This window comes from Zingiber officinale, chromosome 5A (assembly GCF_018446385.1).
Source record: "Zingiber officinale cultivar Zhangliang chromosome 5A, Zo_v1.1, whole genome shotgun sequence".
Lineage (NCBI taxonomy): Eukaryota > Viridiplantae > Streptophyta > Magnoliopsida > Zingiberales > Zingiberaceae > Zingiber > Zingiber officinale.
In genome coordinates this window covers 84,920,107-84,992,195 of record NC_055994.1, presented here as the reverse complement: position 1 = coordinate 84,992,195, position 72,089 = coordinate 84,920,107, and the positions used below count along the sequence as shown (strand labels likewise).

Genomic DNA, 72,089 nt, shown 5'->3' with positions numbered 1-72,089 from the left:
CATACTCTTGCTCAAAATAGTACCTTTCACAATAGGTGTATATTTTATGTTGCAATTTGACATGCTGAAATGATATAACATCTTATTTATATAAGACTCTTACGAAAGACCCAAAAGTCTTTTAGGACGATCTCTTATCATCTTCACTCCTAAGATGTATTCAGCTTCTCCCATATCCGTTGTATTAAATTGTGATGACAGCCACTTCTTGACTTCATTCACATATCCTATGTCATTTCCAGCTATTAGTATATCATCAACATATAATGATAAAATAACATACTTTCATTTTTCCCTTTTCAGGAAGACACAATGATCCTCATTGATCATCTCGAAACCATAAGATAGAACAACTTTGTTAAATCTTATGTTCCATTATCTTGACGCTTGCTTTAGCCCATATATAGACTTTCTAAGTCTACATACTTTCTGCTCTTGGCCTTCAGCAATGAAACCTTCTGGCTGAACCATATAAATTTCTTCGTCATGATCACCGTTTAGGAAAGTGATTTTTACATCCATTTGATGTAATTTCAAGTCATAATGTACCACAAAGGACAAAATAACTCGTATTGACACAAATTTTACTACGGGAGAAAATATCTCTTTAAAGTCAATACCCTCCATTTGGGTATATCCTTTTGCAACTAAACGAGTTTTGTATCTGTTAATCGATCCATCAGCTTTCCTCTTTATTTTAAGAATCCACTTATTCCCGTTAGTCATTTGGCCCGGAGGAAAATCAGCTAAGTCTCAAACATGATTATAAATCATGGACTTCATCTCTTCAACCATTGCAGCTTTCTATTTTTCTCTAACTCTACATCCCAATGTTTCCTCAATGGATTGAGATTCGTCGTCGTCAATTAGAAGTGTAATCAATGCCTCATTCTCAATATCAAACCTTTTTTTATGTTTGATCTTACGAACACTTCTCCGTAAGTTGGGCTGTTGAAAAGTCAACTCATGACTCGACATATCACTTCCACTCGGTTGACTAGACTCAAGTATCCCTTTTGATACCTCTCTTGTTGATAATATCTCATCCTCCTCAAATAGAGGAACATTTTTATCAACATCACCTTTGATTGGGAACTCTGTTTCGAGAAAAGTTACATCTCTCGAATTTATTTCGGAGATGGTTTCATCTAGTTGCTCACCTATGAAAACATAACCTTTGGAGGTCTCATGATATCTTATAAAGATACATTTATTATCCCTAAGTCCCAGTTTTCCATACTTGTGAGAACTATCATGAACATAAGCAGCTGACCCCTAGAGTCTCAGATTACTTAAATCTGGTTTTCTGTCTGTCCAACATTCATATGGAGTAGATGAAACTAACTTTGAAGGCACTTTGTTTAGTATATAGGTTGCAGTTAATAATGCATCTCCCCAATAGGAGATTGGCAAATTAGCCTGTGCTATCATAGACCTAATCATTTCAAGAAAAGTCCTATTTCTTCTTTCAGCTACCCAATTTTGCTGTGGAGTTCCAGAGATTGTTAGTTGTCTTATAATCCCTCTATCATTACATATTGTCTTGAACATATCAGACAAATATTCTCCTCCATGATTAGTGCGTAAAGTCTTAACTTTACGTTCCGTTTGATTCTTAATTTCGTTCATATAACGAATGAGGCAATCCAATGCTTTAGATTCGTGAGAAATCAAATACACATGACCGAACCGAGAGAAATCATCAATAAATGTAATGAAATAAGAAGCTCCATGTCTAGCCTTCACATTCATTGGACCAAATATCCGAATGAATTAACTGCAATGTTGATTCAGATCTAATAGTCTTACCAAATGATTTCCTAATTGCTTTTCCAGCAAGATAATGCTCACATATAGATAATTGAATCTTAGCCTGCGTGCCCAATACACCCTCTCTAGCCAACCGATTCATACGTTCTTGTCCTATATGTCCTAATCTAGGATGTCAAACCTCATCAGTTATATCTGCATCATTAGTTAGAATAATGTTTGAAAAACAACCATCAATAGCATAATTGACATATGGTTCTACATCAAGAACCATAAAACCATTTGTTAAAAAATCATGTCTGATTGACACTGAGTCAATCTTAAGTTTAACACACCGACTGTAAAAAGTAATATAATACCCTAAATCAAGAAGACACGTAACGGAAACAAGATTCTGTTGAATTTCAGGAGCATATAAGACATCATGTAGAAACAAAACTCTACCACCACGGGGGTTGAGTTTGCAAGTGCCGACTCCTTTGACTTCAACTCTTGCATTGTTTCCCATATAGATCCACTTGTTGCCGGCTGGTACCTAACGGTACTCTACAAATGTAACCCGCTCTCGAGCTACATGGTTGGCTGTGTTGAGACCGAACAAGTAGCTAGAGGGGGGGGGGAGGGGGGGGGGGTGAATAGCTCGTCGTTGGCTCGTTGCTCGGCGTTGCTTGTTTCTTCAAAGATGCGCAGCGGAAAATACAGAAACAAACCACACAATGCTAACAAGATTGGTTTACTTGGTATCCACCTCACAAGAGGTGACTAGTCCAAGGATCCACACCTACACACACCCTCCACTAATAAAACTCTCCTTTATGGTAACTACCAAGGGAGGAGAAGCCCTACAAGACTCAATACAAGAAGAAAGGGAAAGGTAATGAAATACAAGCTTACAATGAGAGCACAAACCCTAACCCTAGTTTCTTCTTCTTGCTTTGATCCGCCTCTTGACTTGGAAGAACCTCCAAGAGCCTTCAAGAACTGGCGATCTCGAGCTTGAGAAGAGCTGTGGAGAAGCTGGTGAAGATCTGAAATGAATCGGTGAAGAGATGCCGAAGGAAATGAACGCCTGCGGCTTAAATCGACGCTAACGGTCGAATCCTGATCGATTAGAATGCTCCCAATCGATCGGGGAGACTTTGGATTGATCCACGGATCGATCCAGAGCGCCTCTGTGCTCTGGAAAAATGCCTGGATCGATCCAGCGCTTATCACGCGAAGCAGCAGCGTCCCAATCGATCCACTGATCGATTGGGACCTCTGGATCGATCCACGGATCGATCCAGAGGGGTTCTGTTCGCGGGGACTCACCGGATCGATCGGCCGATCGATCCAGATCTTCTGGATCGATCCACTGATCGATCCACGGATCAATCCAAACCTGCTGGATCAATCGGCTGATCAATCCAGATCTTGGTTTTTGCCCAAAACCAAGTACAAAGCCCCCTAAACCAACATCTAGTCAACCATGACTTGTTGGTACATAAGACCTAGCATCCGGTCACCCTTGACCAGCTAGGACTCTCTCACCAAGTGTCTGGTCAATCCCTTTGACCCACTTGGACTTTTCTCTTCTTGCCAAGTATCCGGTCACTCCCTAAGACCTACTTGGACTTTTCTTCCTCGTGCCAAGTATCCGGTCAATTCCTTTGACCTACTTGGACTCTCACCAGATGTCTGGTCAACCTTGACCCATCTGGATTTCTCTTGCCTAGCTTCACTCACCAGGACTTTCCCAATTGCCTAGCTTCACTCACTAGGTCTTTCATCTGGCTTCACTCACCAGGATTTTCCTCCTGGCTAGCTTCACTCACTAGGACTTCCTAATTGCCTAGCTTCACTCACTAGGCCTTTTACCTGGCTTCACTCACCAGGATTTTCCTCCTGCCTAACTTCACTCACTAGGACTTCCCAATTGCCTAGCTTCACTTACTAGGCCTTTCACCTGGCTTCACTCACCAGGATTTTCCTCCTGCCTAGCTTCACTCACTAGGTCTTTCCTTCTGCCTAACATCCCAGTTAGGACTTCCCAGTCAAGTATCCGGTCATCCTTGACCTACTTGACTCTTCTTAAATCAACCTTGCATTGTCAAACATCGAAACTCAAACCAAGACTCAAGCTTGGTCAACCAGGTCAACCTTGACCTGAGGGATGTTGCACCAACAATCTCCCCCTTTTTGATGTTTGACAATACCAACACTATCACTTACAATACCACATGTAAGTTAGGCTAATCCCATAACCTAAACCTTCTTCATGCCACTAGGTAATGAATACATAAGTTAAGCCCTTCATTCTCCCCCTAAGAGGGCAAACTCCCTCTAGGTGATAAAAGCCTAACTTACTCCCTTTCATTCTCCCCCTATTGGCACACATCAAACCATGCCCCATTTTTGGGCACACATCAACAAATTCACTTGTTGAAAACTCTCCCCCTGAAGAGTTGCTCATCGTTGTTCACAACTTCACTCGTTGTGATCAACACGATAATGAAGGTCTCATACCCTTCATTATCCTTAACCCTACATTCTCCCCCAATGTAGGCAAATGCCCATCCTTGAGCATTATCCACTTGAAACCACTTGAACAATGAGAATATCCACTCCCCATTAAAGTTCAAACGCTCAACCTTGAGCATGTTCTTAACGGAAGGTTAACCACCTTCCAAGGTTCATGAAAAATAATTTTTATGTCTTTAAAGAGTCCCTCTCCCTAAAGACATGGTGGTAACTTCTGTTATTGCACCAACAATGACTTGGAATCCCTAAAACTTTAGGAAACCCAATTTAAGAAGTTTTCAGGTTCAAATATTCAAAATTTGAAACAAACCTCAACCTAAACTTCAACTTAGCCTTCCTTAACCAATCTATCCTTGTTTTGCACACGAAAACACCCTTTTTATGTATACAAATGTATTTTCAAGGGTTTGGAATGGTTACCTAGACTAAAATAGATTCAAAATGCTGAAAATAAGCTTTCCCAGCCAAAATCAGCATCTTCAATCGATTGGAGTTGGGTTCCAATCGATTGAACCCTTCTGAATCGATCCACTGATCGATTCAGTCTTCTTGGATCGATCGGCTGATCGATCCAGCGAGCTTCTGCTCGCGAGAAATGCCTTCTCAATCGATCAGCTGATCGATTGAGACACTCCAATCGATCCACTGGTCGATTGGAGGCCTGAAATTGCTGAAATTCAATTTCAGCCAATTTCAAAAACCCCTAGAAAATTCTATAAAATTCCAAAAATCGTAAAAATTTGTGTAGACATTATTTAGGGTATAATTTATCATGGAAAAATAGTTTTCTATGAAAATACATCATATTTTCAAAGATTGACACAAACTTGAGAACTTGCAAAAACTTTAGTATTTTCTTCAAGTTTGTGTCTAACTATTCAATGGTGATTACTATCAAAAGATAGCCTTCACCAAGGTTTTCCAAAATTATTTTAAAAACCTTTTTAAAACCAATATCCCACCATGTTCCTTGGGCTTAATACACATGACTTGTACATTAGCTTTCCCAATGATGGGAAAACATATAACTATGTGTTTTGATGAACTTAAAACTCAAAGAAATGCACTAAATCAACATGTTGAGTTTTGTTCATCATCCTAACATCTCACTTGTATCTATTGTGGACAAAACACATACAAGTCGTCTTATAGGTCTTTGTGAGATGTAAAATTTGGTTTTGCCCTATTCTAGGGATCATGCATATCTATCTAGGTATTTTAGAGATATTAGGCATCCACCTAGGCTGTCACTTGTTAATAAGTGTTGTTAAATGCCATTTGTCCTTAATTACAAGGAATTAAACTTAATGCATGATTATGTTATGGCATACATCAAAAGGAAATAATTTTCAAAAGAAAATATCCTATAACTACATGATGTATGAATGTCATGACATGGTATTTTTGGATTTTTCATAATAAAACATGAATGCAAAAATAGACATGATGTCATGGCATATGATGGGCAAACAATCATGGCAAGGTTTAGCATAAATAAAATATACCTAGATTTCCTTTTTAAGTATCCTTAACCACTTAGTTAACTCAAAATATACCACTTATTTTAACTTAAAACGTTAAACCTAGATTGCCCTAAATGCTTCAAAGAAATGCCAAAACCTAAATTGACATTTCTATTTCTCTTGATTTGTTTATGCCACTTAAAAATTAAGCATATCCTCAAATGTTTGCATATTCCATTTTTCCTCAAGAGTAATCACATAAATCAAGGTCTGGATTGCCTTAAATTTCTAAGAGAATACCAAAATCCCAACTTGGTATTTCTCTAGGTTTTCCTAATTTATGTCATTTTAAGATAAAATCAATTTTTCCACCATTAGACACATTTTACTCTTTCAAGGAGTAAATAATAATTCCATTTCATTTTCAAAGGTTAACAAAAACCTTGAAAATGCTCCTTGAGTGTCAATTTCCTCAAAGTTGGGTTAACTACCCTTCTAATCGGAGTTGACACTCTCTAACCCATCTATGGGGTAGAGAAAATGCTCCTAGGAACCCAACACCTATTGGTGCTCCTTGGATGCTCTAGATACTCACTAGGGATAACTTCCCTAGATACCTTCCTAGTGACCTTGTTGGGCTTCTTAGAAGCCTTGGTCACATTTTCTAGGTCAACTCTAAGAATAGCCTCCCTTGTGGCCTTGTTAGTGACTTTCTTAGACTTCTTAGAAGTCTTAGTCACTTTGGTTGCAAAGATACTTCTAGGGATATCTTCCCTTGTATCCTTGACTTGACCTCTAGACTTAGGGTTTGTTCCATAACTATATGGAACCCTATGATAACTAGGCACATCCTTTTTTGCTTTGGGTTTGTATCCCAAACCTCTATGGCCATTTGATGGCTTTTGTACCCCTAAACCTAGGTTATGCTCATTTTGCCCTAATAGAATATTTTCCAATCTTTTTAGGGTCTTTTCTAATTTATCAAGTCTTGACCTCAAGACTTGATTTTCCCTCACTAAGTCCTTAGTATTTGATTTTTCATTTGATCCATGAGCATTTTTATTCTTGGGCTTGTATCTATTATCCTTAGTGTTCTTGCCCAAATGTCTATCTACCCTCCTAACCTTAGGTTGGGTAGTCTTGGCATGTAGGGCCACATGCTTTTCCTTAATGCCCTCATGCTTTCTATTCTTATGGTAAATTGCATTAAAATGATAAAAATTAGAACTATCATGCTTTTTACCATAATGTAAAGGGGTAGGCTCAATAAATGTTACCTTCTTCTTTACCTTGGAGTCTCCCCCTTGACTAGTGCCTCCTTGAGTCTTGACCATCTTCTTCCCCTTGGGGCATTGACTTCGGTAATGCCCTTTTTGTTGACACAAGAAGCACACAATGTGCTCCTTGCTCTTCTTTGTCCCGGGGGTGGTCTCCTTGGGCTTCTCCTTGCCCTTTTGTGTCACTTGACCCTTCTTCTTGGCCAAGTTGGGACACTTGCTCTTGTAGTGCCCACTTTCCCTACACTCAAAACATATTATATGATTTTTATTTTTAATTGAAACATTTGTACCTTCTTGTGTAGGGATGGCACTTGCTCCTCCATTTGATATTTCTTGAATTTTGGAGGTGGCACCATCTTCTTCTTCTTCACTTGACCCGGATGTGGAGGCCTCTTCTTGCTCCGGGTTCATTGATCTACACTCCCCCTCAATCCTAGAGGTGGAGGCTTCATCATCTTGTACATTGAACAAGGAGTATGCTCCCTCCTTGTTCTCTTCATTGCACTCCCTTGAAAATGAAGCTTCTTCTTGGACTTCTTCTTCGGAGGTTGAGCATCTCTCAACCTCGGAGTCCTCCTCTTGGTCTTGCTCCAAAGAGTCACCCTCTCTGGATTCTTCTTGCTCTTGTACAGTGGAGGGGATCTCTTCATGAAGTTTGGACAATTTACTCCATAATTCCTTTGCATCTTCAAATTCTCCAATTTTGCAAAGGATGGTGCTTGGCAATAAATTGACCAAAAGCTTGGTCACTTTGTCATTGGCCTCGCACCTTTGGACTTGCTCTTGGCTCCACTTGCTGCTCTTGAGAACTTTGCCCTTTGAGTTTGTTGGAGTCTTGAAGCCTTCCATAAGAGCAAACCATTGCTCTATCTCCATCATAAGAAAATTTTCGATTCTTGATTTCCAAGAATCGAAGCTCGTGGAAGTGTATGGTGGAGCCACCCTCGTGTCGAATCTGAGCCCATCTCGGAATTCCATTGTAGAAGTTGAGCTTTTGAATTTCTTTGACTTTGACAATTTTGCTTCAACTTCTTCACCCTCTAGCTCTTCTTGTTATGCTTGACCCTTCCGGCGATGATTCTGATGAAGAGCGGCCTCACTCTGATACCACTTGTTGGGACCGAACAAGTAGCTAGAGGGGGGGTGAATAGCTCGTCGTTGGCTCATTGCTCGGCGTTGCTTGTTTCTTCAAAGATGCGCAGCGGAAAATACAGAAACAAACCACACAATGCTAACAAGGTTGGTTTACTTGGTATCCACCTCACAAGAGGTGACTAATCCAAGGATCCACACCTACACATACACCCTCCACTAATAAAACTCTCCTTTATGGTAACTATCAAGGGCGGAGAAGCCCTACAAGACTCAATACAAGAAGAAAGGGAAAGGTAATGAAATACAAGCTTACAATGAGAGCACAAACTCTAACCCTAGTTTCTTCTTCTTGCTTTGATCCACTTCTTGACTTGGAAGAACCTCCAAGAGCCTTCAAGAACTGGCGATCTCGAGCTTGAGAAGAGCTGTGGAGAAGCTGGTGAAGATCTGAAATGAATCGGTGAAGAGATGTCGAAGGAAATGAACGCCTGCGGCTTAAATCGACGCTAACGGTCGAATCCCGATCGATTGGAATGCTCTCAATCGATCGGGGAGGCTTTGGATTGATCCACGGATCGATCCAGAGTGCCTCTGTGCTCTGAAAAAATGCCTGGATCGATCCACGGATCGATCCAGCGCTTATCGCGTGAAGTAGCAGCGTCCCAATCGATCCACTGATCGATTGGGACCTCTGGATCGATCCACGGATCGATCCAGAGGGGTTCTGTTCGCGGGGACTCACCGGATCGATCGGCCGATCGATCCAGATCTTCTGGATCAATCCACTGATCGATCCAGATCTGCTGGATCGATCCACGGATCAATCCAGATCTGCTGGATCGATCCACGGATCAATCCAAACCTGCTGGATCAATCGGCTGATCAATCCAGATCTTGGTTTTTGCCCAAAACCAAGTACAAAGCCCCCTAAACCAACATCTAGTCAACCATGACTTGTTGGTACATAAGACCTAGCATCCGGTCACCCTTGACCAGCTAGGACTCTCTCACCAAGTGTCTGGTCAATCCCTTTGACCCACTTGGACTTTTCTCTTCTTGCCAAGTATCCGGTCACTCCCTAAGACCTACTTGGACTTTTCTTCCTCGTGCCAAGTATCCGGTCAATCCCTTTGACCTACTTGGACTCTCACCAGATGTCTGGTCAACCTTGACCCATCTGGATTTCTCTTGCCTGGCTTCACTCACCAGGACTTTCCCAATTGTCTAGCTTCACTCACTAGGTCTTTCACCTGGCTTCACTCACCAGGATTTTCCTCCTGCCTAGCTTCACTCACTAGGACTTCCCAATTGCCTAACTTCACTCACTAGGCCTTTCACCTGGCTTCACTCACCAGGATTTTCCTCCTGCCTAGCTTCACTCACTAGGTCTTTCACCTGGCTTCACTCACCAGGATTTTCCTCCTGCCTAGCTTCACTCACTAGGACTTCCCAATTGCCTAGCTTCACTCACTAGGCCTTTCACCTGGCTTCACTCACCAGGATTTTCCTCCTGCCTAGCTTCACTCACTAGGTCTTTCCTTCTGCCTAACATCCCAGTTAGGACTTCCCAGTCAAGTATCCGGTCATCCTTGACCTACTTGACTCTTCTTCAATCAACCTTGCATTGTCAAACATCGAAACCCAAACCAAGACTCAAGCTTGGTTAACCAGGTCAACCTTGACCTGAGGGATGTTGCACCAACAGGCTGCTCTTGAATCTATAATCCACAAAGGATAAAAATCAGCTAACAACACTGAGCTAGCAACAAAATGCTCAGAAAAAGAAGACATACTTGGATTTACCTTTTTCAGCTCAGTGCACTCCCGAGTGAAGAGACCCTTCTTGCCGCAGTTAAAACAGGTCAACTTATTTTTAGGTTTCTTTCCAATCTTCTTTACTATCTTCTTGATTGGACTCTGTCCCACAGTAGCAACTTCCCTCTTCTTTCCCTTCCCTTTCTTGAATCATTTCTTTTTCATGGATCCAGATGATCCAGCAGAACCTACAACCACATAGGCTTGTAAAGAAATCCTTGCAGATTCAACTCTCTCTGCCTCCAATTCTACATGAGGTGAGACGTCAGTGAAAGTCTTGATACTCTCACTATGAGTTAGGGTCTGCTTCATGGTCTCCCAAGAATCTGGAAGTGAACGAATAACTGCTTGAACCTGTTGTTCATCGGTCAACTCATGACCAGCAGTTTTAAGCTCCCAAATCATGTTCGACATCTCCTTAAGATGTTGAACCATTGATATATTCGGACGCTTCTTGTAGCTGTCAAACTTGATTGTCAGCTGTCGAAGCTTGCTCATGTTGGTTAGTCCTAGGAAAATCGTACCGGTTTCACTGTACAAAAATTTTGTACAAGTGTCGAACCTTTCCTAAATAACCTGTTGTGTTCTTTAAAAGTTAAATTAGGAATCGCAAACAGAACTTAACATTATTGATTCCAAATTTAACTTATCTGTTCTTAATGGTTTAGACTTGGATCGCAAACGGAACTTAACACTATTGATCTAAATCCACCTACGTTATAAATTCAATTAAATATTAATTTCCAAAATTGACTTCCAGGTTAAACATGGCGAGACACAAGGCCTTCTTGGATATGGGAGCAACCACCATTTCCTAGACAAGGCCTTTTAAGGAAAGCTAGTATTTAATTTCCTTATATAACTCTAGGTTTAACCAAAAAGAATAATCGAATCACAAATTCGAAAAAAAAAACAAAAACACAAACTCGAATAACAAATCCAAAAAACTAGAATCTATTGTCTCTTGTGTTTGGAATTCTAATAAAGAAAAATAACTAGCATGATGCGAAAGAAAATTACTAGTTATACCTTTTCTTTGCAAGCTAATGACCTCAAGATCTTCTGCCGTATTCCTCGCCTCGGCATGGATGTCGTGTGGGCAACAATCCTCCAAGATGAACACCACCCAAAAGAGCTTCTCCTCATTGTTGTATTCGGCCACCACCACCAAAGAGAAAAAGAGAGCAAAGGGAGAAGAGAGGGAGAGAGGGTCGGCCACTTGAGGATCACCAAGCAAGAGAATAAGAGTTGTGTTCTCATGAGGCCTGCTCACCCCTTTTTTCATATTACTTGCCCAAGACAAATATGGGAAGAATTTTTACAAAAATTAAAATCTTTCTCTTGTTTTTCCTTTTCCCCTTTTCCCTTTTTATTTTTCCTTTTCTTTCCTCTTGATTGAATCAATCACCAAATCATTGATTGATTTTATTTTATTTGGTCGGCCCCTTGCTTGGGCACCAAGCAAGGGTGGTCGGCCACTATAAGGAAAGAAAAAATAATTTTTGTAAAAATTTTACAAGCCTTTATAAAATTTTACAAGCTCTCATTTAATTTCTTAAAGTTTATGTTAAAAAAGGAAAGTTTAAAAATTAAAATCATGTTTTAAAATTTAAAACTTTTCTTCAACAAATTTCCTTTTTTAACCATGGTTTCAAAATTAAAAGATTTAAAATTTAAAACTTCTCTTCCTTTTTTCTAAAACCATGAGAATGGTTAAAAAAGAAAAGTTTTAAAACTTTTAAACTTTCTATTAAACCATGAGGAATAATTCAAATAAGGAAAGTTTTATATTTTAAAAACTCTCTTTTAAAACTTGTAGTTTTCTACAAAGAGAAGATTTTAAAAATTCAAAACACCCCTCCTATTTGAATTAATCATGGCCGACCCCTACTTGCTTGGTCACCAAGCAATAGGGCCGGCCCCCATAGAGGAGGATGTGGTCGGCCCTTGCTTGGTCACCAAGCATTGGACCGGGCCCCTTCTTGAACACTAAGATGTGCTTATTTTTGGATGGACTTGAGGCTTTAATGAGGCTACAATAGGGACATAGAGGAGACATTGGTTTTGGCCTTCCGATGAGCTTGAATATCCCGTGTTCGCTCCGAACACACAACTCAAGTTCATAAACAATAACTCATTCCACTAGAGAGTTATTGTTGCACTACCGCACCAATCCCAAATTACATTTATGGGCTCCTTCTTATCATGAGTGTGTTAGTCTCCATGTGTTTAAGATAACGAATGTCCACTAATTAAGTAAGTTACTGACAACTCACTTAATTAATATCTAAGTCCAAGAGTAGTACTACTCAATCTCATTGTCATGTCGGACTAAGTCCACCAGCAGGGTTTAACATGACAATCCTTATGAGCTCCTCTTGGGGACATTCTCAACCTAGATTATTAGGACACAGTTTCCTTTTATAATCAACAACACACACTATAAGTAATATCATTTCTCAACTTATCAGGTCTATTGATTTATCAAGCTAAATCTCACCCTTTGATAAGTTAAATAAATAGATACTAAATATATATGTTTGTTATTATATTAGGATTAAGAGTACACACTTCCATAATAACTAAGTTTTAGTTCTTTTATTAAGTTAGTATAAAAAGAACTTACCCAAAATGGTCCTACTCAATACACTTAGAGTGTACTAGTGTAATTTATTAGTCAAGATAAACTAATATTTAATTACAATATGACTTTACTAATGGTTTGTTCCTTTCCATCTTTAGTCGTGAGCAACTGTTTATAATTTATAAAGAGTTGATAACATGATCTTCTGTGTGTGACACCACACACCATGTTATCTACTTTATAAATTAATTGAATAACTATATTTAACAAATAAATATAGACATTTGACCAATGTGATTCTTTTTATTTCAAAAATAAATATTTACAAAAGCTAGGCTTTTAGTATACACTCTAACAATCTCCCACTTATACTAAAAGACTAAGCTGTCATATCTGCTGCCATACATCTGATTCTCATCCCCTCCACATGCCGATCAAAAGCTTTCACCGGAAGGGCCTTAGTAAAAGGATCTGCCAGGTTATCTGCTGATGCAATCTTGGCGACGAGAACTTCTCCTCGCTTCACGATGTCTCGTATCAAGTGGTACTTGCGCTCTATATGTTTACTCGCCTTATGGGCTCGTGGTTCCTTCGAGTTTGCAACTACACCACTATTATCACAATAAATTGTGATGATTTTGGGCAAACCAGGAATCACATCTAAGCCCGTTATGAAGTTCCTGAGCCATACAGCTTCTTTGGCTGCCTCAGAGGCTGCCACATACTCAGCTTCCATGGTTGAGTCTGAAACGCATTTCTGCTTAACACTCTTCCATGCAATGACTCCACCTCCTAAAGTAAACATATAACCTGATGTAGACTTACTGTTGTCCCTATCTGATTGGAAATCTAAATCTGTGTAACCCACAGGGAGCAAATCGTCTGCTTGGTAAACTAGCATATAATCTCTAGTCCTTCTCAGGTAATTCAATATATACTTTACAACAGTCCAATGTCCTTGTCCAGGGTTAGTCTGATATCTGCTAACCATGCCCACGGTAAAACAGATATCAGGTCTCGTACACAGCATTGCATACATTAGGCTTCCCACAGCCGAAGCATAAGGAACTGCCTTCATGTCCTCTATCTCCTTTGATGTCTTCGGAGACATCTCTTTAGATAAGGCTACTCCATGCCTAAAAGGTAAGAAACATTTCTTGGAGTTCTGCATGCTAAAACGAGCAAGGATTGTATCTATATATGAAGCTTGAGATAGGCACAACATTCTTTTCTTGCGATCCCTAATAACTTTGATCCCAAGAATGTGTGCACATTCTCCTAGGTGCACAATAACAAAATATCAAATTGTTGCCAACCATAACTTTGAAACCTTCATATCAAATTATTTGGACAACCATACCCTTACATCCGATAATACCTTGACATTGTTGCCAATTAACAAAATATCATCTACGTATAGTACAAAAAATACCACCACGTTTTCGTTACACTTCTTGTATACACAAGACTCATCCGGACACTGAATAAATCCATATGACTGGATTACTTCATTAAACTAGATGTTCCAAGATCTTGAAGCTTGCTTCAGTCCATAAGTTTTAAAATTAAAATTTTCTATTATCGTGTTAAAAAAGAAAATTTTGTTAGAGAAGTTTTAAATTTTAAAACGTGGTTTTAATTTTTAAAACTTTCCATTTTTAACTCTAGGAAAGAGAACATGTAAAATCTTATAAGAGTTTTTTCTTCTTGTAAAATTTTATAAAAAATTATTTTTCTTTCCTAAATATGGTGGTCGACCACCTTGCTTGGTGCCCAAGCAAGGGGTCGGCCAAAACACAATCTTAAACCAAATAGGATTGATCACAACCATTGATTGATGATTGATTCAATCAAGAGGAAGAAAAGTAAAAATAAAAAGAAAAAAAGGAAAAACTCTTGGATGATTTTATTTTTTGTAAAAGATTTTTCCTTATTTGCCTTAGGCAAGTAATATAAAAGAAGGGGTGAGGGGGCTTTATGAGATACAACTCTTATTCTCTTGCTTGGAGATCTCTTGGTGGTCGGCCCTCTCCCTTCTCCCTTTCCCTTTGCTCTCTTCTCCTTGGTGGTGGTGGTGGCCGAATTTTAGAGGAAGAGGAAGGAAGCTTTTGGGTGGTGTTCATCTTGGAGGATCATCGCCCACACGACGTCCAAAGAGAAGCGAGGAATACGGCAGAAGATCTCGAGGTTATTAGCTTACAAAGAGAAGGTATAACTAGTAATTTTCTTCCGCATCATACTAGTTATTTTCTTTATAAGAATTCTAAATACAAGAGGCAATTAAATCTAGTTTTTCGAATAAGTTTTTTCGAGTTTGTGTTTCTTCTTTTTCGAATTTGTGATTCGATTATTCTTTTTGGTTAACCTATAGTTATTTAAGAAAATTAAATATTAGCTTTCCTTACAAGGCGTTGACTAGACGGTGGTGGTTGCTCTCATATCCAAGAAGGCCATGTGCCTCGCCATGCAGTCTTGGAAGCCAATTTTGGAAATTAATATTTAATAGAATTAATAACATAGGTGGATTTGAATCAATAGTGTTAAGTTCCGCTTGCGATTCAAATCTAAACCATCAAGAACAGATAAGTTAAATTTGGAATCAATGATGTTAAGTTCCGTCTGTGATTCCTAATTTAACTTCTAAAGAACACAATATGTTATTTAAGGAAAGGTTTGACACTTGTACAAAAAATTTTGTACAGTGGAACCGGTACGTTTTCCTATAATTAACCAACAATTGGAGTCTGCAACCATAAAGTTAGCACATCCTACTATTATCCTGCCTAAATTATGTATGACATGTGCATAATTAATTTGAAAACCAAAACACACAGAGGCAAACCCTAGCGCTGATACCAATTGTTGGTTAGTCCTAGGAAGATCGTATCGGTTCCACTGTACAAAAATTTTGTACAAGTGTTGAACCTTTCCTAAATAACATATTGTGTTCTTTAGAAGTTAAATTAGGATCGCAAACGGAACTTAACATTATTGATTCCAAATTTAACTTATTTGTTCTTAATGGTTTAGACTTGAATCGTAAACGGAACTTAACACTATTGATCCAAATCCACCTACGTTATAAATTCAATTAAATATTAATTTCCAAAATTGGCTTCCAGGTTAAACATGACGAGACACAAGGCCTTCTTGGATATGGGAGCAACCACCACTTCTTATACAAAGTCTTTTAAGGAAAGCTAATACTTAATTTCCTTATATAACTCTAGGTTTAACCAAAAAGAACAATCGAATCACAAATTTGAAAAAAAAAACAAAAACATAAACTCGAATAACAAATCCGAAAAACTAGAATCTATTGCCTCTTGTGTTTGGAATTCTAACAAAGAAAAATAACTAGCATGATGCGGAAGAAAATTACTAGTTATACCTTTTCTTTGCAAGCTAATGACCTCAAGATCTTCTGTCGTATTCCTCGCCTCACCTTGGACGTCGTGTGGGCGACGATCCTCCAAGATGAACACCACCCAAAAAAGCTTCTCCTCCTTGTTGTATTCGGCCACCACCACCAAAGAGAAAAAGAGAGCAAAGGGAGAAGAGAGGGAGAGAGGGTCGGCCACTTGAGGATCACCAAGCAAGAGAATAAGAGTTGTGTTCTCATGAGGCCTCCTCACTCCTTCTTTTATATTACTTGCCCAAGGCAAATATGGGAAGAATTTTTACAAAAATTAAAATCTTCCTCTTGTTTTTCCTTTTCCCTTTTTATTTTTCCTTTTCTTTCCTCTTGATTGAATCAATCACTAAATCATTGATTGATTTTATTTTATTTGGTCGGCCCCTTGCTTGGGCACCAAGCAAGGGTGGTCGGCCACTGTAAGGAAAGAAAAAAATAATTTTTGTAAAAATTTTACAAGCCTTTATAAAATTTTACAAGCTATCTTTTAATTTCTTAAAGTGGATGTTAAAAAAGGAAAGTTTAAAAATTAAACCATGTTTTAAAATTTGAAACTTCTCTTCAACAAATTTCCTTTTTTAACCATGGTTTCAAAATTAAAAGATTTAAAATTTAAAACTTCTCTTCCTTTTTTCCAAAACCATGAGGATGGTTAAAAAATGAAAGTTTTAAAACTTTTAAACTTTCCATTAAACCATGAGGCATAATTCAAATAAGGAAAGTTTTATATTTTAAAAACTATCTTTTAAAACTTATAGTTTTCTACAAAGAGAATATTTTAAAAATTCAAAACACCCCTCCTATTTGAATTAATCATGGCCGGCCCCTACTTGCTTGGTCACCAAGCAATAGGGTCGTCCCCCATTGAGGAGGATGTGGCCGGCCCTTGCTTGGTCACCAAGCATTGGACCGGCCCCCTTCTTGGACACCAAGACGGGCCTTTCTTTGGATTGACTTGAGGCTTTAATGAGGCTACGACAGGGACCTAGAGGAGAAATTAGCTTTGGCCGTCCGATGAGCTTGAGTATCCCATGTTCGCCCCCAACACACAACTCAAGTTCATCAACAATAAGTCATTCCACTAGAGAGTTATTGTTGCACTACCGCACCAATCCCAAATTACATTTATAGGCTCCTTCTTATCATGAGTGTGTTAGTCTCCTTGTGTTTAAGATAACGAATGTCCACTAATTAAGTAAGTTACTGACAACTCACTTAATTAATATCTAACTCCAAAAGTAGTACAACTCAACTTCATTGTCATGTCGGATTAAGTCCACCTGCAGGGTTTAACATGACAATCCTTATGAGCTCCTCTTGGGGACATTCTCAACCTAGATTACTAGGACACAGTTTCCTTCTATAATCAACAATACACACTATAAGTAATATCATTTCCCAACTTATCGGGCCTATTGATTTATCAAGCTAAATCTCACCCTTTGATAAGTTAAAGAAATAGATACTAAATATATATGTTTGTTATTATATTAGGATTAAGAGTACACACTTCCATAATAACTAAGGTCTAGTTCTTTTATTAAGTCAGTATAAAAAGAACTTACCTAAAATGGTCTTACTCAATACACTTAAAGTGTACTAGTGTAATTTATTATTCAAGATAAACTAATACTTAATTACACTATGACTTTACCAATGGTTTGTTCCTTTCCATCTTTAGTCGTGAGCAACTGTTTATAATTTATAAAGAGTTGATAACATGATCTTCTGTGTGTGACATCACATACCATGTTATCTACTTTATAAATTAATTGAACAACTATATTTAACAAATAAATATAGACATTTGACCAATATAATTCTTTTTATTTAAAAAATAAATGTTTACAAAAGTTAGGATTTTAGTATACACTCTAACAGCTCAGACTTACTCCACTGTATTTTTCTTTAAGGGCTACCCAGACTGCATGAGCCGAAAGATACGACTCATACTCAAAACATAGGTCGTCTACCATTGAACTAATCAATATGCCCTTCGCAGTGGAGTTATTTTTCTTCCATGCCTTATAGGCATCAAAATCTCGTCCGTGTTGTACAGTGGGACCATCTACAGGTTCTATCATAATTAGGGGTGAGTATTCTGTTAAAATCGAACTGAACCGAATTGTACCGATTCTTTTTCAAACAAACCAAATCGAACCGATTTTTGATAAAAAATCGAACTGAACCGAACCAAATTTTCAATAAAACCAAACAAACCGAATCGAACAAACTGAATAAACTGATTTTTTCTAAAAATTAGGTTTGGCTTAATAAAAATTTGGTCCGGTCTAAAATTTATGCCATAAAAAACTAATTTGGTTCAAAAATTCGATCTATTAGGTCAATTCGGTTTAACTGAATAAAAAAAATCAAAATCGAACCCGAACCGAATTAACCGATTTTTTGGAGAAAAAAATTGAATTCCCGAATAAACCGAACCGAATTTTTAAATTTGATCGGTTTATTCGGTTTAACCGAACTTTTACTCACCCCTAATCATAACCTGATTTACAGCCTCTAGAACTTCTTGTTCCTCAAGTACATATTGTATCCTGAGGTGTCAGATCTTATAGTTATCCCCATTAAGTTTTTCACCCTTGTTGAGTTCAGCTATAATATTTTTTGTTGTCATAATCTATCATAAATAAACACATTATTTAGTATTCAGTGTAATTTATATACATGTAAATTATGATTGACTCAATATTAATTTGAGTTGATTTACAAAATCAAGTGACAACAATGTTTTCACTCATCATTCGTATGACCAATCAAATCAATATTGATCAGTTCTATTACATACATCCCAACCAATGAACTAATCATTTATAAAATCATAATTTCTTTAATTAAATGAACTAATCATTTAATAAGTCATGATTACTTTAATTAAATTAACTGATCATTTAATAAAAATGAATTAACCATGCATCATGTCAAGTAAACAACATAAATAAATAAACATATCATTAATATAAAATTATGTTGCATATTATTAACATATAACCGACTGACATGAACGAAATGGACTAAAATTGTTCACACATAATGAAAATAACATAACTCTAGTAAATTAGATAGGCTACCACCACTCCCACTAGGATAGACACTAGTGTAGTGGCCAACATTATCCCTTTCAGCTTGGACTCATTTGGGGTAATCTCAGGCAGGATATCTTCAGGATTCTCTCTATAGGATCCTCAATTGGATCCTCTTCTGGATTCTCCACACGTTCTCCAGATCCTCTTTTGATTCTTCAGAATCTTCTGAATCCTCCTCAGATTCATCTGGATCCTCCTCTAGATCTTCAGAATCTTCTGAATCCTCCTTAGATTCATCTAGATCCTCCTCTGGATCTTCAGGACCCCAATAGAAATGAAGTAATTGTGTGCACATCTCTGAATATGAGATGTGCCGATCATAATCATCCCAAAGTTGGAATGCTATCTGCCTAAGATTTTCTGGTAGTGAATAGACCAGAGTCCATCTTCTGTGAGTGTCTTGAACTGGAAACTCTTCTCGCTCGAGTTTCCAGAACAATCGATCGAGCCGACCAATAAGCCATCCGACTCCTTGAATCGGGTCGAAATTAAGCTCCTTAATCTCCTCCCAAAGTTCATGTTGTCGTAAATTGCAACTAGTCATCTGAAAAATTGAAATTAAATAAGTCGGTACAAAATCGACTAACTAGTACAAAACCGGGTTAATTCAATTTATACAGGCATAATACCAATATAATTAATCAAGAAAAGTAAATCTTCTCGATTTTCAGGAGTCTAAATCGACTGAGCCATTGGATCGGTTGATTAGGAATCCAGATCCTAAGCTTGATCCATTATCCACAATTAGAACTGATCTAATTGGATAAAGATTTTCTATACCTATGTTCTATTATTTTACAATCTAAGTCAATTTCGATTAATTTCAGACTTATTGATCAAACTCAGGTCCATTTGATCAAACCAATGTCCATTAGTTTAAGTCTGACTTATTAGAACAAATCTAATCAATTGATCAAATCTAATCTAATAGAATAAATCTGATCATTTGATCATATTTGATTTATGCCTAATTAATCAATCCAAATTAATTCAGGTTTGAATCAAATTAATTCGATTAAATTAACTAATGATTTAATTTAAACGGGTCAAATTAGACTAAAATTGATTTAGTCCATTAACTGAACTCATTTGATCAACGTAACAGTGATCGGTTCATATTAGTCAACCGTATGCATTGTTATATATGCACGTATAAAAACAATATGCATTCGAAACATATGGCATGAAAGAAAAAAATGCTACAGTTAACATTAATATTATCTGCATGCCAACAAATGCAAAAAACTGAATAATTATCATTATTAATTTCTGTTTTTAAACTCATACGAAACCTAATGTTTCGTTTCATCCTCTTTTCTACGTTTTACCCCGTCGCCTCACATCTTCGCCACGATCTTCTCATCACACACTGCCTCACCCGCTGTGCCCATCCTTACCGCGACAAACGCTCTGCAGAAACTACAAGAGGCAGCCTTGAGCATGTCGCCGACCATGTTTCATTGCCAACCGCGTTCTCTAATGACGCAAGGCCGCAGCGAGAGGCGACCATGAGCACAGCCACCGATCAAAATCGGAAACAAACTCCGTGGGTGTCCCTCAAGGCCTACAGTGTCGATGACTGTGGCAGATTGCGACATGGACGCAATCTTGCTTGGCTACGGTAAAACTAGACAGAGACAAACTCCGTTCAAGGCATGGTAATAATCGTTGATCACGACTTAGTCATGATTTCACTCAGCAAATAGAACGAACAAAACCAAGCTATAAAATGAATTCAACGCAGAGGTAAGGATTTAGAGATTTATCATGCATTTAGAACTAACACCGCTCTGATACCAATGTTGATAATTCTAAATGCATGAATTAAAACGAATTAATACGGTAAAGACTTACAGCAATCTTTCGTAGATCTGCAATCGACGACGGCAAGACTCACTGTCGGAAGAATGATCATAGGATCGAAAAGCTCTCCGTAATTCCACGAACCAAATCTCATCATCTTAGATGTTCTCTTTCTTCTTTCTTATCTTTTTTCTTACGCTGTCGAATAATCCTTAGACGTACCTTTTATAAAAGAAAATAATCTAGGGGTATAATAAATTTTTCCATTAACAATAGTGAAAAACATGAGCATATTTCCATGTTCCACTTTCCCCATTTGCTACAGTGACTGCATGATCTCAGTAACTTAAGAATTCAACTAAATCTGCATGCCCTGGAGAATGTTCTTCGTTCAGTTAAGTAGCAACTAAATGGTCGCATACTATTCTTGTATCGGCATTAAAACCACCACAAATACAGTGACTTCACAAAGCATTGAGAAGAGTACGAGATCATGCTCTCTAAATGCTTCAAGCACTTACTAAAGCTCTACTAAAATAATAATAATAATAATAATAATAATAATAAAATTCAAATAATAATAATAATACAATTCAGTTAATCTTATTGACGACTAGTACTGGAATAATCAATCCAATCTATAAAATTTTTTATTGATCATCAAGATAAATCGAAAAATTTTCATAATAGATTGTTTATAAGTCCAGTATCCTTTGATTGCTCATTCTATTTTGAAAAAAAAATTATAAATTTATCATAATTAAGGATCAAATCATAAATATCTGAATGATAACTTAAAATGTCTGCCGTTGTACTATAGCCGGGGCTACTAAAGCTCCACTAGCAATCATGTAGAGTAGAAGATCAATCTCTTCAAAAATAAAATAGATGATCCATGCACTATTTTGCTGAGCATGATCACCTTAATTAGTTAATTAGTGGATAAAATTTCGATGAGACTAGCTTTATATAGGTTGTTCATATTAATGGAAAGAATTGTTTTTTAAATTTGTTCTGATCTGTAAGCCTAATTCAAGTCTAGCTATATAGTCTATATGTAGGTCCCATAGACATATAAGGTAAGTGGATGGAGATTTTTCATTTAAGATTAGGAGTCGAACTTTAGAATTAACGAAGTGTAAATCCTTGCATCCTATATAACTGACCCTCCCAATTTACTTGTTTCCTCAGTAGCTGTAATTTACTTTGTTTTAATTTTGGGCAGACTGGAAGGAGATTAGGGGATGAACCACTTATAATTACGATAGGATCATTTCCACGATCCAGCCACAATTGATTGTGATTTCTCCCTAGGTTCACTATTTCTCATGTTATAATTTGAGTCAAAACGGGTAGCCAAAGGACATCTGGAGGCTGTCGGCGGTGGGCAAGTACCCAAGTTGTTGGGCACCATGCTAGGGGCAGTCTCAGGTCACCCGTCCTGACCCAAGCTATAATCTCAGGACCAGAGAGGGATCACAATCAATTATAATTGGATTGGTACCATGATCCAATCATAAATTACAATTGGTCCATCGTCTAATCTTTTTGTTATTTTTTTTTTAATAAGGAGATCTGACCTTGACTGAAAGGGGCTTCACCTTTTTGCCAATTATATAATTGTTGTGCGTAGATTATATATACTTTTATGCATACTTTGACATACATTTACTTGTACTTCATACATATAATGTATACTTATTGCACCCTATTTCATTATAATATCATACTTTCATTACATTTTATTTGGAGATCTACTCTTTTTCTTGTTTTGATTGATAGGACGTGATTTGGAGCAAAAACAGAGTTTAAATGAAGTCTAGAACTTCCAGAGCGTCTACGTCATGTGGAACTTACACGGGCATACGAAAACTAAGTTTTTCCATGTTCTAGCCGTGTGGAATCGACACGGCTGTGTCATGGCTGTGTGGGGGGCATGCGGAGGCCATGTGGAATCGACACGACCGTGTCAAGGCCGTGTGGAATCCACACGGCCGTGTGAAGGCCATGTCATTTTCAGCACTGCAGACTAAAACTAAAACGGCTATAATTTTCTGTTCAGTTGGAGTTATGAGCTGTTCTTTATACCAAAATGTAGATAACTTCAATATCTACAACTCTTATGAAGACTTCAACCAGAGAAAAGCATGTATTGAAGGCCTAAAATGCGTTCTATGAGACACAGCCTTGGCACACGGCCGTGTCAAATCTTACACTGCACACCAATAGCAAAATAGGCATAACTTTGTGTTCAGTTAGAGTTTTGGGTTGTTCTTTATACAAATTGTATCTAACTTCAAGATCTACAACTTTTCTGAAGACCTCAACTCAAGAATACCACGTTAAGAGGTGATAAAATGGCCTACAAGGCTAGGCCGTGTGAGTCACACGGCCGTGTCACCCAAGCCGTGTGAGCCACACGTCCCTATCAGCCCACCAGCACAACCAGAACATGGTCGTATGAGTCACATGGCCATGTGAGCCACATGATCGTGTCACGTTTCTAGAGAAGAAGCAAAACATGGTCGTGTGAGCCACATGGTCGTGTCACATTTCTAGAGAAGAAGCAGAGCATGGTCGTGTGAGCCACATAGCCGTATCACATTTCCAGAGAAGAAGCAGAGCTAGGTCGTGTGTGCCACACAGCCGTGTAATCCTAGCAGAGAGCAAGATGTATGAGGCCGTGTGGATCCACACGGTCGTGTCACTAGTCCAGAGAAGAAAGAAGACATGGTCGTGTGGGCCACACGGCCGTGTGACGGGGTTGTGTCATGACCAGTGTGGACACCTATAAAAGGGGTTTTTCTTCCCTTTACACTGATCTTTGGCTCATTTTTGGCTTGGGGCTCTTCCCCATTGTTTGGGGAAGGGTTCTCCCCTTTTGGGGAGGCCCTAGATCTCCTTCATGTTTGTCTATCTGTCCTCTTCCGGAGCAAGGGAGCACTTCCAAGGACGCCACGCTTCAAGGATAAGCACTCTCCTCTCTCTACTTCTTTATATTAGGTTGTAGTTTGCTTTTTCTTCGTCTTTGGTTGTATTTCCTTTGCTATAGAGTAGATCTCTAGATCTAGGATGTAGGAAGTAGCTGTGATGTGATTGTGATATATGAACTATGTATTGGGACATTTTCCTATAGAATGAAGTGCTTATATCATCATCTATGTGTGTTGTACCTTGTGTGCGTTTGACGAAATGTGTATGAGGTTAATCCATGTAGATGTAGGATTTAGATCACCATGTAGAGGAAGAGTCCTAGAATGTAAGATCATGGGGCCTTGTGACAGAAGGTATCCCTTACTTTCTACGGTGTTTCCTTGAAACGGGGATCAACTCTCTACTAGGAAAACTAATTAGAATTTAGAGGGTTCTCCCAAATTAATGTTAGGAAGTGATCTGTGCAATCTAGGAATGTAGGACCATGGGCCCTTGTGACAGAAGGATAATCCCTATAATCGGACTTCCTAAATTACCTCTTCTACTTAATGGTGGTAGAACTTGGGTAAACTCTTCGGTGCAATCATCACGGGATTGTACCAGTCTCTAGTTAGAACTCCTACACAAGTGTAAGCATGGAGTTAAGGAGATGAACAATGCATAAGGACATTAACTAGCATCACAACGAAACTGAAATCCTAGTATCTATCCATCCCTAAATCCAACTCTCTCTCTTTCTCTACTCTTTACATTCTCTCTTTCTCTTACTCTCTTTTCCAACCAATCTTACATTTGTCTAGATAATTCACCGTGCGAAGTTAACTAGTGCTTAATCAACAATCCCAGTAAATTCTATATCTTTTTATTACTGACAATGAAACCGTGCACTTGCGATTGCGTAACAATAATATATATGTACATATTGTAATATTTTTTTTTAAAAAGTATAAATATTACAATTTTTAAAATCTCTTTGACATTTAACCATTTTTAGTAGGGTGGTAAACGAGTCAAGCCGAGCTTTAGGATATTCAAACTTATTTGATAAGGTAATCAAGCTGAGTTTAAAATGAACCAAGCTTTTGAAATGATTGTTCAAGCTTGGCCTGATTTATTTTTTATGAGTTTGAGCTTGTTTGAAACTTGGCTTGTTTAGATGTTATCGAGCTCTCAATTTAAGTTTGGCTTAAGCTTGGTTCGAACTTGGCTTGAGCTCGGTTCGAACTTGGCTTGAGATTGGTTCGAGTTAATTGTTCGTTTAGATGTTATCGAGCTCTCAATGCAAGCTTGTTTGATTATTTAAAAACTTTAGTTATTTGATTGGTTATTGAGCTTGATAATTTAAACTTATTTATTTATTTTATTTTATTTTATTATTTATTTAGTGATCATGTCCGAGCGCTGAATCAACGGACGCTGGGGACGTGGCGCTCCCTGCTGTCTCCTCGCACTCTCCGGTGATCCTGCAGCAAAACCGAGCCGGGTGGGGTTTCGCGGCTACGGCCCTCCGACGATCAAGTCAGGCAAAGGGGAAACAAGGAGGTGGCTCCAAAGATCCAAGATTGCATACCTCCGGCGAAGTCTGAAGGCTCTTATATAGAGCTATGGTGAGCTTGGCGCACACACATCGAGGTGTACACGTGTCCTGCACCATACTTCAGTATGGGCTTGTCAGAAGAGCGTGTCTGACGTCATACTGCTACAGTCCGAGCACCTCCTTGATGGGACAGAAGAACCTTCCATCGTACGATTATGCGTATGGCCTGGTCATCGAACATGTCTGTTGTCAGCGACAGAGGTTACTAGGATGACGTCCCTACTGTCCCGTGTCTTTTGGTTTCATCCTCTCGAGCCAAGCGTCCAGCTGCTCGGCGACTTCTTATCTTCGACCCGTCGTAGATGTTAGTCTATCCGGGGGAGATTCATGGTCCCCTGCTCGGACGAAACTCTTGTCATGTTGCCTGACTCCTTGGCCGAGCGGACAGACCGCTCGGCCTTGTACCCTTGCCTTGGGCCACGGCTGAGCGGACCACCCGCTCGGCAATATAGCCTTTTTACCTTGGCGTCTGAAACCCGGGCTCATGGCCGGGTTACAGTTCGTTCGGCTGGAGGGCATGGCCGGGCGATCAGCATGTCCACCGTTTCGAGCATGTCCACTGTGGAAATGGAGTCCTTCTCCCCGGCCCAGCACTGGGTCCTCGTCATCCTCATGTTCATCGGCGGCGAAGGTCTTCACCTCCGTGCTCGGCCTGCACTTCACCAACCTCAAGCTAAAGCGAGAAAGCGAATCATCGTCATCTAGTAATTCTACTTCCATTGACAAATCTCTCAAGTTCCTGGGCCATGTCGTGTTCTGTTACATCCTCTTCGTCAACCTGAGCGGCGTCTTCCTCACCTTGCTCTACTTCTCGCTCGTCGCCGACGCGAGGGCGGTGCTGCGGATGAAGAAGATTAAGGTCATCCTTTTTTCCATCTTTGTAACGGTTTCCTCCTTCACCAACTGCGGCTTCACTCCAAACAACGAGAACATGGCGGCCTTCAAGAGCAACTCTGCTCTGCTCTTGATACTGATCCCTCAAATCCTAGCGGGTAACACTCTGTTTCCTCTCTGCTTGAGGCTGGCGATCTGGGTGATGAAAAAGACGACGAAGAGGGAGGAGTTCGGGGACGTTCTCCGGCGACCGGAGGTCGCGGAATATTACAAGCACTTGTTCCCTCGCTCTCACTGCGCCTATTTGGCGCTCACGGTGGCCGGGTTCGTGCTGGTGCAGCTTGTTCTGCTCTGCCAGCAGGAGTGGAGCTCGCCGGAGATCTTCCACGGGATGAATGCGTTCCGGAAGTTGGTGGCCGCTCTGTTTCAGTCTGTGAACTCCCGGCACGCCGGCGAGTCAGTGTTCGATATCTCCAAGCTGTCTCCGGCGATCTTGGTTCTCTTTGTCGTCATGATGTGAGTCTCCAATCTAAATACCATGATCTAAATTGCAGAAATCTCTACGAATTTGCAGGTACCTTCCTCCGTATACTTATTTCATTCCGGAAGAAAGAGATCCTCCTGCTTGGAACTCTTCCAACAACAGACGAAGAAAGTTGCTTCTGCGGAGCTTGCACCTCTCTCTGCTATGTTTTCCGGTCATCTTTGTCATCTTCATCAGCATCACAGAGAGGAAATCATTTTCGATAGATCCTTTGAATTTTAACATCTTCAACGTCGTATTGGAAGTCATCAGGCAAGTTTTTTTTCCCTTTTCCATTTAAATTAATATATAAATCAAGCACAATCTGTTGGAACAGAAATAATGAGGATGAGATGAAGTGGTTTAGTTTTGTTGTTGCAGTGCGCATGGAAACGTAGGGTTCTCGATGGGTTACAGTTGCGATCGGTTGATAAGATCCGATGGAAGGTGCGAGGATGTGTCGTATGGATTTGCAGGGAGATGGAGCGGCAAAGGGAAGATGATCCTGATGGTGGCCATGCTTTTGGGAAGGCTGAAGAAATTTCAGATCGAGGGAGGGAAAGCATGGAATTTTGGTTGAAAAATAATTTTGTCAATTATGATTAATGCCGTAAATCAAAGAACACCATCTTTATTGTGGCAAAAGCTAATTAGTTTCAAAACACTTTTATAGCTATAAATTCAGGAGTGATTTATCACTCCATCCCAAATTAACCAAATTGTTGATCCGATTCCATCCCAAATTAACTGACCGTTCAAGGTTTTTTTTTTTAATTTATTTTAAATGTTGGAATCAAGTTTTTTTAATACAGGTATAGATATTAAAAGAAATGTATTGATACTGAGACTTAAATTCAGGTCTCCTAAATTAGAATTTAATATCTTAACCAATTAGAATATAACTACTAATATTTTTATATGTTAATTAATTATTTAATAATTAATCAATAATTTCTTTTATTATATTGCTATTCTTAATCATTAGGATTAGAGTAAGATAGATATTTGTTTATTTGTTTATTTATTACTAATTTATAATAGTTTATCGATAATAATTTAGTTAATTATTTAATAATTAAATAATAGTTTTTTTACTATATATTTATTATTAATAAGTCTAATATGAAGCTCCAATAAATAATACATATGATCCTGTTCGAAAATTATAGAGACGGAAAGTTAGAGATATGACTACTACGTTGACTGGATATAGACCAAGCTCCGATATGCAAGTATAAGAAATGACAGTGTCTAGTCAGGAAAGGGGTCCCTGACGTTGGCCCTTCAACGCTCAAGTCAGTCACCGACATGAAGAAGAAAATGGAACAACAATAGCACAAGTATAAACAAAAAGTGAATAATATGTACCTACGTCGGTGTACGGACCTCCCTTTATATAATGTTCTGATGGGCGATGTGCGTACTTTTTGAGGCATGGGCACGTTCTCCCATTGGTCGCGGACATGTTCTCCGATTGGTCCTGGACACATAGTCATGGACACATTCTCCAATTGGTTGTGGGCACGCCCTCTGATTTGTCGTCGTACGATCTACTTGTTGACTAGGCCCTGTGTCAGCGCTCCTAAAAGGATATCTCGAGACACGTCAATGATCCCTCTGATCGGCTGAGTGAGGAAGCTACTCGGATTAAACTCTTCTGCTCGGTCGGCCTCGGCAATTCTTCCTTGTGATGATTGGGTATAGTAGTTTTTCTCCTTCCGCTCGGGCCAGCACTCCGATCTCCTTAGCGTTCTACCGCTCTGTACTAAGAGTCTGGCGATCTTACCATATTATTCCGAGCTAAACGGGTGGTCAGCTCGGACGGGCATGTTGTCGATCGGACATAATCTGGCTCGACTAGCCATTGTAGTTGACCTTCGCTCGGCCTCTATAGGTCTCGGTAATTAGTTTCCGTCTGACCGAACTAACACTCCAGTCATACACACGCTCCTCTGCTTTACGACAACCGTCTGATGGTCTTGGCTGAACGGGCGCTTTGCTTGGACCGACCCTTTGCTGATCGGGCAATACAAGCCCGATCGACCACTACTGGAGAGATCTTCTTAGCCCCTCAACGTCTGACCCTTTGTTGTTGACCACTTTGATTTTGACGTCCACGTTAGCTTCTCTATATATCTGTCCTTTGACTCGCACTTAGTGCCTCCTTTATCACCATATCAATATGAAAAGGACTCTGATTCCGATTATGGTTGGAAAGAAGAAAGAAAAAAATTTAGGTTAGTTTTAGGGTTTAGCTTTAGCTATATTAAGGCTAATAAAAACAAAAAATTAAGAGAATTTTTTTTATAATAAGGTTAATATGTTTTTAAAATAATGGATCTCTATAAATAATAATGATATTTATTCAAATTAGTACTAAAATTATATAATAGATATAGTTTGGAAATCAATTCTAAATATTAGAACAATAGAAACGGTTTATAGTAGTACTTTATATAAAATGATATTAGCAATTTCAAGATTATTTTTAATAGTTGAATCATTAAGAGTGGATTATAGTAGTGATTTTATTCAAATCGATGCTAAAGCTATTCAACAAGAGTGGTTGTAAAATTACTTTGAAAAGGTAAGACAATAGAAATAATTTAGTTCAAACTAATTCTATTATTCGATTTTCAAGAGTGATATTAAAATTGCTCCTAATAAACCACTCCTATAGGGATATCCTTTTTATAGTGTCTAGCCAATTAGGAAGATCACTATCTTTATGGTGACAAAAAATGATTCGCTTGTCCCTAGTGTCTCCGTTAGCCCATCCCCATGCCAACATGAAAAATATAAATTACGGGTGGCTACTAGTCTTGGGCAGTTGAATATCGCATAGGGAGTGCAGGCACCCGGATACTAGCCAGGATTTAACCCCTAGACCTCATGGTGATAATACCACCAAGCGCTAGCTAACTATCCATCCCGAAAGGACAAGAACACCATCTTTATGCCCCAGGACATGACAGAGTGCAATGATAACGCGGTGGAGTTCTTTCCATACAACAATGATTTTAACCACTAAGTAAAGCTTTTGAATTTATTTAATGGCCAATTTGTGGGGGCGAGTAGGAGTGTAATCAAATTGACCCGAGCTGAAAAGTAAAAAGTTCAAGCTTGACTCGATTTAAATTTTCCTAAACTCCTGTTCAATTTAAGTTTTAATTCTTAATCACACGCTCGATTTATAATAAAATTAAATAGTTTACGAATAACCCATGTCCTCGTTTAAAAGTTAAATAAACATAATAGTTTGTTAACGTATCATTTCATATCATTAATAAGCTTGAGTTCTAAATCGTTAGGTACATAATCTTGTAGTAAAAAGTAATTTGTTTGCTCCTAGTGTCCCTATATATATATATATATACAAACCTGTTAGCCTGCGGGACTTCAAAAACGCGCCTGTGCGCGACGCGACGATCTGGCACTGTAGACGTGGAAAATCACTCTTATTAACAAAAGCAAAAGTCTACGTGAAGCTTCTCTTTGCACAAGCCTCCTCGCACAAGACAGAAGGGTCAAAGCTAGGGCAACCCGCACGACTTTTGCTTTTCGTTGGCTTCCTTCCTCCTCGCGCCGCTCACCTCCCCTCGGTCGCAACTCCTCCGAAGCGCCCAGATCGTGCCCCTCGTCGCCTCGCGCGATCTCTCTCCGCACGAAGCTTCCAGATCGACTTTTGCTTTTCGTTGGCTTCCTTCCTCGCGCCGCTCACCTCCCCTCGGTCGCAACTCCTCGAAGCGCCCAGACCGTGCCCCTCACCACCTCGCATGATCTCTCTCGGCAACCCTCCGAAGCGAAGCTAGGGCACGAAGCTTCCAGATCGTGCACCCCGCAGCCTCGCGCGACCACGAAGCTTCCATCTCCTGCCCCTCACTATCTCGCGCGACCACTAACCCCTCTCCTGTAAGGCTAAATGATCTTGTATTACTCTCTGTGATCTGTAATGCTTGATTTTTTTTCTATCTCTATTTTTGAAGAAACAAGGACCTTTGCCTTTTCATGATTTTCCCTTTTCATGATTTTCCCCTTGACTACGATATCATTCTGTAGCTGAACTAAATGTCCATTCTTCTTACCCTTTGGCTAAAAATCTTACAAAGTGGACTACGACACCCTTCTGTAGCTGAACTAAATGAGCTTGTTTTTATGGATTTCATTTGTTATCTTTGTGTTTTTGTTCTGGTTGCATGAATAGCATGTTTAGAGACCCAACATGCAGTTTATAACTATCTGAATAGCATGTTTAGAGAATTATAAAAGTATGAGTGATGGACAGATTGCAAATCCTTGATCTTGTCTTCTATTTCTAATGGCACTAGTCTTGTCTATAATTTAATCATTAATAAGTTGGTCACAATATATTACTTTAATTTAATTTGAGTTAATAATCAAGAAATGTTAAATTGAAACTAATACCATGCAACATTTGGATATAGCTCTAAAGTTGACATGTCTCATTTGGATTTCAACATTTTTTTCTTTGATAACTTATATTCTTTTGGTTCTACATTTTACAGGAAACTTGCCAAACTTCGACTCTTTATATCCAATCAATGGTAATCATTTCATTTAAGTTCTAATATATTGTCTTTATAAGATTCTAAATGTTGTTTTAAATATAGGGAAAAACATATATTGTATTTGTTTTGGTTGCAAGTGTTGTATTGAAATTAAAATGATACTTTAAGCAAAATTGTATTCACGATGTGGTTTGTTGCTATGGTAGAGTTGCTATTGTATTAATGATTTGCATCAAAATATTGTTAATGCTAATAGTTTTAGCGTACTGTCTGTATGCCTGCTTGATGGTTATAATCGTCTCTTGCAATTGGAAAATTGTATTATCTAGAAATGATCTTGCAATTGTTTATAATCGTCTCTTGCAATTGGAAATATTATCTGGAACTGATCTTTAAGATGTATACTATATAAGAAAATTGTATTATCTGGAACTGATCTTGCAATTATTTATAATCGTCTCTTGCAATTGAATGATGCTCTTTAATGGACTACAATTAGTGGCTTCGTAGAGGAATGATTGAAGATTTGCTTGTTGTTAGAAGTGATAAGTTAACCGTACTGACTTAAAATGTTGTCATATCTAGTACCCATTCATATCATATTTGTCACTGAAGTGAGCATAATTCAACAAAAAAATCAATTTCAAACTAATTATACAATAAAAAAATAATTTTATAACACTACAAAAAAAATCAGCATTAGAGACGGAATTTTCCGTCTCTATTCCGTCGCTAAACTAGATTAGCGACTGATTAGCGACTGAATAACTGCGTCGACACGAGTTTTGTCGCTGACCGTATTTAGAGACGGATTTTTAAATTCCGTCGCTAATTAGAGACGGAATATATATTCCGTCTCTAAAATATAGCGACGAGAATTTAATAATCAGTCGCTAACCATAGAATCCGATCTCTAGTTTCTGTCTCTAATTAGAGACGGAATATTAAAATTCCGTCTCTAATTAGAGACGGATGTTTAATATTCCGTCTCTAATTAGAGACGGATGTTTAATATTCCGTCTCTAATTAGAGACGGATTTGTTATGTTCCGTCGCAAGTTATCGTCATTTCAGACAAATTCAGGTCACTCAGCGACGGAAAATTATAATTCCGTCGTAAGGTATCGTTATAACAGTAAATTCCAAAGTGAAATTAGAGACGGAATATTAAATTTCCGTCTCTAATTAGAGACGGAATTTTAATATTCCGTCTCTAATACCTGGAAATTTTAGCAGCACAATTTGATTTCTACAATTATCCTTGTTTACATTTCATATCAATCTAGACCATCACATACAATGGTTTCCAAATAACACAATACATACACAATTAGACAATGACAATACAAAATAATATATGAATGCAAATATCAAACCAAGTATCCAATCCAAGCACACTACATTCTTACAACATCTCCAATAATAATAATAAAAACACAAAACTAAAACTAAATATCCAATTAAAAAACAAAGATAATTATCCAAACATCTCTAACCATAAACACCTGATTGTATAGTACTACAACATCTGAAATTAAAAAACATAATACAACACCTTCTAGCAAAGAAAATCCAATCCTAAGCTAGCGAGTAGTAATCAATCCTGCAAAAATGTTAATACGATAGATTAATAATAAAACAAAGAATAAACTAGTACACAATTATGTGTAACATATTAAATTTAATATTATGAATTTATTTTACATACTTGAGTGCTAGTTTGGATATACGATGATGGTGTCGTATAGATATCAATGTTCCTGAAAAGATATAATACAATGTTAGACATAGTTTCATTAGTGAACAAAAAAAAATTAAAAAGTTAAACATCAAGATACCTATGGCAATCTACGGATCAGGGGGATTATTAGGGTCTTGAGTCTCCTGAGAGGCAAAACGATGTGGCGTTGCACTCATTTGATCCAAGAAGGCTTGCATATCTCGCCCAATTTTCTCAAGATCCAATCGGGATTGTCGCTCTGCTCGAAAATCTGCCTCCAAGTTTGAGAGACGAGTCTTCAAATCTGCGTTTTCTTGCTCTAAGACGTCTACTCTAGCAGATGATTCGGATGCACTCGATGATGTGCTGGGACGACCCCTGGCCCTAGGAGTCATCGCCTGATCATATACAACTCTCGCCTGGGCCCCAAGACCATAGCGGGTGGAGGTCTTTTTCCTTCCACCAACCACATCATAATAAATTTCATTTATCTGGTCAGTAGATAAAATCTGCTCCTCACCTCCCTCTAAACTAGGCTGAGACGCCTGTGCCACCCTAGCCGCAATTTCCTCCTATTTGCATAAAAAAAATATTATCAGATATTTACTGAAATGATAGATAATCATTGTTAATAGTTAAATATATTCAAGTATAGATTCTTACGTCTAATGCCGACGATCGACGATCTATAAAGTTGTCATCTTTTGACTTGTGTGTCTTCGTAAATATCTCCCAACAAGTAGGAGGTCGCTGTAGATCATGTTCCTGAATATTAAAAGATGTAAATATTTCCAGTGGTATGTTCTAGGTACAAAACTCTTATAGAATTTTAAAATTACTAACTCACCAAGTCTAAGGCATGCTCGACGATCGATCGGGATCCAGCGGTATGTTTTGTCGCTCCGGTACTAGGGCCAGCCAACTCACTCCTTCTATTGGCTCGAGCTATCATTGCATTTTCCTGCCATCTGTCTGCAGCCCAAATGGCTCTCCATGCATCCCAAATGTTCTCAGGTACATAGGATGGTTTTATTCCCTTTTGTCTTGCTTTGTATAACATGTCTTTGTATAGTTTGGCACAAGCTGCGTTCCAGGTAGCATAAAATTCTGCCTCATGCTCTGTCTCCCAAGTATATCTTTTCTGCAATAATATGTTCACAAATTATTATAAAAATATAATAAAATCATGATAATTAAAATGACTTACCAAAAACTCATCGTAATAAAATTGCTTCATATCCGGGTCTACCCGCTTCCATGTAGTACCAGCGGGACTAAATCGCTCTTTAAATTTTGAGGTGATGTATGCAGCTACTCTATGACCATCTGGGGTAAAACTGCATTTAACAAATAAAATTAAATAAATATGTTAACAAAATAAATGCAGTGAATAAGACTAATAACACTAATACTTACCAACCCCCGATAATCCGTAGAACAATCTGGCCACCAGCGTCAGACATGTCTATATCTGTAGAATTACATTATAACACATACGCATGCACACTATTTTTTTATCAAAAAAATAATAATGACTAATAGAGTAAGACAAGTGATATAACCATGAATATTTAGATCTAAAATTTAACTTAACAATGCTTAACATGAAGATATAACAATTTTAATCGTTAACATTTTGTAGATCCTCCTCACTAGACTCTGTTAGTTCAATAAGTTCCTCGCTGCTGGATATTTCTTCATCATCTATTTCCTCATAAGGTACATTAACATCTACAAGTAATTGAGATGTTGATTGAATCTGAGAATCTACTGAATATATCTCCACTGTATCATCTTGAAATGCATCATGGTTTTGGTTCATGATAGAGTTGGGCATTTCTATGGTAGAGCGTGGCTTTGTTCGGCAAACTGCTAACCATTCACTAGCTCTTCTCCTCTTCGTGGGATATTCAAGATAGAAAACCTGCCCCGCTTGTACCGCAAAAATGAAAGGTTCATACTTGTTGAAGCTTTTGTTTGCATTTACCTCAACTAAATTGTAGTTTGGATGTATTCTGGTACCTGTTCTTGGAGTCGGATCATACCAAGAACATTTAAATAACACACATCTTTTGATGGGTAAAGCAGGATATTCAACTTCTATGATTTCTTCAAGTCTCCCATAATAATCAAACTCAGAATTATTGTTGTTGATAGATCCTTTCACACAAACACCGGAATTGAAAGTTAGTCTGCGTGAATCCCGTTGTGTTACGTGAAATTTAAAACCATTAACATAGTAGCTAGAGTACACTATTATCTTACGGAGAGGTCCAGATGCAAGATTGATTATCCTGGAATCTTGCACATTAGATATTCTTCGATCGGACACCTATAACAATAGTAGAATATAAAATAAACCTCTGATAATTTAATATGGATGTAAGAAATTAAAATTATGCTCTAACTTACATAGATTTGAAACCATAATGCAAATTCCGTCTCCAACTTTTCAGCTATCTCACTTGCACGAATTGATGGATTTTGTACTTGTAGTTGTTGTTCATACAAGCTGAAAAATAAGGTAATTTTAAGAAAATACACTATCGAAACAACTTATTTTTTGATAAATGTTTGATTCAAGAAGTCAACTTACTTTATGTAGGGTTTGACTTCATCACAGTTTAAGAGTATGTATGTCCTCGCAGCATGATATTCTTGTGGAGTTAACCATCTAGAAATAGATGCTCCCATTGGCTTGCCAGGAAACTTGAAAATAGAAAGCATAGATGGGTCTATAGGTTGTGCATCATCTGAATTTCTAGGACACTTGCGATGTCTGGTTTTTACATTATCAGCAAAATAATAGGAGCAGAATGAGGATGCTTCTTCAACCAGATAAGCATTACAGATTGACCCCTCAACTCTAGCTTTGTTACGAATATTATTCTTTAATTTCCTTAAAAACTGTTCGAATGGATACATCCATCTATATGGATAGGACCAGCTATTCGTGCCTCGTACGCTAAATGTACTGGTAGATGTTCCATTGAATCAAAAAAATTGGGTGGAAAAATACGTTCAAGCTTACATAGTATAAGAGGAATGTCTGTTTCTAGTCGAAGCATATCATCCATCATAATACACCTCGCAGTCAAATCTCTAAAATATAGACTCAATTCTGTGAGTGCTTGCCAAACATTTTGAGGAAGTAAGTCATGAAAAGCTATTGGAATAAGTCTTTGCATGAATACATGACAGTCATGACTCTTCATTCCAAACATCTTTAACCTGTTCATATCCACGCATCGAGCCATATTCGAGGCATACCCATCTGGAAATTTAATTTCTTTCAACCAATTACATAAAACTTGTTTACCGTCTTTGTCCAATGTATAACAAGCCTTTGGGAATTTATTGGTTGTTTCATCCTGATACAACTCTGGTAGCTAACTAGTTCTTTTAATTCCTCACGTGATTTTGCAGTGTCTTTAGTTTTTCCATGCACATTCATCACAGTGTTAAAAATATTATCAAAGAAATTTTTCTCAACGTGCATTACATCTAAATTATGTCGAATAAGTAGATACTTCCAATATGGTAGCTCCCAAAAAATACTCCTTTTCTTCCAACCGCACTTGCACTGCCTAACAATGTATTTATTTATCTCATCAGAATTAGTCTCAGCTACTGGTAGAAAACCATAGTTGTCTATTTGGTCAAGGATTTCTTCACCTGACTTGACTGTTGGAGGAAGTTTTCTGACTACAACATTCCTAATGAAATTTTTCTTATTCCGCCTGAAAGGGTGATCAACTGGTAAAAATTTACGATGATTATCAAACCAAGATATCTTCCCACTGCAGGGTAATGAAAATGCATCAGACTCTGTCATGCAGTATGGGCATGCTAATTTACCAGCCGTGCTCCATCCCGACAACATTGAGTATGCTGGAAAATCACTAATTGTCCATAATAATGCAGCATGCAATCTAAAATTAGTTTTGCTTGCAACATCATAAGTCAGTGACCCTACATTCCATAATTCATTCAACTCGGCAATCAGAGGTTGCAAGAAAATATCAATCTTTTCTTTTGGATTAGTTGGCCCTGGAATAAGGACAGTAAGGAACATAAATTCATCTTTCATACACATCCAGGGCGGTAAGTTGTAAGGTGTTATTATAACTGGCCAAGATGAATATTGCTGTCCAGACTGACCAAATGGTTGAAATCCATCTGCAGAAAGTCCAAGTCTCACATTACGTGGTTCCATTGCAAATGAGGAAAATGTTATATCAAGATGTTTCCAAGCAGGCGAATCACAAGGATGACACATTATACCTTCTTCGTGCACATGCTCATGATGCCACCTCATGTAGCTTGTTGTTGCAGTAGATGCGTACAAGCGTTGGAGTCTAGCAGTTAACGGGAAATAATACATAACTTTCCATGCAATCTTTTTATTTTTCTTCCCTGGTATTCGACTACTATGCTTATAACGAGGGTGAGTACATATTCTGCATTCAATCAGTTCACTGTCTTCTTTCCAAAATATCATGCAGTTATTAATGCAACAATCAATCTTCTCTACCGGCAAACCTAAACCTCTCACCAATTTTTTTGTAGTATAGAAGCTATCAGGCATTATGTTATCAGTAGGAAGTAACTCAGACATCAATTGACAGATGTCATCGTAACATCTTTCTGAAAAATGATGCTCTGCCTTTATGTTCAATAATCTTGCAGTAGCTGATAATTGGGAATGACCAGATGGAATCCCTCCCCACACTTCTCTTTTACTAGCCTTTAACATGTCATACATTTGCTGAACTTCAAGTGTTGGTACATCATCTATATTTGAATGATCAACAGCGTTTATAGCGCATAAACCATTGATTGCATTGCATTCTCATTAGATGATGATTCCCCTACAGGAGTTGTGTCTGATGAAGAAGCAACCGAAGTTCCAATACGGTGAGACAAATAAGGCTCTCCATGACAATACCAGTTGTAGTAATTTGGAACAAATCCTTTTTTACATAGATGTACTTTGACAGTATCCTCATCATGGAAAGCTTTATTTCTACATTTGGAATGATTACATGGACAACGTAACGTGATACCATCCATACATTCTGGATGACTCTTCGCAAAGTTCACAAACTCTTCAACTCCAGCAAAATATTCATCTCGGATAAATCCATTTTCTAATCGATTGTACATCCAATCTTTGTTCAAGTACATTGTATCCTAATAAACATAAGATTGATTACTTAGTAAGTATATAAGTAATATAATAGAGGTACTACACATATGATTCAATATATTCAAAAACCATACCATGAATACAAAATATTAAGTATATAATTAAGAAGTTGATATTTAAATTAAAAAAAATAAAATAAAAACACATTTAGATAATTTTAAATCAATTTCATAGGTGTTATCAAAATATCATATCATAATAGGTGGCAGTCGTATGGTGTTTTATTTTTTGGTCTCTAAATCATCATCAATCCTTTCTCTTTCTTGTTTTCTTAGTTATTCAAATTTCTTCATATTTCCTCTTGGTCCTTACCTTTTGATTTTTATCCATGGATTATTAGATTTGTTTGTATGCCTAGTTTTAATCTATCTTTAATATATTAGTTTGGCTTTAACTACTGGAAGCTTTAGAAGTTACTACAATATGAAATGTAAATCCTTCCATTGACTTTCTATATTCATATCCCTATACCAAGGCCATTTTGATCATCTTTGGTTAGGTTAAGGCTATATCTATGTCTCAGTCAATGATATTCTCATATGTATTTTGATTATCTTTTTTTAAATTTCAGTCTAACTTTACAAGAATGAAAATCAAATACAATCATGTTCTAATTTTCAAACAACTGAATATCTATAAATGAATGACTGCACAAGCAATAGACAATTACATGTATTTAACCATTTTTATTGAGGGATAACTTCTCCATTAGTCAAAATCATGACAAATCACTATCGATGATAAGGTGGAACTATTTTAGGATATTTGTGCATGGTTGATGAGAACTAATTATAAACCTACAAATGGACTTCTCTACTAAAATGCACAGGTTTCTTTCATTTTGGTTGACAATCAGAAGGGCAGCCAAATTCAAAGCAACAAGCAACCTTCTCAAAAGAAACATGAATTTCACAATTAGATTTTTTCTATAAAACAGAAGTTATACATGAGTTTGCAAGCAGCAGAATCAACAAAATGAAGCATGTATTTGAGGGAATGTATTCATATATTTGTATCAGAGACCGAATTAAAAGTTTGGCACTCATACAACTTGATGCAATACGAACAAATTGTGCCACCAAAACAACTCAACTCTCAACAAATGGGGAAGCAAATAATATTATTAACTCAAGATGTACAAGGGATCCAGCCCCTTTATGTTTTGAGGAGAAACAAGAAAGGAAAAGAGAGATTGAGGAGAAAAATGAAATCACCAGCGACGTGATGCTGCTTTGTGAAAGGGATGCTGCTGAGCTTCGATGACAGGACGGGGAAGTCGTGGCGCTTCCACTATTCCTACTGGAACAGCAGCCAGAGATTCGATGACTGGACGGGGAAGTCAAGAAAGGAACAGAGATTGAGGAGAAAAGAGAAATTACCAGCGATGGAGCACACTCTGCAAGGAAGAAGCTCGTTGGCAAGGATGACGAACAGACTGCGTTGAGCCGAGTCGGAGTCTGGCAGCGACAACTGTTCGAGCGTCGGAGGAGAGGACGCCGGAGGAGAGGACACCGGGGGAGACGGAAAGAAATGCAGGAGACGGAGCTCGAGTCGGAATCCAGTGCCGACAACTATTCGAGCGCCGGAGGAGAGGAAATGCAGGAAATGGAGAGGCCGAAGTGAAGAACCCGTGCCCTAAATCCCAATCATAGCGACGGAATTAATAATTCCGTCGCTAGTTAGAGACGGAATTAATAGTTCCGTCTCTAATTCGCCTAGGTGGGGCTTAATTCCCTGTTTGAATAGCGAAGGAATAAATATTTCATCCCTAATTAGAGACGGAAACAAAATATCCGTCTCTATTTAGAGACGGAATCAAAATATCCGTCACTAATTTTTACAGATTCACTCATTTAAAATTTTAAAACAGCGAAATTAGAGACGGAAGTATATTTCCGTCTCTAATTAGAGACGGAAGTATATTTCCGTCTCTAATTAGAGACGGAATTATATTTCCGTCTCTAAGTCCGTCGCTAAATGATAATTTTCTTGTTGTGTAAAGCCTAGTACTGCAATACCACTAAGCTATTTATGAACATTTGTTTCTCTGCCATTATAAATCATTCACTTCAGCAACACCTCGTACATCAGAAATACTGCAGCCATGTAACATGTATGACAACTACTGTAAGTAAACAGACTCAGTCACTGAAGTAGGTGAAGTAAACAGACTCGTCCAACAATGTCATCATCCATATAATACCATTGAGCCGCAGTAGGTGGAATCTGGTTGGGACAGATCTCTTGGCACAGATCTCTTAGCATAGATCTCTTGCTCTGAAATTTCTTTGAAACTGTAGGCTTCATCCTATCTGCCTTGGCTTTCTCCAATTTTGCAAGCCTCCTTTTCAACTCACTGGTGCTGAACTTCGACTCAAGGTTGCAACTCTCCACACACTTGATTATTTATCTGAGGGCAGTCATCTTGAGATTGTTTGATTCTCGCTAGAAGAATATAGAATCACTTTCGTTAAAACATGATACCAATAGATCAAGATTCAACCTTTCTAATACCAATAAATCAATAGTCTCAATAAGGAATTTGGGTAGCATACCAAAGCAGCAGGTGAGTTGTTTCCATCCTCTGATATGGAACTGGCTTTTCTCCTAGAGGCATGGTGGTACTCTTTCAGAAAGGATTCAAGGGGAAACGATTGCTTAAACCAGAATAATGAACAAAATAAATAGCTTCAATCTCCTTGTTGGCCTAGTGTTTATCAACTTGTCAATGACAACTGCATTACAACACTCAAAGGTTCAGACTTCAGTGAACATGCCTAAGAGAAAAAAAGAAGAATGCTAATAATAATAATAATCACAATTTTTCATTAATTATGCATCATGAAAGTAAATCAAGTGGCCAGAAACCAATTTTATCTAGCAGGAGCATGCCAACTTAAAAACACTCTTTTGAATTTCATGACTTCATCAGAATAGTGCCCCTTCGCTGTTATATTTCAAAAGGGGAAAAAGGAATCCTAATTTAATAAAATATATAAGACATGTTAAATCATTCTATCTTAAGGCGAGGGAAATTTAAAGACCAAATACTTCTAAGGAATACTGATATTACCTTGACAGTCCAATTCTTGTCAACCAATAAATTTGATGACTTCAAATCGTGATGGACGATCGGAGGGTTGCAGCGATGAAGATAATTCACTCCCTTTGCCTATAAAACAATTAAAACACAAGACCACAACTATATACATGCAACTAAAAGAGGGAATTGAATCACATTAACAATCAAAAGCAATACCTCAACAAGAAGTAAATTTTCTTGCTTTTGTTTTTATCAAACTTACCTTTGTCAGCTTACTAATAAGTTTTGCCTTCCCTAACTTCACAAACACAGACCCAGAGACAAATTAAAATAGCAACATCCAAATTTCATACAATCAACACCCAATTTGCAAAGAGTTCACAATAGCCTACTCAAATGTGAAAAACATGACAATAGTTCACAATAGGTATAGAAATGATTAAAGAGTTCAAAACAGCTTGCTCAAAGTTTCTGTTTCTGCATCACCAACATAAGATTGTTTTTGTTTCTACATTAATCAATGAACCATTAATTTTTGTTTCTACATCACCAACTCAAGCAAGAGGAAAAATGATACTGAATAAACATAATATTACTCCCATCGAATTATTTGCTAACGAATATTGTTAGAACCTACAATAATAAATACAATTATTAATTTTAATATCTCAATGAATCAACCACTAACTTTAAATTAAAATTTGATAGTACTTGCCTGCTATAGATGCCAATTCTTCTTCATATGTGTCATCATCGCTATTGTGATGATTATCCAAAGTTGATCTGACAATCAGTACCATGTCAAATGTACACATTTAATAAAAGATATTGATTTGCAAATAATATTATCATACAAATGGAGAATTAATCGACACATACCCTTGCTGTAAAATAGGGCAATTGCGCTTGTCATGTGACACACCTCGATGCCCACATCCACGACATAACCGGGACTTTGAGATTGACTTCTCCTTTGATGATTTCAATCTCTTCCCACATCCCTTTGTTCTTACTAAAGAAGGATCAATAATATTAGGAGACTCATCCATAGATTTCTTCCTTTGACCTCTATTGTCACATGTTTTACTAATGTTCATCTCTTGAATCTTATTGTAAATACAATCCAATTGCTCATCCAAGAAGTTTGTCCCCTCATCAATCAAAGATGCATCATCAATTAATACTGAAACTTTATAAGATAATCTTAAGTGCCTTGACATCAAAACCCTATCTAGATCATCAATAAAATTTTGCACCCCCAAAGCATATATTACTCCAACCTTTGCATCTCGTGTCCAACGTTTGAGTATATACTTATCAGGAAAATGAAACACTTGGTTGATACGAAAAAAAACTAACATATGCCTGCATGGAATGCCATCAAACTCAAATTTCCTACAACTACAGGATATGTTATCCCTCTGTTTGTCATGCGTGAGCACCCTTGGTTTAGAGGAAGAACTACTTTGAAAATTCATCACATGATAAACCACTGAGTCAACTCCCATAGATACTTGTTGAACATAATAACCATGACTCTCACTCATTTTACTTTAAAACTCCATCCATTTCTTTTTCGTATACAACTTAACCATTTGAGTTTCCATTGGCCAGTTTGTCTTAATCCTAGGATACTCATTCATATCAATATGATCTGCAACTAACTCATTGTGTCTTTGGTGTCTTAGTGCCCTATTGAAACGGGTGATAAAGTCTATCAATGAATTTTTATTTGAGACATATCTCTTGAAAAATGCATGGGAGCCTTCAGATCTCTGACTACTTGACACTCCGGCACAAAATACATGGCTAAAATAAGCTGGCACCCACTTATGTCGCAATTCATACATCAAAGATAACCAATCATTTTTCTCTAAGTTAGCACACTTGATAACCTCTTCCCATGAATGCTCAAATTCATCAGGTGTTGTAAAATTTCTAATAACATTATTTATACTTTGATAGTAGTCACGAAAAGTCAAAGGATGTAATTTTTCTAGAAATTTGTTCAGTATGTGCCACAAACAATATCGATGCACTGTTTGAGGGAAAACTTGGGCAATGGCTTTTGTCATAGCAGGATCCTGATCAGTGATAATCACATTTGGTGCACCTTTAGGCATGACTTCTATGAACTTGTTAAGCAGTCACACAAAAGATTCAGTTTTCTCATCACTTATAAAGCCACAACCAAATATAATTGTCTGGTGATGATGATTCACTCCTACAAATGGTGCAAAAATCAACTCATATTTGTTGGTGTTATATGTTGTATCAAATACAACCACATCACCTAATACACTATATACCGTTTTTGATAAATGATCAGTCCAAAAACATCTACTGAATCTGTTATCTGAATCAGTCTAGTATTCAAAGAAAAAAGCTGGATTTTTCTCTTTCTCAGATGCAAATAGCTCGAGTAGTGTTTCAGCATCGATACCCTTTTGTTCATCCCTTAGCTCTTTCTCAAAATTTCTAATATCTCTTTCTGTGCAATCTACTTGCTCGGGCCCTCCATATTCTATCTCCAATAATCGCATTTGTTGGCAAGTTGGCACATTGGCCTTTGAAAATCGTTGAGTCAATGCTTTTTTTGCTGCTGAAACATGATGATGTGAGCGTAGCAAATACACCTTTGAAGGAGTTGATAATGGATGATTATGACCTTCCGTGAAATTAGTGACAACCCATGCAAATCCAGTTTGTTTCTTGGCAAGTGAAATCTTTGACTTACAACCAGTTCTAATTTCACCATGTGTTCTTTCCCTTGTCCGTTGATCACATTTTGCTTGTTTATTCCGTTGATCATCCGTATGCCCTTCTTTAAAGCATACAAATGTTTTCCACACAGCCTCATTTGTTATCTTATTTTTCTTGCTACTATTTATCCTTGCACTAAATCTGGATTCGCGTGCATATTGGTTATAGAATAAAAATGTCTCATCTATTGATGAGAATTCCATCCCATATTTTGGCTTTCGCTCATCTGCAACTTGAGAAATGTATAACTGATCTTCAACATAATTTCCATCCATTGCTATGAAATTTCATATGCAGATGAAATTAAATTCTGCATATCATTATCAAATAGTCAGAAAAAATATTGTAAGAGTGATACTTCAATGCTATTCATGCAACCAGAACATGGGAGTCCATACCTTTCCCTTCTACTTAGGTCGATCAACCACCACATGTTGGACAGCTTGCGGTCTCGATTCGTGGTGTGGACGTACTCCTTCGGCTCGAGGTCCCCTTGGCGGTTGATGGCTGGCTGGTTGCCTCCGCTCGGCTGGCGTCGGCGGCTCGGGCGGTGCTTCTTTTCTTCTCGCCGCCTGGGCTTCCTCCACATTGATGTATTCATCGGCTTTGTGTAGCATATGGTCATGGCTGCAAGGCGGCTTTCTGATGAGCGAGCGGAAGAAATTGTCGTCCACAAGCCCTTGCGTGAACGCATTCATCATGGTCTCCGAGGTGACCGTTGGGATATCCATGGCCACCTGGTTGAAGCGCTGGATGTAAGCTCGGAGCGTCTCCCTCGAGTCTTGTTTTATGGCGAACGAGCTGACGCTGGTCTTCTGGTAGCGCCTGCTGCTCACGAAATGATGAAGGAAAATCGTGCGGAACTTTTTGAAGCTTGTGATCGATCCGTCCAGCAGCCTCCGGAACCACCGTTGCGCTGATCCCGAAAGGGTGGTGAGAAATACCCTACACTTTACGTCATCTGTATACTGATGTAAAGTGGTCGTGTTGTCGAACTTACCTAGATGGTCATCCGGATCGGTGGTCCCGTTATATTCTCCGATCGTCGGGGGCATGTAGTGCCTTGGTAGTGGATCCTGAAGAATGGCCTCGGAAAACTGTCGATTGATCCTCTCGAGGGATGACTCAGCCCGAGGCGCCTTCCCCTTCATAGCATCCCTCACGGGCGCTTCATCTGATGGCCCTTGATTGGCCTGTGCCATCTCGGACGGAGTCTGGAATAGCGCTCGGTGAAACGAAATAGGGACGGGCGGTGCATTCCCTAGAGTGCCGGTCTGACCTTTATTCTACGCCCATGTGGAATATTGCTCCGGCCAGTCCTCCTCCGCCGCTCAGCCACCTGACATTGAAGCTGCCTATTGTGCTAACCGCTCGGCTAGCGCCCTTTGTTGTTGCTGCTCCATGATTTTTGCCGCTCTTGCCTCAATAAGGGCGTCGAGCTCCTCTTGAGAGAGTGTCACGGTGTGTGGTCGTCCAGCTCCTTCCATCTTCTCTGCTCGGACTCAGGTGCGTTCCCACAGACGGCGCTAATTTGATCATGTCCGAGCGCTGAGTCGATGGAAACTGGGGACGTGGCGCTCTCTACTGCCCTCGGGTGATCTCTGCGATGACGTGGGCTTCCGATGAACCTGCAACAAAGCCGGGCCAGGAAGGGGTTCCCGGCGACGACCCTCCGACGCTCAAGTCAGGCAAGGAGAGAATGGAGGCAAAGTAATGAGAACTGTAGCTACAGTATATTTGGTTGCATACCTCCATCGAAGCTTGGGGGTCCTTATATAGGCCCCCGGGGAGGCGCGTACGCGCTTATCGACGCGTACACGATTCCCCAAACATACCTCAAAATGGATGTGTCAGAAAAGCACGCCTGACGCCATACCGCAACCGTTCGGGCATATCTCTGACATGACAGTGGAAACTTCCACCGTACGATTCTCTGTTTGGTCCGGCTGCTGACCATGCTGTTTGTTAGCGGCACATATCTCGAGAAGGATATCTCTGGTCGTCCTCTTTGTACTCTTCTACACCTTCTGTCTTTTATCGAACCGAGCGGGAAAGATGCTCGGCCATACTGGTCGTCCGGGGGGACGCAAGCGGGACCGAGCGAGTGGGCCGCTCGGTCCAATCAGCTGTCGTACGTGGATTCCTGAGCGTCGGAAACTCGACCCTTGGCTGAGCTATCTCCATGTCGACCTGGCCTTCTGCCGCGGCCGATCGACAAGGTGGCCTCCATGCCGACCTAGCCTTCTGCCGCCGCCGATGGCAAGGTGGCCTCATGCTCGGCCCACCTTTTACGTTAATCGTCTCGACTTTGATCTCTACGTGTTATTAACCTTTGTCTGTATAGAACTCCTCCTTTATTACCAGATCAATTATCATAGTATAACATCTACACATAATAGTCGTTATCATATAATATATAAATTTGTTTTTACTAATATTAATCAGTATTGTATTATAACCACTAAAAATCGATCAAATACTTATTATAATAATACTAAAAATTAAGAACCGTCTAAAAAGAAATAAAATATATAGGAACATGAGATATCATTTTAACTAGTGACACGCGTTGCGTGTGCCATAAGCGAGTGACGCTAGCAATTATGCAGCGTTGCGTAGCTGAATGTGCGACTGATGAAATAGTTGCGCTCGAGAATATAAACAGTAAAAGATTCTTCTTTATAAAAATTAATTTAATATATCATATATAATATTAATCAAAATAAATTTTAAAAAAAACGTATGTTTTTTAATATTATCGGTCCAAACTCAATTAAGATATGAGATTAAAAATACTCTAAATTTTTAATTGATTAATTAAAAAAATTATAAATAATATGAGTCTCGAATTTTAGATTTCTGATTAATTAATAAAAAAAAATTTTAATAATATGTCACAGTAAATTTCAGGTCCCAAATTGATTAATGAAAAAAATTCTTAATAAAACGTCATAGTCGTCTTGAAGTCTAGATTCTTTATTTATTAATGAGAAAATTTTTTAATAATATATATATATATATATAAATTATTAACAAATCTTAGAATTATTTTCGATGAAAATTAAAAAAAAAGATTAATAAGTTGGATAACGTAAAATTTTTAATAATACTTATACATACGTGAAAATTACTAATAAATCTTAGAATGTCCCTTTGGAAGAAAAATTCTTATAAATTCATCATAACTGGAACTCGAACGAATACCTAGGTGACAACATAGATATCCTACCACTGCACCATAACCCCGGAACTCGATGAAAATTAAAAAAAAAATATTAACATCATTTCAATTTAAACTTCATCATATTAATTACTAAAGGGTATATATATATATAATAAATAAAAATGGGATTGATTTTAATAAAAAAAAACAACGTGTTTTTTTTATTTTTGCCTAATATTATTATGTACAGTAAGATTGATAAAAATATCCTCTAATCATTGCAACTGAATTGGTAAAAATATATCTGTTTACTATCTAATGTCTAATTCACCACATTGCTCCTGCATTCCCGCTCCGCCCTAGGAAAATCACCTTCCACCGCACAGCACAACGTAAACAGGGAGGTAGCGCATCGTTATATTAGGAGCTTCTTCTTGCATTTCGTTTATTCAAACTTAGCTATCATTTTGCAACGATGGACTCTGTTTCACAATCTTTTCCTCTAGCTGCAGTGGCCGTGGACAAGGATAAGAGCAGCCAAGGAGCCTTGAAATGGGCCCTCGATAATGTCGCAGTCAGGGGCCAAACCCTCATCCTCATTCACGTCAACACTCATGCCGTTTCACGTAAGCTGTTTCTCTTATTGCTTCATTCCACAACTTCTCTAGAAACTAAAAACAGAGTAAGATCTAATGCCAAAATTCAACATAATTAATGCAGCGGATAGCATACGCAGGGAAATACTTACTCCTTTTCGATGTTTCTGCACCAGAAAAGATGTGAGTCACTAACTTCATTCCTCTAAATGCATGAACAGAAAAAGAATTTGCAATTAATCATCTCTGCTGATCAACAGATCAAAGTCATGGATATGATCTTGGAGGGCACTGACGTAGCTAAGGGCGTAGTGGAGTTCATCTCTCAGTCGGGGATCAACAAACTAGTCGTCGGAGCATCGAGAGGAGGCTTTGTGAGGTATCTTGACATTCTTCTAAAGCACTGCTCTAACAAAGGTTCTCACTGTCTGCATACTGCTACCAGATCATTCAGAAACTTGGACATCAGCGTCAACATTCACAAAACCGTGCCTGATTTCTGCACTGCTTATGTGATAAGCAAAGGCAAGCTCTCCTCTGTTAAAAATGCGATCCGACCACCTCCGGCCGTTTCGCCTTTGAGAATCCAGCTCCAGAAACAAGCCAACGCAGATCAACCAAGTCAACAGGAGAAGAAAGGTACGATGATCGACTTAACTTGTCATTTGGCTCGACTAGTTTCACGAACAACTGAAGGAGGCATACATTTGTCAGGTGATGCTGCAGCTTCGACTCTCAATCTGAGTAAAGAAACAGAATCAATCAGGTAAGATAAGCAACATGACAGACGTGTAGGTATCTGTTCGTCCTCTCATCTCGCCTCTCTGTTTCAATGCCTTCGAACAGGTCACCGTTGACGAGAGGGGCCTATGCATATAAGTCCGATGCAGATTTGACGTCGGGCAGTGACATATCGTTTGTAAGCAGTGGGAGGAGGAGCACGGATCAGGTCTTCCCTCCGAGGATCTATTGCTTGCCTGACAACAACCTTGCTCACAGCTTCGAGTCTCGACTATCGCCTCGCAAGTCTGTGGGTGTTCATTCCGCTATGAACGGGTACTCTTTTTCCCAGGAGAGCTTTGCATCTGACGCATCGGTACGTGAATACAGTTAGCAAAAGAAATCTAGAAAGCACAAAAAGTTTTGTGCATGATCGCTCGAATGCATGCCTTGGAACTTGCAGGAATATCAAGAAGCAGAGATAAATAGACTGAAACTGGAACTCAAGCAGACAATGGATATGTACAACGCAGCTTGCAAGGAAGCGCTTCTGTCTAAACAGAAGGCAAAGGAGCTCCATCACTCGAAGATGGAGGGGAAACAGAGACTCGAAATCGCCCGACTCGCGGAAGAAGCCGCCTTGGTTCTGGTAGAGAAGGAGAAAGCGAAGTGCAAGGCAGCATTGGAAGCAGCCGAAGCAGCCCAAAGAAAGGCGGAACTGGAAGCGCATAAAAGGAGAGAAGTGGAGATAAAGGCCATGAAACAATCCGTCGACAAGAATCCCTCGAATTCGTTTGTGCAAACGGACGCGAGGTACAGGAGATACAAGATCGAGGAGATCGAGGAAGCCACAGAGTACTTTGCGGCGGACAAAAAGGTTGGAGAAGGAGGGTACGGTCCCGTCTACAAATGCTATCTCGATCACACGCCTGTTGCCGTCAAGGTACTGCGACCGGATGCGGCCCAGGGGAGGTCTCAGTTTCAGCACGAGGTTGAGATTCTTAGTTGCATCCGGCACCCAAACATGGTCCTCCTCCTCGGTGCTTGCCCGGAGTACGGTTGCCTGGTGTACGAGTACATGGCGAATGGGAGCTTAGAGGATCGCTTATTCCGGCGGGGGACCACGCCGCCCATTCCCTGGCAATATCGGTTCCGCATCGCCGCAGAGATCGCCACGTGCCTTCTCTTCCTCCACCAAACGAAGCCGGAGCCTCTGGTTCACAGGGACTTGAAGCCTGCAAACATCCTGCTCGATCAGAACTACACCAGCAAGATAAGCGACGTCGGCCTGGCCCGCCTTCTCCCGCCCTCCGTGGCAGACCAAGTCACTCAGTACCGCATGACGACGGCGGCCGGGACGTTCTGCTACATCGACCCGGAGTACCAGCAGACGGGCATGCTCGGCACCAGGTCGGACATTTACTCCTTTGGAATCCTGCTGCTGCAACTGATCACTGCGAAGCCTCCCATGGGGCTGACCCATCAAGTGGAGCGCTCGATCGAGACGGGAACGTTTCGACAGGTGTTGGATCCCTCCATCCAAAATTGGCCGATCGATGAAGCTTTACGGTTCGCCAAGTTAGCACTCAACTGCGCAGAGCTGAGAAGGAAAGACCGGCCGGACCTAGGAACAGTCGTATTGCCGGAGCTCAATTGGCTGAGAGCTTTTGGGGAAGAAAACACGCAGCAATTCGCAGTGGACAACAACGTCGGCGCCTCATCGTCACACGATCGATTTTCTGTGCAGGTAATTAAGGTGTTCAGTCCCCTACACTTGAGCTGCATGTCACTAGATTGAGCTTCCATGACGTTCTCTTTTGTTTCCTCCAATCATTCAGGATATCAGGAGTGGCCCTTTGCATCAGCAATCAGGATATCAGAGCTCCAGCCAATTTAGCGGATCGTCGATCAACTGAAGATCGTCGAGCACACCATGGGAATATTTCAATATATCGTTGAACAGAAATGCGAATATTGCCTCTCCATGCACACTCAGCAATCAGTTAGATGTCAAAAATTAAGTTATGAAGATTGTAATATGTGCACACTTCTAAATCTATGTTGGATCATTTTCACTGTTTGGCAATGTATAGCTGTAACTGCATGATCTCAGTAACTTAAGAATTCAACTAAATCTGCATGCCCTGGAGAATGTTCTTCATTCAGTTAAGTAGCAACTAAATGGTCGCATACTATTCTTGTATCTGCATTAAAACCACCACAAATACAGTGACTTCACAAAGCATTGAGAAGAGTACGAGATCATGCTCTCTAAATGCTTCAAGCACTTACTAAAGCTCTACTTAAAATAGTAGTAGTAGTAGTAATAATAATAATAATAATAATAATAAATTTAATTAGTCTTATTGATGATTAGTACTGGGATGATCAATCCAGTCCCATGAAATTTTTTATTGATCATCAGGATAAATCGAGAAGTGTTCATGGTGGATGACTTAGAAGTTCAGTAGAAAAAAAAACCCTATATATTTATCATAATTAGAATAGGGATCAAATCGTAAATATCTGGATGACAACTTAAAAATTCTGTCGTTGTCCTATAACCCCGGGGCTACTAGAGCTCCACTAGCAATCATGTAGAATAGAAGATCAATCTCTTCGAAAATAAAATAGATGATCCATGCACTACTTTGCTGAGCATGATCACCTTAATTAGTTAATTAGTGGATAAAATTTCAATGAGACTAGCTTTATATAGGTTGTTCTTATTAATGGAAAGAATTGTTTTTTAAATTTGTTCTTATCTGTAATCCTAATTTAGGTCTAGCTATATAGTCTATATGTAGGTCCCATGGACATATAAGGGTAAGTGATGGAGATTTGTCATTTAAGATCGAATAATCGAACCTTAGAATTAACGTAGCGTAAATCCTTGCATCCTATATAATTAACCCCACCAATTTACTTGTTTCCTCAGTAATCGTGATTTACTTCCTCCGTTTTAATCCTGGGCGGACTGGAAGGAGACCAGGGGATAGACTACTTATAATTACGGCTGGATCATTTTCGCGATCCAGCCACAATTGATTGTGATTTCTCCCTAGGTTTACCGTCTCTCATATTATAGTTTGAATCAAGACGGGTGACCAAAGGTCATCTGGAGGTTGTCGGCGGTGGACAAGTAGCCAAGTTGTTGGGCGCCGTGATAGGGGCGGCCTCCGACCACCCGTCCCAACCCAAACTATAATTTAAGGAGACGGTTGACACTAGAGAGGGATCACAATCAATTATAATCGTATTGGTGCCATGATCCAATCATAAATTATAAGTGATCCATCGCCTAATCTTTTTGTTATTTTTTTTTTAACCAAGAGATCTGACCTCCTTTTTTCCAATTATATAGTCTATATGTATATATTGTAATATTTTTTAAAAATAATTATAAATATTACAATTTTCAAAATCTCTTTAACATTTAACCATTTTTAGTAGGGTGTTAAACGAGCTAAGCTGAGCTTTGAAGTATTCAAACTTATTTGATAAGGTAATCGAGCCAAGCCTAGCCGAGCTTAAAATGAACCAAGCTTTTAAAATGATTGTTCAAGTTTGACTTGATTTATTTTTATGAGTTTGAGCTTGTTTGAAGCTTGGCTTATTTAGATGTTATCGAGCTCTCAATTCAACCTTGGCTTAAGCTTGGTTCAAATTTGGCTTGAGCTTGGTTCGAGCTTGTTCGTTTAGATGTTATCAAACTCTCAATTCAAGCTTGTTTGATTATTTAAAAACTTTAGTTATTTGATTGGTTATTGAGCTTGATAATTTAAATTTATTTGTTTATTTTATTTTATTATTTATTTAGTATATTGAAAAGAGTTTTATTAATGAATATGATTTGTGAATATTGTTCATGAACATTATTCACAAACGTTAACATGTTGAACACATATGTGTTCAAACTTGTTTATTTATTTTAACGAGTTGCTCAAGCTTATTTGTTTAATTAATTTATGTATATTGAACTAATATAAATAAGCTCTTATCAAGCTGAACACCAATCTTATTCACAAACGCTTGGTTTATTGACCGTCCTAATTTTTAGTCAGTGATTTAATTATGAATTATTTAAATTTTAAGGGGCGTTTTGCTAATCAATCCAACTATAAATGCACTGCTTCCTCACAAAGAGGCTTAATTACAGACCTTCCTCTGCCATGGAACTTCTTTCTTGCTTGAGCAAGAAAGCTAACAAGAAACTTTCTTCCTTAAAAGCTTGTTCATGGCGTTCGCTGTGCTTCCTCTTCGACTTCTTCCTCTTCCGCTGCGACCCCTTCTTTATTCAGATCTGCTACTTCCTTCTAACTTCCTCTTTCGGCTTCCTCGCGCTGAGGATTCTCACGCCGAATAGCAACGCTGAGCAGGGTCATCCTAGGAACTTGGACCTCTTCTTCATGTCGGTCTCCGCCGCCACCGTTTCGAGCATGTCCACTGTGGAAATGGAGTCCTTCTCCCCTGCCCAGCACTGGGTCCTCGTCGTCCTCATGTTCATCGGCGGCGAGGTCTTCACCTCCGTGCTAGGCCTGCACTTCACCAACCTCAAGCTAAAGCGCGAAAGCGAATCATCGTCATCTAGTAATTCTACTTCCATTGGCAAATCTCTCAAGTTCCTGGGCCATGTCGTGTTCTTTTACATCCTCTTCGTCAACCTGAGCGGCGTCTTCCTGACCTTGCTCTACTTCTCGCTCGTCGCTGACGCGAGGGCGGTGCTGCGGATGAAGAAGATTAAGGTCATCCTTTTCTCCATCTTTGTAACGGTTTCCTCCTTCACCAACTGCGGCTTCACTCCAAACAACGAGAACATGGTGGCCTTCAAGAGCAACTCTGCTCTGCTCTTGATACTGATCCCTCAAATCCTCGCGGGTAACACTCTGTTTCCTCTCTGCTTGAGGCTGGCGATCTGGGTGATGAAAAAGACGACGAAGAGGGAGGAGTTCAGGGACATTATCCGGCGACCGGAGGTCGCAGAATATTACAAGCACTTGTTCCCTCGCTCTCACTGCGCCTATTTGGCGCTCACGGTGGCCGGGTTCGTGCTGGTGCAGCTTGTTCTGCTCTGCCAGCAGGAGTGGAGCTCGCCGGAGATCTTCCACGGGATGAATGCGTTCCGGAAGTTGGTGGCCACTCTGTTTCAGTCGGTGAACTCCCGGCACGCCGGCGAGTCAGTGTTCGATATCTCCAAGCTGTCTCCGGCGATCTTGGTTCTCTTTGTCGTCATGATGTCAGTCTCCAATCTAAATACCATGATCTAAATTGCAGAAATCTCTACAAATTTGCGAATTTGCAGGTACCTTCCTCCGTATACTTATTTCATTCCAGAAGAAAGAGATCCTCCTGCTTGGAACTCTTCCAACAACAGACGAAGAAAGTTGCTTCTGCGGAGCTTGCACCTCTCTCTGCTATGTTTTCCGGTCATCTTTGTCATCTTCATCAGCATCACAGAGAGGAAATCATTTTCGATAGATCCTTTGAATTTTAACATCTTCAACGTCGTATTGGAAGTCATCAGGCTAGTTTTTTTTTCCCCTTTTCCATTTAAATTAATATATAAATCAAGCACAATCTGTTGGAACAGAAAAATGAGGATGAGATGAAGTGGTTTAGTTTTGATGTTGCAGTGCGCATGGAAACGTAGGGTTCTCGATGGGTTACAGTTGCGATCGGTTGATAAGATCCGATGGAAGGTGCGAGGATGTATCGTATGGATTTGCAGGGAGATGGAGCGGCAAAGGGAAGATGATCCTGATGGTGGCCATGCTTTTGGGAAGGCTGAAGAAATTTCAGATCGAGGGAGGGAAAGCATGGAATTTTGGTTGAAAAATAATTTTGTCAATTATGATTAATGCCGTAAATCAAAGAACACCAACTTTATTGTAGCAAAAGCTAATTAGTTTCAAAACAATTCTATATAGCTATAAATTCAGGAGTGGTTTATCACTCCGTCCCAAATTAACCAAACTGTTGATCCGGTTCCATCCCAAATTAACTGACCGTTCAAGTTTTTTTTTTAATTTATTTTAAATGTTGGAATCAAGTTTTTTTAATACAGGTATAGATATTAAAAGAAATGTATTGATACTGAGACTTAAAGTCAGGTCTCTAAATTAGAATTAAATATCTTAACCAATTAGAATATAACTACTAATATTTTTATACATTAATTAATTATTTAATAATTAATCAATAGTTTCTTTTATTATTTTATTATATTGCTATTCTTAATCATTAGGATTAGAGTAAGATAGATATTTGTTTATTTGTTTATTTATTACTAATTTATAATAGTTTATCGGTAAATAATTTAGTTAATTATTTAATAATTAAATAATAGTATTTTTACTATATATTTATTATTAATAAGTCTAATATGAAGCTCCAATAAATAATACATATGATCCTGTTCAAAAATCGTAGAGACTGAAAGTTAGAGATATGACTACTACGTTGACTGGATATAGACCAAGCTCCGATCTGTAAGTACAAGAAATGGTAGTGCCCAGCTAGGAAAGGGTCCCTGACATTGGTCCTCCAACGCTTAAGTCAGTTACCGGCATGAAGAAAAAAGTGGAACAACAATAGCACAAGAGTAAACAAAAAGTGAATAATACGTATCTACGTCGATGTACGGACCTCCCTTTATATAATGCCCTGGTGGGCGACATGCGTAATTTTTTAGGCATGGGCACATTCTCCCATTGGTCGCGGGCATGTTCTCTGATTGGTCTTGGACACATAGTCATGGACACATTCTCCAATTGGTTGTGGGCACGCCCTCTGATTTGTCGTCGTACAATATGCTTGTTGATTAGACCCTGTGTCAGCGCTCCTAAAAGGATATCTCGAGACACGTCAATGGTCCCTCTGATCGGCCGAGCAAGGAAGCTACTCGGATTAAACTCTTCCGCTCGGTCGGCCTCGACAGTCCTTCCTTGTGATGATTGGGTATAGTAGTTTGTCTCCTTCCGCTCGGACCAGCACTCCGATCTCCTTAGTGTTCCGTCGCTCTGTACTAAGAGTTTGGCGATCTTACCATATTGTTCCGAGCTAAACGGGCGGTCAGCTCGGACAAACATGTTGTCGATCGAACATAATCTGGCCCGACTAGCCATTGTAATTGACCTCCGCTCGGCCTCTATAGGTGATAGGTCTCGGTAGTTAGTTTCCGTCTGACCAGACTAACGCTCCGGTCATACACACGCTCCTCTACTTTACGACAACCGTCTGATGGTCTTGGCTGAACGGACGTTTCGCTTGGACCGACCCTTTGCTGATGGGGCAATACAAGCCCAATCGACCACTATTGGAGAGATCTTCTTAGCCCCTCAGCGTCCGACCCTCCGACCCTGTGCTGTTGACCACCTTGACTTTGACATCCACATCAGCTGCTCTATCTGTCCTTTGACTCGCACTTAGTGCCCCCTTTATCACCGTATCAATATGAAAAGGACTCTGATTCCGATTATGGTTGGAAAGAAGAAAGGAAAAAAATTTATGTTAGTTTTAGGGTTTAGCTTTAGCTATATTAAGGCTAATAAAAACAAAAAATTAAGAGAATTTTTTTTATAATAAGGTTAATATGTTTTAAAAATAATGGTTCCTTATAAATAATAATGATATTTATTCAAATTAGTACTAAAATTATATAATAGATACAGTTTAGAAATCAATTTTAAATATTAGAACAATAGAAACCGTTTATAGTAGTACTTTATATAAAATGATATTAACAATTTCTAGATTATTTTTAATAGTTAAATCATTAAGAATGATTTATAGTAGTGGTTTTATTCAAATTGATGCTAAAGTTATTCAACAAGAGTTGTTATAAAATTACTTTAAAAATGTAAGAGAATAGAAATAATTTAGTTCAAACTAATTCTATTATTCGATTTTCAAGAGCGGTGTTAAAATCGCTCCTAATAAACTATTCCTATATGGATATTTTTTTTATAGTGTCTAGCCAATTAGGAAGATCACTATCTTTATGGTGAGAAAAAATGATTTGCTCGCCCCTAGTGTCTCCGTTAGCTCGTCCCCATGCCAACATGAAAAATGTAAATTAGGGGTGGCTACTAGTCTTAGGCAATTGAATAACGCATAGGGAGTGCAGGCACCCGGATACTAGCCAGGATTTGACCCCTAGACCTCATGGTGATAACACCACCAAGCGCTAGCTAACTATCCATCCCGAAAGGATAAGAACACTATCTTTATGCCCCAGGGCATGATAGAGTGCAATGATAACGCAGCGGAGTTCTTTCCATACAACAATGATTTTACCCCCTAAGTAAAGCTTTTGAATTTATTTAATGGCCAATTTGTGGGGTCGAGTAGGAGTGTAATCAAATTGACCTGAGCTGAAAAATAAAAAGTTTAAGCTTGACTCGATTTATTTTTTCCTAAACTCCTGTTCAATTTAAGTTTTAATTCTTAATCTCACGCTCGATTTATAATAAAATTAAATAGTCTACGGATAACCCGTGCTCCTCGTTTAAAAGTTAAATAAACATAATAGTTTGTTTACGTATCATTTCATATCATTAATAAGCTTGAGTTCTAAATCGTTAGGTATCACAGCGACCGTTGTGCATGCTGCATGTAATTTGAGAGAGAATTTGTTACAGATAAAGCTTGAGAAGGATTTAAAAATCTATCAAAATCACGTCAGGTGATCACATTGGATGTCGTCCATTGCCACTCACATAAGGGTATGTAGGATATATATTTATAATAGGAAAAATGAGTCACTTAATAAATATGTTCACGAGTCTCTTAATAAATATATTCGTAAACCTCTAAATAAACATATTCACAGACTTATGAACCAAATATTATTAAGCTATAATATTTTAAACTTTGAACTTAACTCATTAACTTAATTGAACGAACTCAAATAATTTTTTTAAAAATCAAAATTCAAATAGCTTATAAACGATCTACCTCATTTACACCCATCATCTACCGACTTAGTTGGATGGAGAGCTATATAAAAAAAAAAAGGCTCTGACTCTGTTACATATATTTAAATAGTAATAATTATTTAATGATGGGCCGAGCCCTTGTTGGGCCAGTTCTGGACAACCCAACCATTTGTATGTAGAAGTCTGGCCTAAAAGTCCAGTAGTCTGGATGAGTCCTCTTTTCACACGAACCAATCGTTCATCGAAACGTAAAAACCTAGTTTTCCTCTAACCGTTTTGCGTAATGACACGTCCCATGGACAACAAAATGCAGAGAACGCTGTATATGCAAAAGGCAAAGCGTTCACCCGCCTCAAATTGGAGACAGATCTTCTCATCCATCTTTTTATGGATCAAGAGATAAATCATCTATGTCCTTTTGAATAAATCTAATAGTTAGCACATAAAATATTATCATAATGAAATTTAAAGTTTGAATCTTAATAAAATCGAGATAAATACTTCTTTTATGTATTAGTCATTATTCCAAAGATTAGTAGTCATCCATGATTTATCTCCTTCGTATTGACCCTAAGACGGATTGACGAGGGTGCTAGGGACGAGCGTATTCATCTTTTTTTGTCACAAAAAGATAGACCATATAGTGACTAGTATTATATGGTCTATCTCTTTTCTTACCACAAAAGAGATAGAATCGTCCGTGATTTACTTCTTCCGTATTGATTTTGGGATGAATTGACGGAGACGCTAAGAATGAACGTATTCACCTTTTACTATCAAAAAAAAAAGACCATATAAAATTATGATTAAATTATAATCATCATTCAGTTATAATTAATTATGATGTCTTTTTAAATTTACCATTCCTCAAATTATAATTTGAGTAAAGATGGATGATCAAAAGTCGTCTGAAAGTCATCGGTAGTAGATAAATGATCAAATTACTATCCTCTATAGGGAGGGGGGCGACTTCCGACCTTCTGCCCTGATTCAAATTATAATTTAGGGGACGGAAAATTTATAAAAGGATCACAAGCAATTATATCTGAATCATGATCACAACCTAATCATAATTCTTTATAATTCATCCCTGGATCCCTAAAAATATTAAAGGATCTGATGCCTGAAATTCCACCTCCCGATCACAAACCCGTGGAGGGCGTCACATAGACAGCAAAAGAAAACAGGAGTGCGAGACGCGACAGGGGATCAAAGTACTAGCTGACGTGGTTTAGACTGGAGAGCAAAATCAAAAAGTAGCATTTCGTAGATTGTCCGACCTACTCCTTCCTATACCGCCTATCGTTATTGGCGGAGCAGAGGGTCCCAGTTCCTAAAATCCTTTGCGAACGTATCAGTGGGTGACAAGGATAGTGATGCTTTATTTTCTTTTCGCATTCCTTTTCGCGGAGTAACTTTGTGGTACCCTTTTTTTTCCAGTGGGCGGTGCGGATCCGAATCGGCATCCATTACTGGAACAGCATGATTTCCAAATACCCTTATAAGTCGATATATTTTCTACGCCCCTCTCTAGCGGATTGAATCTGGGTATGGTCTAAGGGCATTTCGGTTATTACGAGCAACTAGAGAGGCATGAATGGGAGCGGCTCTTTCCTATACCTCAACTTTTGTATCTTTTGTCGTTTTAGGCCTTTTATTTTTGATGATTTAAATATTTCCTCCAGTTTCCATACGACGTCGATTTGGAGCCGCATCGGCATCGGGAGGAGCGAAGTAGAAGGCGGCAGTCGACGGCGGAGAATGAAGAGGAGCGCGTCGGAGTTGATCCTGGACCTGGAGGCGTTCCTCCGGCCGGACGGAGATGATCGGAGCCCCACTTCGCCTTTCCTCGAGGAGCTCCTTCTCCCCGCGGCACTGGGTTTCGGATTGGTTAGTCGATTTGTTTTTTCCCCCCTCTTTGATGATTATGTGCTTCTTCTTTTTTTTTTCGATCCTTTCTCCGATCGTGACTAATCGAATGGCTCCGGGCGTGGCTTCTTGGTGTGGATCGAAGCAGGATGCGTTCAGCGGCTCAGGTCAGTTGCTGAGCGGAGGGAACCAGGCGTGGTCACAGAACCTGACGCCTAAGCACTCAGAGATGGAGTCACGATCCTCGATTTGTGGTACCCTTCAATTCTTTATTTCTGTCTTAGTTTTGATCATGGATTCTCTCCTTTCTTCATGACGATAATCCCTGTGCAACGCTTTTAAGTTTTATTAATTTGCCCTGCGTTTAACTCCCAACCAAATCTAAATTTAATGGAAGTTGTTTGTTTAAAACTTTTCAAACCGAAGAAGAATTCTCAATCCATGATCGAAAAGACATCCTATCATTAAAATCTTAATTCTTGTATTTTGATAATAATAATAATAATAGTAATAGAATTTGTTTAGCTACCAGCAAAGGTTTTTCCCTCATCTGATGTCTGATTAATTAACTGCCTATAAGATGGTAACAGAAATTGTGATTATTGAATCTGAGTCTTTTTTTTTTTTTTTTTTGTATCCCCAAATCACAGTGCTGGAAAGTGGATTCTTATTCCGGGATAATAATTTCTTCACAATAATGGAGCGTGAATTTGGCTGAATATCTAATTCTCTAAGATAACTTATTAATTTATAGCAATCACTCGAATAGACCCGGATGTTGAGGGATGCCCAGATCAAGTCCCTATGAGACAAAATGTCCAAATCAGTCCCTCTCGTATTCTGAATCAAAGAAACCTTCACATAGGCCATAGCACCTTCCTTTCTGGGAACCAAGCAAGCAACTTAAATATTTTTTAAAAAATAACATTTTTAAAAATAGAAGAAAGATGTAGATTTAATTTTATGATATTTTTACAAAATTAATTAATTTCTATACTGTTAGAGAAAAACCAGTTGAGTAAGTGGCTACTTTTAATTTTATAAGTAAATTTATTTTCTCAAAAATTTAAACTATAAAGTTGATTAATTTAGATGGGCTAATGACTAGAGTGACTAAAACATTCAGAAAAGTAATTTTTTTAAAAAGAGAAAACTTACCTATTTAGTTCAATTGACATAAAAAAATATATAATAATTTTTTTTTTCTACTTTCAATTCAAAATTCATTAATTTTTGCCTTTATTAAATTTAAAAAAATATTTGCCTATAAAACCAAATAGACACTTTCCTATTGTTAGTTCTTTTTTTAATTATTTTAGTTCATCAATTTAATAAAATGAGAGCCCTTCTTATTTTTTAAATTAAGTTTTTTTAATGAAATATATATATATATATATATTAAATTGAGTTTTTTTAATGAAATATGTGTATATATAGGTATTTATTTTTAAAGATAACAAAAATTAGCTATTTTTTTTTTAAAAAAAAAAACAAATCTGAGTGATTGACTGGCATGGGTATACAGGATAAGTTTTGTTGCTCAATGAAATCAGAGCCTATTTGGCCAGTCAATAAAACCTAGTTTGCCAAAGTATACTTATTTAGAGAAATCATCAATGAATTTAAATGTCTCTGGAAAATTCATTTAACATTTCTTACATAACTATTATCTTGGCCAACTGACCATGTGAATATGTGGCAATTGATGGTATCCGCTTGTATTAATTGATAGGGTCAGCCAAGTTGATTTGGTCAATCTTGCTAGGTCAACTTGTTCAGTTAGCTACAGCCACATGCTAAGCCAGCTCGTTCAACCTGAATTAACTATGTCAGTTAGACTTAACCCCCAGATCTAGCAGGTTGGTTTGAATTGATTAAACATACAATGAAAAACTAGTCAGATAAGTCTGGCGAATCACATTAGTTTGATCAGTTTGTTTGATCTAGGAACTGAGCTTATGTGAAGCTTGGATCTATCTACCCAGCACAAGTTAGCTACAAGCATATGACTAATCTACATGTCCAATTGAGACACTTCAAATCAACCAACAATGATAAAGTAGAAGTGTAGAACTAAATTCCATTAGCCAAGTTGATCGTGTTAGCACCATTCAACTGGTGAATTTAACACATACCAATTACTCACACCAATTGAGCCAACATGGATTGAGTTATTGAATTGGTCCAAAGCCATGATTTGATCGGCCAACTGATAATATCAGCATAGTTTCTCCAGCTACGTTAGTCAAGTTTAGCTTGAAGCAATTGGTCTAGTCAATGAAGTAAGGTATTTCCACTAATTAGCAGAATTGATTAGGTTAGTTGATTCTGTTAGTCAGTTGATTAGGCCAAATAGTTTAATCCGATTTGGTGATTTGGTTGGTTGAATCAGCCCAATTGAGTTAGTCGTGCCAACTTGGTTAACTTAGTTTGATCAACTAGGTCAGTTCTTAAACTTATTGTGTCAGATCAACTCAACCAACTGTTTTTTTTTCCAAAGGAGTTTCAGTTACATTTTTTTATATAGAAAAAAATTGTTTTCTGAAGTATATCTTTAACTCATAAAATGTTTGAAAGGATAGTTTTCCCTAAAAAATCTTCTCACTCTTGTTGAATCATAACATTCTGTCCTTTATCTCATTTGCCCTTGTTCTGTTTTCGAATTCTCCTTTATAGATGGAGTTACTAAAAAAATATAGATCCGCTACATTAACGGCCCCCTAGTGTCGGCCCCACAGATATGGAGGGAGATACATGCAGGTACACAGGCGTCAGACGCATGATGGGGTAAACCTCAGGTCGTCAGTTCCTGAGAATCGACCCCTGTCCATTACGTCAGAGATGTCATTCGTCTACGCCCTAGGGGCATAGATGGAGTTACTAAAATGACCACATAATGTTGTTGTTGCTCATTAAAAATTCACTATCCTAAGACTCATATCAAACCAAACAATATAAAGTGCTTTTCTTTTCTGTGTTTTATTCTTATTTAGTTGAGACACCAGCTTCATCAAATAAGCTTATGACAACAACAAATCAATCCCTTGGAGCAAGTGGATCTGAACAATCAGATGAGGAATCCTTGGAAATAGAGGGTGGGTTATGTGAACAAAGCACAAATGTTATGGACAATAAGCGCATGCGGAGGTATGCAAAGTGGTGATTGAACATTTCATTCTTCCCAAAATGATCAAGTTATTTCTTTAGTCATTACATAATGCGGCTCTACAAATTCCACCTTAGATAATAGAATCTTTGTTCTTGTTTATAAAATTGTAGGAGGGGGCAACTGTTTTTTTTTTGTTTGTGCTTGATGTTATTGTTTTGTTCTTGGTGTTAAGGATGGTGTCCAATCGAGAATCTGCTAGACGATCAAGAAAGAGAAAGCAAGCTCATCTCGCTGATCTTGAATTGCAGGTGAATATTAGCCTTGATTCTTAATAGCACCCATTTGTTTGGCTGCGAGAGTCTTTTCTTCAGAAGTACTGCTTGAATCCACTCATTTTTCACATTTTACTAGTGTATTAGGAATATTATTTACTTACATGTTCATTCTGCATCTTCATCTTGTTCCTTGTAAGGTTGACAAACTCCGAGGCGAAAGTGCTTCTTTATTCAAACAACTGACTTCCGCAAATCAAGAATTCAGTGAAGCCATCACCGACAATCGGATTCTCAAGTCGAACGTAGAAACACTGAGAATTAGGGTAGTTCAGATCCTTAAATGTATTACGAAACTTACACAAATACTATCGTAATTGCTAAAGGACTCAACCATATTGTCACACCATTTCAGGTGCAGATGGCAGAAGACATGGTGACCAGGGGCACCTTAGCTTGTAATCTAGACCATCTTCTACAGACCAATCTACGATCGCCAAATTTTCTCGATCCTCAACCGCCATCCCGAGCATCACCGGACTTCCTCCCGGCCATCAACTTTCAAGGTAACGAATCTAACTACATTCCCATTCCAACTCCTGGACAAGCACACAACATAGGGCTGGAGAATGGAGATGCAAAGAATACAGACATCAGGTCGGGTTTGAGCATTCCAAATCCTGGCGGGGAGAACCTGCATAATGGAATTGCTAGTGAAGTGGAGGGTGACATTTGGGCGTGCGACTCCAACGTAGACATGATGCCCAAGTAAGTATCATAATGTCATTGTATCATTCACCCAATAACTTACTCAGGTGTTGGGTTTATCACGTTTACGGAACTCTGGGGATTCTCCATGTTATCTGACTTACATAATTCTACTACTCATATCATGACTACTAAATTTGCCCCTTTTAAGAATTAGCCACTTCACTGCATTCAAGCCGAGTAGTATGACAATATTGATATTCGAGTTTGAAAAATATATGCAATATTTGAATTCGATTCGAAGCTTTCAAATACAAGTTTGGTTAGAGCTGTCAGAATTTTAATTTAAACAGAATTGAACTATAGCTCGAAGGGATTTAAATTCAAATTCAATTTTAGTTATTCGAACTTTAATTTGAACATGTTTAAATTAAAATGGTGTAAAAATAAATAGAATTAAATTCTAATTTAATTTATGAATAGTCGAAGCCTTCAAATACAAGTTTGGTTAGAGTTGTCAGAATGTTAATTTAAACAGAATTGAACTATAGGTCGAAGGGATTTAAATTCAAATTCAATTTTAGTTATTCGAACTTTAATTTGAACATGTTTAAATTAAAATGGTGTAAAAATAAATAGAATTAAATTCTAATTTAATTTATGAATAGTCGAATAAAATATAATGGATTCCAATTCAAATTTAAAATTTTATCAAATATGTTTTTTATTGGAGTTGGTACGATATTATTATTGGAGTAAAGATGATATCAAAATTATTTTATGTCCGGTAAAAATTAACTCGAAGACCTATAGAATAAATAATCATGCAGATATTAATCTGTGAAAATTTAGATTAAAGGGGTGACAGTGTTAGAAACTTTTAAAATTAAAAAGTTTTTTTAAAAAAAAAAAAATCGACCATGCAAACATTGAAGATTTCTGTAGCGACAAAAGAGTCTGGATCCTCTGGTTTTTTCTTTTTTGTTCTCTTTTTTGTTATTTATACATCGGATCATGATTAAAATTTAATAAAAATTAATTATGATAAAGGAATTTATCTCTCATTTAGATTATAATTTGGATGGTGTCAGATGGTCGGAAGTCACTAGCGATCTAGATTATAATTTAGGTTGAGTCAGATGGTCGGAGGTCATCAGCGGAAGTCACTAGCGATCTAGATTATAATTTAGGTTGAGTCAGATGGTCGGAGGTCATCAGCGGTTGGACGAACTGTATAGCGCCGATCAAGGACAACCCATCCACCGTCGAAGGCCTCCGTCTGTTTGACTCCACCCAAATTATAATCTAAGTGGGAAGATAAACTTAAGGGAGATTACAATTAATTTTAATCAAATTCTAGCCGCAATCCGACACGTAAATTACTAAAGATCCGACACGCAAATTACTAAAGAGATAAAAAACTAAAGATTACGGAGCAGAATATCTGATCTCACGACAAAGCACTCAGCAGATTAATCAAATATCCATAGCCACAGTGCATTGCAAATCATTTTCATGGGATGAAAAATGAGCCGTTTGTGTTTTCTAGATTTGCCTAGTGGTCAAACATAGAGAAGGATCACCCAGGATTAATGGGACGAAAAATGAGCCATTTATAGTTCTAGATTTACCTAGTGGTCGAACACAGAGAAGGATCACCCAAGTGGTCGAACATAAAGAAAGATCACCCAGGGTTAATTGGATATGTAAGAGTTGGACACCTAATTTATAAAAAAAATAAAATAAAAAAAATGGAACTACCAAGGGCAACATCATGATATCTGCAATTCAAATTCTAAGGTACATTTACTTCCTAACCTGAACAAGATTTTCCATGGTCAAAACATATTTATTGAATAATATGACAACCATAAAAATATTAATAACAATAACTAGTATTAGTAGTAGTAGTATAAAATTAGTTACTTACTAGAATGTCTTGAACATACTCTCTGTTGTTGAACACCGATAGCCTGTTTAATATGCTTAAAAGTATTGCACAATCTGAGGAAGAAAATTATAATTTAATGAAGGAATAGGAATCTACTAATAAAGAATTAGCTTAGATATTTATACAACCACTAATGGTACCAATCCAACTACTCAAAACACTAGATGATAATTATTCGACATACAGTATTCCTTTAAACAACACAATATTCTGAGTCATCCTTCTTACAAAAGCTTCCCATTTGATGAACAAAAGAGGGAACACAACACTATACAGACCGAGGAATCAAGGCACCTCTCTAAATGAAAGATAACAATCATTTCAAACCAACAAACATATTTAGAGATGCCATTTATAATAATGAATATATTTGACAGCATTTGTGTTTCGTTAAACCGGTATGACATCGATGTTTGAGGTGTCTTCACATCTCAATATTATTCCATCAAGGTTTGCTGGAAGTATGCACTTGGCCCATTGACACCCCGTGGAAAAAGGCTCGGGAGGAGGAACTACCATTAGAACATTTTCATTCTTCCGGACAACCCCCATTATACTTACCGTGCTGCCCTCTTTAACATAACTGCATACAAAAAGATCAGGCAATCAAATGAACCTTGCACAAAAAATCTAATGCAAAATAAATCATGCTATTATCAGAGTTGGAAGGTAAGTTAGAATTGGGGTTTTAAAGGACACTTGTGACAGTAGCACCTATAAACAAGGAAGGTTTTGAAAGGGTCAAAGAAAGAAATAAAAATAACTATGCTGATGCAGTATTTAGCTGCAGAAATTGCAGATTACCCTTCTTTCAGGCGCATGACACGATCATCACAAGAAAGATTCCTCTGTTGCAACCAGCTAAGAAATTCAGGAGACAAGTCCTTGTTGTTTGGGTTGATGTCAACAACAACAGATTCATCAACGTATGGAGTTACTCGAGAACCATAACCAGCTTTGACGAGAGCTCTTAGACCGGATTGAAAGTCTGATATGTAAAAGTCAACCACATGCCTCTGATAGAGTTTCAAATAAGACAATTAGAAGTGTATGATCAAGATAAACACATGAAACAAATGTATACTCAAGTCTGAAAATTTCCATTTTATAGCAGTAAAATTCTGCTGGTTACTTAAATTTGATCATCTTTGTACAAAGAAGGGTTCAATACCTCCATCGACCTCAATCCCCAAGTAAAAGGTTGATGATGTTCAGAATTGTCATTCTTTGTGTCCCAACCCTTGTATTCATAAAGGCCAGTGGATGTGTACACACATCTCGGGAGCTTATGATAGGATGTCTCGAGAGGAAAGTTTCCACACGTGACAACCTATAAGAATCACATGTTAATATATCTAGATGCATGGAACCAAGAACTAACAACCAATCAAATTAAGGGGGGAAATCGTCAAACCAAAAGCGCTGATCCAACTAAATTCTCTATACATTATGCTAATTGAAGGAAAAAAAAAAATCCTCCACTTATAAATTCTCCGAGGGGAAAAAAATAAAAAATTCAGGTTACATACCCCAGAGACCTTCACATATTGCCCGTCTTTTGCATTTCTCAAATCAGCATCAGGGTACTGGGCAATGAATGTCAAGACAGCTCTTCTTCCAAAACAAGTGTTCCAAAAGCAGAGCACAACAACAACACCGAATATAGCTACAACAACAAGAAGCAGAACTGGATTGTGAACAGCACCAAGAATGAAGCCACCTGCAATAAAACCCATCACAAACAGCAAAATGACAGACCAAAGGATGGGTTTGGGCAAGCTTCCCTTGAACAAAGAATTATTCTCCTGACTGAGATTAGTGACAGCTTGATTGTGGACTATGGAGGCACTATGTAGCTTCATTGATTTAGTTGATTCCAGTGGACCTGATACTTTCCGGGGTGCTCCAGAGGAGTTAAGTGGCCCAGAAGAAATTGGGCCAGAAGTGATGAGACCTGTAGTTGGGAGTACTACAGGAATAGAGCCAGAATTTTGACGAGAGGGTTGGGTGGTGCCAGATCCAGATTGAGGTCCAGATGATTTTTTCACTGAATCTCCATGTTTAAGTGGTCCAGAATTCGACTTTTGTCTACCAGAACCACCAGTGACTAGTGAAGAACCTGAATTCTGAGCTGCATAAGACAGAGAACTAGGGTAGCTTCCCTGACATGAAGCATTAGGCATGATTGGGTCTGAGTGGGAAGCAGCACCTCCAAATGATCTATTTCTTGAAGGAGCATTACTAAGAGGACCAGATTTTCTGGACTTTTCAACATGGAGCTCAAACATCTTCCCAAGTTCTCCAGATTTTTTTATATCTCCCCCTGTGTATGGCATGGCTGTGGAGAAAATTGTAGGAGATTTCTCCTTAGGTTGCTCGGGCCGGCCTGAAACGTAAAGGCCATTGCTCAGCTGGTGTGATGGAAACCTAGAGCCCATCAGGATTAAGACTACAGATCTTGAGAGCTCTGACCGTTGGCAAATAATTACTGTGAACAACGGGGAACAACAGCAAAGAGATGGATCATTTTATTCACTGCGTTGCTAATTGCAAATTAAGAGCAGCTCCAGAATTGAAGTTTCAAGTACCTGTCAAAGTACCAACAAACTGAGTCAGTAGTGATAAGACAAATTCAACATCTAGGCATAGTCTAGCAGACTGCTCCACATGCACTGCTAGTTAGAAATCACACAAAAGAAAATAGGTATAGGTTTGCCTAACCAAGCCAAAAGAAACTTTTAAGAGCTTCTTGCATAATGAAAGACAACAACATTCCATGATAATTGTATCGATGGTTAGAATATTAGTGAACTCTGGAATAAACATCAAGAAGATTGCTTTTAGCCCTTCAAGAAAAAATCATAAAACTTTATTATAAACTCGCACCGAATATTGACTTGTATTAACCTACGTAGAATTAGTAATCGCAACTATTGCTATTTATTGATATCTTGAAACCAACAATTTTATACTCATTATCTCCTTATCCCTTCTTTGACAGTGAGTTCCTAAATAAGCCACTTAAGTTGAAGTTGTCCTTCAAATTCTGCGATTACATTGCCCTGGATTGCATAGAAGGTTTAAGTTGGCCAAGATGTCTACTAGTTACCTTAGCAATTAGATCAAACTTATTCAATCAATTGCTGAGGGAATGAAAGAAACCAAATGTTAAAGAAATCAGAAGATTACCAAAGAAATGATCAAGATAACAAAACTATGTTTTTGTTCAAAAAAAAGAAGTTAATGAATAAAACTGTGAGATGATCGCACAATTGGTGGATTGCAAAATGACTCAGTGATCAGAACCTAGCAGGAAGCCAATAATTATACACAAAAACTAGTTTCTCCGGCTAGAAAATAAAGTTCACCCAAACTGCAAATCAAGGTGACTGACATATGAGAAAAACAGTGATAGCCTACTTCAACAAACAATTCAGTTAAATATAAAAGTGGCAAGAGATCCACTTTTACCATGTAATCCAAAAAATTAGATATCCCATGAGAATTATAAGCCTGGGGAGGGTATCAATTAGGAAAGAGAACAATGAGGGTACCCAATCGGAAGCAAAAAGATTCTCTCCAAATATGATAACAGTTACATCCTTTAGAATCTTTATTTCTATCTAATTAAATTCCATGTTTCATAATTATGGATAATTACCTACTAAATAATGAACATGTCCAATTTTGAACTTTCCTCTATAGCTGTTCACAAATTCCATGCAAAGTTAAGGAGGAAAAGAAATTTGCAGAGAAACATATGTTTGTGGTAACAAAAAGTCATGATTGATCTCTTTGATCAATAATATTGGCTCACCTATCTTGAGTCGGAATAAACAGAAAACATATTATAGATAAACTGTTTTCCTCTAATTTCAGTGTTTGACATTTAGTGTTGTTGGTTTTTCACATGTTCACTTAAGCAATTTAAAGTTTAATGAGAATTTTAGAAGGTTTAGGTGGACAAGTGCACACCAAAAACAGTACCCAGACAATATTACAAATTATAAGAATGAAATGGAGAAATCTTTACTATATCTTAAAATTTTCAGATAATAAATGAACACTACGTCAACTGAGTTCTGGTACCAAATCTTCTATCCATGTGAGTACCTAGTGTCATTCATTTGTGTTATATAACCAACAGTCTTGTTCAAAGATGCTACGAAAACAAAAGTCGCAACTGCTTAGCTACATTGATATTTCTTAGTTATTCAACCTTGTTTAAAGCAGATGGAAGATAATAAATATCTGACATTTGCATAAGACATATCCAATAATAAAGACATAATCTAATACATCATGGAGAAGCAGGCATATTATAAGAAGAAAAAAAATAAGAACTCTTGATTTCTGTTTTATGTTCACTGTGACAATATTTAAAACTGAATTAATTTAAAATTGCAAGGGAACTAGTAAGAGTATATAAAATGTAAAGTAAACCTATTTAGTTATTTCACGCCCAAAATTTTTTTACTAAGGATTATCCATGACCAGGAGCTATTTGAGAGAGAGATGGTTCATACATACATATCTCATTATGGTGGCAAAAGGTGATAACGCTCACCCAGGCGCCCCTCACAGCCCCATATTTCATTATCTATATGACAATCGGTGATCCTACAACTTATTTAGAAATTCAAAATCAAGCATGCACCTAAGCAGTGGATTGATGTGGTTGGATTAATCAGGGAATTATTAAAAAAAAACATGAACTCAGTTACACAGACAGTAAACCATAGTGCAGATGACTGGACCATAAAAGAAAAGCTACAATTAGACATTTTCATTTCAAATTAGTAAATTTTGAGGCACTTTTAGCAATTAGCATTCAACCAAATCCATCACTTTAACTGCTATAAGCAGGACCCAGGAAGCATAAGAGCGTGCAGAGGGAACACACCAAAATGGTAAGAAAAAAAACAAAATCAATTTCATCAAGTTTACAAAATTAAAATTGAACCCTGAATTAAAGGAAACATTTATATCCTAGAAAATGTCATTTTCAACCAGCAAATAAGATAGATCCAAGCTTTGACCATATCAAGAAACCAAGCTCCATAAACTTCCAACGAAGTTAATATTTTTTTTCTTGCTCTATCTGAGATTCTCTATAAATCCACCTCAACAAACCCAGATCCAATGACAGGCGACGGAGCACCTACCAAAAAAACAGGGGAAAAAAAGAAAAAAGAAAACATTCCACTTCCTCAGCAAGAAACTAACGAGATTAACAAACCAATTGCAGTATCCACTCCCAACATGAATTGGAAGGAACAGAGCCCTCATCTGAAGAGCAACAAAAGAGGACGAAGCGTCTTCCTTCCCTTAGATCTGTAACTAGATCAACGATTTCAACCCCCTCCTCCATTCTCCATTGCAGTTATAAATGGATTAACTACCCCAGATTCCATATGTAATGTCGTACAGAATGGTTAAAAGGGGCTAAACGAGAGAGGGAGAGAAAGTCCTCGTACCTCAACCAAGCATCTAGAGTCGCCGCCGAGCAGATCAAGAGCGAGATGTGCCAGCCGAGAAGGACCTCCAAGGAAGGCGACGGTGAGAAGACGAAGGCGCGACGAGCGGAAGAAAACGAGCAAATAATGAGAGAGAGAGAGAGAGAGAGAGAGGTCTCACTGGCTAGCAGTGACACAGTAGGAGCAGAGCTGTTCTTACTGTTGAAAGACAAAATAACCTTCCTGTTTGCATTATTAACCACAAAAACAACAATTTTAAACGGCTTTCATCATTAATATCCACCAGTTTAAATTTAATTTTGATACTTTTTTTTTTATTGATTAACATTTTTTAAAATTATTTCAGAGAAACAATTTTACTCCTCTATTTAATTATTTTATTATTCCTTAATTCCTCGTGCCGTAAATTTTTATTTTTCAAAAAAAAAAAAGAGAGAGTATATATTCCTTTAATTTATTTTCATTTTTAACACATAAAACCTGAACAATTAATTGAAAGCGATATTTATTTGAATTGGCACGCTGAATGGGATTGATGATGAAGTTGTTGAGAATTATTAAGCGTACTCTCTAGACAGTCTGATGGTCACATGGTTTTAGTCTTTGTACCTCTTCCACGCTCATTACCGGTCATTCAGATCAACAACGACAGTAAATCGAGTATTCATACATTAAGATACCTCTAAAAGTTTATTAAATGAAATTCTGTTGAGTTGACAGTGCTCGAGTGTCATCGTGTGTGGGCTCCAAACACACCCTCTCCCCAATCAATCTCATGTGTCGTGCCATGCTCTCGCATTTTTCACTCACACTTGTCTACATAATTGTACGACTAAAGAATACTAGAGAGACCCCAAAAGACGATGAACCGAACCAATTCGACCTCCTAGTTCACAGTTGGGTTTTTCGATTCGGCTAGATTAGCTTAGTCAATCGGTCGGCAGTACATAGAACTTACTAAGGTTGTTCACCCAAAGAGCAATCTTTAGGGCTCCTATCACACATATAATGGGCATCATGGCCCAATCCAATCCGGCCCACTTAAGTCCCTAACCCCTCTAGTCCTCCTCTCCATGGTGTGTGTTTCTTTGAATTAGATACCAAGCTAAGTGAACCCCTAAAAGAAGCTCAAGTTCTTCCTCCACCGTCTCGAAAAGGAAAAGCTTCAGATTCATCATCCCATTGTAGCCCATGCCGGAATCAAATTCCAAATTACACCGCAGATGGGGCAACATGAACCGGATCTCTCCATCCGGTCCGCTAATTAGAATAGCGAGGTCTTTAATCC

General features: G+C 38.2%; 4 protein-coding genes and 1 pseudogene across 6 annotated transcripts; 4 read left to right on the top strand and 1 right to left on the bottom strand.

Annotated features, from left to right (window-relative positions):
• Positions 1 to 25,541: 25,541 nt before the first annotated feature.
• Positions 25,542 to 27,373, top strand: LOC121979723 (annotated as a pseudogene).
• Positions 27,374 to 47,586: 20,213 nt separating this feature from the next.
• Positions 47,587 to 50,471, top strand: LOC121979721 (U-box domain-containing protein 35-like). Its single transcript, XM_042531704.1, has 6 exons — positions 47,587 to 47,789; positions 47,884 to 47,942; positions 48,020 to 48,525; positions 48,606 to 48,855; positions 48,913 to 50,226; positions 50,318 to 50,471. Exons 1-6 carry the CDS (start codon positions 47,639 to 47,641, stop codon positions 50,393 to 50,395), a joined length of 2,358 nt encoding a protein of 785 aa, XP_042387638.1. The 5' UTR covers positions 47,587 to 47,638; the 3' UTR covers positions 50,396 to 50,471.
• Positions 50,472 to 52,603: 2,132 nt separating this feature from the next.
• Positions 52,604 to 54,391, top strand: LOC121979720 (probable cation transporter HKT6). Its single transcript, XM_042531703.1, has 3 exons — positions 52,604 to 53,715; positions 53,782 to 54,003; positions 54,113 to 54,391. The coding sequence occupies exons 1-3, from the start codon at positions 52,604 to 52,606 to the stop codon at positions 54,309 to 54,311; spliced, it is 1,533 nt and encodes a 510-aa protein (XP_042387637.1). The 3' UTR covers positions 54,312 to 54,391.
• A 4,689-nt stretch (positions 54,392 to 59,080) lies between these two features.
• On the top strand, positions 59,081 to 63,583 carry LOC121980821 (bZIP transcription factor RISBZ4-like). Of its 2 annotated transcripts, none has more exons than XM_042533049.1 (6): positions 59,081 to 59,305; positions 59,430 to 59,538; positions 62,278 to 62,431; positions 62,626 to 62,701; positions 62,866 to 62,991; positions 63,081 to 63,583. In XM_042533049.1, exons 1-6 carry the CDS (start codon positions 59,177 to 59,179, stop codon positions 63,435 to 63,437), a joined length of 951 nt encoding a protein of 316 aa, XP_042388983.1. In that variant the 5' UTR covers positions 59,081 to 59,176; the 3' UTR covers positions 63,438 to 63,583. The 2 variants fall into 2 exon arrangements, with proteins under 2 accessions (XP_042388983.1, XP_042388984.1); XM_042533050.1 differs by having other exon boundaries at positions 59,082 to 59,305; positions 59,433 to 59,538.
• Positions 63,584 to 65,458: 1,875 nt separating this feature from the next.
• On the bottom strand, positions 65,459 to 70,980 carry LOC121980820 (uncharacterized membrane protein At1g16860-like). Of its 2 annotated transcripts, none has more exons than XM_042533046.1 (5): positions 70,802 to 70,980; positions 66,854 to 67,912; positions 66,496 to 66,654; positions 66,129 to 66,340; positions 65,459 to 65,907 (listed from the first exon to the last, which is right to left on the bottom strand). In XM_042533046.1, exons 2-5 carry the CDS (start codon positions 67,760 to 67,762, stop codon positions 65,715 to 65,717), a joined length of 1,473 nt encoding a protein of 490 aa, XP_042388980.1. In that variant the 5' UTR covers positions 67,763 to 67,912; positions 70,802 to 70,980; the 3' UTR covers positions 65,459 to 65,714. The 2 variants fall into 2 exon arrangements, with proteins under 2 accessions (XP_042388980.1, XP_042388981.1); XM_042533047.1 differs by having other exon boundaries at positions 66,854 to 67,812.
• Positions 70,981 to 72,089: the final 1,109 nt, after the last annotated feature.

Bases quoted from the DNA above. Each gene is read 5' to 3' on its own strand.
- LOC121979720 (XM_042531703.1), top strand. From the start codon at position 52,604: ATGCACTGCTTCCTCACAAAGAGGCTTAATTACAGACCTTCCTCTGCC. The intron at 53,716-53,781 runs GTCAGTCTCCAA...GCGAATTTGCAG, and splicing joins GTTCTCTTTGTCGTCATGAT to GTACCTTCCTCCGTATACTT. The intron at 54,004-54,112 runs GCTAGTTTTTTT...TTGATGTTGCAG, and splicing joins GTCGTATTGGAAGTCATCAG to TGCGCATGGAAACGTAGGGT.
- LOC121980820 (XM_042533046.1), bottom strand. From the start codon at position 67,762: ATGGGCTCTAGGTTTCCATCACACCAGCTGAGCAATGGCCTTTACGTT. The intron at 66,655-66,853 runs GTATGTAACCTG...TGATTCTTATAG, and splicing joins AATATGTGAAGGTCTCTGGG to GTTGTCACGTGTGGAAACTT. The intron at 66,341-66,495 runs GTATTGAACCCT...AAACTCTATCAG, and splicing joins GGGGATTGAGGTCGATGGAG to AGGCATGTGGTTGACTTTTA.
- LOC121979721 (XM_042531704.1), top strand. From the start codon at position 47,639: ATGGACTCTGTTTCACAATCTTTTCCTCTAGCTGCAGTGGCCGTGGAC. The intron at 47,790-47,883 runs GTAAGCTGTTTC...TAATTAATGCAG, and splicing joins CAACACTCATGCCGTTTCAC to CGGATAGCATACGCAGGGAA. The intron at 48,526-48,605 runs GTAAGATAAGCA...GCCTTCGAACAG, and splicing joins AAAGAAACAGAATCAATCAG to GTCACCGTTGACGAGAGGGG.
- LOC121980821 (XM_042533049.1), top strand. From the start codon at position 59,177: ATGAAGAGGAGCGCGTCGGAGTTGATCCTGGACCTGGAGGCGTTCCTC. The intron at 59,539-62,277 runs GTACCCTTCAAT...ATTCTTATTTAG, and splicing joins GTCACGATCCTCGATTTGTG to TTGAGACACCAGCTTCATCA. The intron at 62,432-62,625 runs GTATGCAAAGTG...CTTGGTGTTAAG, and splicing joins GACAATAAGCGCATGCGGAG to GATGGTGTCCAATCGAGAAT.